Source organism: Hyperoodon ampullatus (assembly GCF_949752795.1).
Source record: "Hyperoodon ampullatus genome assembly, chromosome: 4".
Lineage (NCBI taxonomy): Eukaryota > Metazoa > Chordata > Mammalia > Artiodactyla > Ziphiidae > Hyperoodon > Hyperoodon ampullatus.
In genome coordinates this window covers 30932041-31002320 of record NC_136917.1, presented here as the reverse complement: position 1 = coordinate 31002320, position 70280 = coordinate 30932041, and the positions used below count along the sequence as shown (strand labels likewise).

Below are 70280 nucleotides of genomic sequence, written 5' to 3'. Positions count from 1 at the left end.
AGCAGAGAACTTATGACCACCAGATGCTTTCAGTGTCTCATTTTATCCCAGCCCTGGGAGCGTGGATGTTGGGACCCTCCTTTTCCAGACTCAGGAGAGTGAAATAACTTGCTCAAGGTGTCACAGTTTGTGACAAGTGGCATTCGAGGCGAGACCCCCAAGTCCCGTCTGTCTGATCACGTTGTTGAGCGAGAACGTCTCGCTGAGATGAAGCATCTTTGCCAAAAGAACCTCAGAAGGGGTTCCTTCAGGCAGAGAAGAAATGGAGGGAGGATGGCTGCTCTGCCCAGCAGGCTGAGTTGTCCTGCTCAGCCTAGGGCCAGGAACATGCCCCCTACCCAGCCTTAGCTCCGCTCACCCATGCCTCACCCCTGCTGCTGCTTCTCCCTCAGGCCTTCCCCAAGCCCCCAGCTTGCCTCCGAACACGTGGCGGTGGCGGGTGCTCCTGGTCCAGCGCCCCATCCCACACCGTCCCCACCCACAGCCCATGCTAAGGGGCAAAGAAGAAACAGTGACTGTTGTCAGCCCTGAAATGGGTCTTGGAGGGCACAGGGTCCAACTTTGGATTTTTACACAAGTGAGAAACTGTGGCCTGGTTGGGGGAGGGTGGCCCCATAGTAGCAGATCCTGTTCTGGGCCCCAGGCCTAGGGACTCCCAACCCAGTACTTTTCCAAGCTGTCCTGCCAGGACTAGGGGGGTCTGGGGAGTCTTGAGGTTCAAGAGTCCCAGAAGAGACAGCCTGGTGAGGCTCCCAAGTGGTAGGGTTCTGGGAATTGAGGGACTCACAGGGCTGAGTCGTCAGCAGCGGAGGAGAGGGGAACACGGTCAAGACCCTCAGGGTGGACCCCAGCCTGTTGATCTTCACTCGTCCTTGGCCAGGCCTGCCGGGCTCCCTGACAGGCGCCCTCGGGCTGGCCAGGGCGGGGCCTCTCTCTGCACCCCCCAGCCCACCACCCCCCAGCTCCTTCTGTGCCCCAGACGGCGTTGGACTCAGGTCACAGGGCCAGCCGCACCTGGGGCGGTCCTCCCGTGGGCCAGATCCTCACCCCGCCACCTGGTCCCCAGGGGCGGAGAGCCACCTACTCACCTCACGGGCCGGACGCTTGTTCTAACTCCTGTGTCCCTGGGAGCGGAGCGGCTGGGACTCCCGCAGAGTTCGCGGGACAGGCTGGGTGAGTCAGGGCGGGCGGGCGAGCTGGACAAGAGCCGGGAGCAGCTCCGCCCCGCCCGGCCCCGCCCACCAGCCGTCTCGGCCCCGCCTCCCTTAGGGCGCTCACAGGTCGCCCCCGACTCCTGGTACCGCGGGATCGCGGGAGGAGGGCGATCCTAATCCTGATGTCTCCGAGGTGGGCGAGGGGCTGGTCGGAGGAGCAGGGACCGTAGAATTCTGGGCTCCGCTTCAGTGGGGCAAACCTGGCACGGGGGAAACTGAGGAGGGCTGGAGGCGCTGGGCTCCCAAAGCCAACCTGAAGGCACGCTTCCGGGAGCCAAGCTGTATAGACCCTCTCAGGAACGCGTGGAAGTCCTCCTCCCCCTCCTCCTCCCTTCACTCCCAGGTGCAGCTACCTGGCCTTGAGGCTCAACCAAGGAATCAGTGACCAGGGCCCAAGAGAGGGCAAGGCGCTTCCCCCTTCCTGCTCTGACCACCCAGCCAGGGGAAGCTCTCCACCGGGGGAGGAGAGGGAGTGAGCTGCTCCCGGGTCCTTGTGGGGTTGGGCATGGGGGTCAGAGGGCTCTGGGAGCCGGGGTTGGAGTCCAGTCTGGGAGGTCGGCTTCTGAAAGGGAGACTCTGCTTCCCCCCACCACGATTTCCTCCCCACTTTGGGAGGCCTGAGCTGGGTCTTAGGCGACAGTTGACCTTGATCTGCCCTGTCTGCAAAACTCAAGGGTGAGGGGACCTGAACCAGGTGGCAGAGTGAGAACCCATCTCCCATGGGGAAAAGAAAACAAGTTCACCAGAGTAGAGACACTCGGAAACCTTGGGGGTTGGGTTCCCCTGTGAAACCCTGCAATGGGCCCGACCCTTGAAGAAGTCCTTGTGGGCTCGACCACAGGCTGCCCAAAGGCAAACCTTCATTGTGTGGACAAGATAAGCGAGGTTACCTTCTCTCTCAGAGCTTCTGCTCTATTGGTGTGTGTGTGGATTGGGGGTGGAGTGGGGTGGGCGGAGACAGAGGTAAGAAAGTAAATAAGTAAGGAACAAGGTAATGTCAGTTGGTGACACATGCTGCGTATATAACAAAGTAGGGTGAGGTGAAGTGGTAGCAAGGGGGCAGGGGCCTTTTGAGGTGAATAGTTTCTCCCTTTCCTCTAGCCTCGGGAGAAGCTCCTTGAGATCCATACCCTGGCGGTTTGTTTCCAGCTTTATGTTGGGATAAGTGTTTTCATAAATGACGCTTTGCACACTTGTTGAAGAGTCTCTGTGGTGACTGAAATCGAAGCCCCATGATCCCCAGACACGTGTCTCTTCTGTTCCCTACTGTGTCCCCAGCACTTGGGATGGTGCCTGGCACACAGTGGGCATTCAGTAAATGATGGACGGATGGATGCTTAGTTCGGGCTCTTCTAGATGCAGATCCTGAGGTAAGGAATTAGACGCAAATAGTTTCTCTGGAAGGTGAGGCAGTGGGGGAGGGAAGGAAGCCAGTAGTGTTAATGAGGGTGAAGAAGCAGGCTGCCACTATGGGCAACTGGGGTTCCATTGTGCTGGGGAGCTCTGGGAGATGGTGGAGGACGCACCTCCAAGTTTTCCCACCCAAGAGGTGAGGGAGTTGAAGCATTGATGTACCAGCTCCTGCCTGTCGTGGCTGAGGGCTGCTCTGGAGAGGGATGGAGGGAGTGTTAAGGCCCTGACACTTCTGACTTTCCTGCAGGTGGGGACTGTGGGTGCTCAGGAGATATGGAAGGAGCTGTATGGCACTGCCACAGGTAGGTACAGACGCTTGAGTGGAATGTCTCAGTCATATGACACGCATACAATGCTTTGCAGTTGTCCTCCAGGAAGCCTGCCCCCGTTACATTCCCACAGGTAGTTTGTGAGTTTTCCCACATGGACACTGTCCAGGTTTTAAACAATTGTGGTAGAGCACACACATAACATAGAATCTGTCATCCTAACTATTTTTAAGTTTACAGTTCAGTGCCATTAAGTACATTCAGTGTTGGGCAACCATCGCCACCATCCATCTTCAGAACATTTTTTGTTTTGCAGAACTGAAACTCTGTCCCCATTGAATTCATATTCCTCATTCCTCTCCCTAGCTCCTGGCACCCACCATTCTACCATCCATCTCTATGAATTTGAATCCTCTGGGGACCCCATATAAGTGGAATCACAGTGGTTGCACCATTTTACATTCCCACCAACAGTACACAACTGTTCCAATTTCTCCACATTCTCACCAACACTTGATATTTTATACCCAGCTTTTAAGGTTTTGTGAGCCTGAGGTAGTTACATATTACTGTGCTGTGTAACCAATTGCCCCCAAACCTAGCACCTTAAGACAGTAAGAATTTATTGTCTCACATAGTTTCTGAGGGTCAGGAATCAATCAGAGTGGCTTCAATTGGTGGTTCAAAAGTTTCCCTCCGCCAGCGGTCCCCAATAGCCACTGATTTGCTTTCTGTCACTATAGATTAGCTTGTGTTTTCCAGAATATTATATAAATGGAATCATATGGTGGATACTCTGTGTGTGTGTATGTACAAATGTGATGGGGGAAGGGGTGAGGCAGAGGGAGCTGGTTCTTTGGAATGGGGTAGTGAGTGGCTAAGAGTCTGAAGAGATGGGGCTTGGGGGCAGAGAGCACGGTGTGTGTGTGGGGAACCATGTGGCCTTGAGTATAAGCAGAGGTGCAAGAGGGCAGCTCTGGGCAGCTGAGCAGCTGAGGATGGCCGTCTTCCTCTTCTTGCTTCAACCCCCTCGGTGCCACAGTCCCCTACCGAGGTCCTCCATGAGGCCTCTGCACCAGTTTGGAGGGTCACCAAAATGACACCTCTCACTCCCTCAGGTTGGGTTGGGAAACCTCAGACGGGATCTTCTCGGCTCCTCTTGCACTCGTTTTTACACCTCCAGGCCCCCCATAATCTCATCCCCACAAAGCCCGGCTCTGCCAGGAAGCCTTTGCTGACTTGACTTCGTGTGACCTGGGAGGGTGTGGCGAGTTGGGGGGTGCTCTGCCCTGCAGAAGGCTGGGTCATCTCTCACCACCCTCCGTCTCTCCCTCTTGTCCTTTCTTCCTCTCTTCCCCCAAATCTGGCGTCTACCCCTACATTCCCAGGGCTGCATTCTCCCACCAGTCCCCCCAGCCCAACCAGGTACGGGGTTTCCTGGGGTCTGTGAAAACCCTTTGGGTATGAGAGGGGCGGAAGCCCCAGGAATCCTCGGGGGCCCGCCCCTGCGGTCGCAAAAGCGAGAACAGGGCCTGGGACACCGAGCGGCCGGATTGGTCAATTGGGCACGAGGCGCGATGGTCCCGCCCCCTGGTTGCCAGGGCCCAACCTATCCGCGTCCAGGCGGGCCTTGGTCGCCAAGTAGTTGGGGTGGGGGCCGGGGCAGGTGTGTATGGCAGGGGGTGGGGAGAGGAGGTTAGGCTGAGTCCGGGACCCCAAGGGATTCCCCTCGAAGCCCGACCGGTTGGGTGTCTGGGGTCCTCAGGCGCAGCCGCGGAGAAGCAGCCCCTCCCTCCTACGCGCTCCCGGCCGCCCTACTCGGCGCGCTCCCGCCTCTGCCTGCCGGGTCTGCATCCAGCGCGCGCGGCCCCTGCTCCCCCGCCCGCCGCCGAGGGGCCGGCCGGCCTCCCCGCGCCGCCGCCCGCCGCCCCCTCCCCTCGCCTGCCCTCCGCTCGCGGCCGCCGCGGCGCTCCCACCCTGCCCCACCCCAGGCGACCCAGCGTGGAGCGGCGGGAGGCCGGAGCCCAAGGTGAGCTCGGCTCGAGCAGGTGGAAGGGTGGCGCGGACCAGGGCCCAGCTGGGGGAGGGGAAGGGCTCGGGACCCGGCTCTTTGTCTCCCCGAGCCCGTGCGCGGGCAGCCAGGGCCGCTTCTCCTCCCGGCAGGTGCCGACATCCCTCCGGGACGGCGCTGGTGGCTGGCGAGGGGGACCTGGGCGTGTGCTCCCGTCCCCTTCATCTGGAACCTGTGGCAGTCCCCTGTCCCGACGCTGGTGGTCAGGGTCCCTGAGGGGGCGAGGGGTAGGGGGGTGGATCTCCGGTCCTGAGAGGGAGCAGGGGGGTTGGCTGAGGCTGGCATGGCCTGGAGGAAGGCGGTGAGGGTGGGACTTGGGAACAACCATGAGCAGCTGCGCTGGTGAGTGGTGGGTGGGTGGGAAGGAAGTGGATCCAGGCAGAGGTTTGGGCGCGCATGGGTGGCGACGCTGGGGAAAGAACCGAGAGGTGCCAGGACCCAGATCCCTGCAGGCAGCGTAGCTGTCCAGGACCTGGGATGCTGATCGGTCTGTCTCCTCATCAGGTGCGAGATGGACAAGAGGGACAAGTACAGAGCAGGGGCCGCCGGTCGGACGCCCTCTTCTCGCCCTCCCAACCTTCCGACCCCCAAGCCCCCAGGGTCTCCACGACCCCCTCCCCCCGTAACCAGCGCGGCTCTTCGAGTTCTGGGAGCAGCGGGAGCTTCAGGGCGAGGGCCTCTGGCAGAGCGAGCGGGGGGCAGCCGGGGAGCCGCTCTCCCGGAGGCTACTCCCCGGGGGGGGCCACCGCGGAGTGCTGGGACAGGCCCCCGGAGCCCAGGTACTCCAGCCCCTTTCCCTGATTCAGACCCCATCTTCTTGCCTCCCTCTCCTCTGAGGCACCAGCCTCCCCTTCCTTTCCCGGGCACCTGCGTTGACTCGGCCTTCTCCCCACAGCCTCCAGGCCCCCAGCAGCTGGGAGAGGGGAGCGGGCCCCTGCGAAGACCCCAGGCCCAGGCTGTATCTCTAGCTCGGGGCATGCCAGCGGGCCCACCAGGTAACAAGCCCCCTCTCCCCTGTTGCCTTGGGCAAGGGTTAGTGTCTCCATCTGGACGCTTTTATTTGAAGTGTGTGGGAGTACTTGCTCATCACTGGGCGCAAATTGGTGAAAGCTATTATTGGTTGGCAGAGAGGGCATATGCCCTCACCCATGGGGAAATGTAGACTTGGGAGACGAAACAAGGAGCTGGAGCGCTGTCCTGAGCGCAGACCCTTTTGTCCCCAGGCCAGGCCCTCTTGGGCAGAAGGGGCTCCGGCCCCCAGCTGAGGAACCTGTGGCCAGAGGAAAAGCCCCTGAAGGGCCCAGAAGGAGCGCCCTGAGCGCTGGGGCACGGAGAGGTACGTGATCTAGGGAGGAAGGGGGTTCCTCGGATGTGATGGGGACCAGCCTAGAAGTATCGGCGACCCTTCGGTCTTCTGCTTTGTCCCCAGACTCTTCTGGGTCCACTCCAGCCGTCTCCTCCTCGGCCATCTCCCGTCGATCCCGGGCTGCGGGCGCTGAGGTGGGTGTCCCCCGGGCAGCTCCGAGTGCCCGGCCCCGGCCCCCGACCGAGGCTTCCAGGAAATCAGTGAGCAGCGCCCCAGAGCGCAGCGCCGCGGAGCCGAGTCCTGCCACCAGGAGGCGACCCAGCGCCGGCGGGGGCCTCCAGAGGCCAACCTTGCGCCCCCTGGGCTCCAGCGCCACTCCTCTGTCCTCCCCAGCCCGCTCCGGGGCTTCCCCGGCTGGAACACCCCGGGCTCTGGGGCATCCCTCGCAGCCCAAGTCCAGAGGACTGCAGGCTCTACGCCCCCCGCAGGCCACACCCCCAAGGAAGGGCGCAGTCCCCGCACAGGGCTTTTCTCCTCCTTTGGCCACCTCCTCCCTACCCTGTCCTATTGCACCGCCTTCCCATATCACAGCCACTCCCTTGAGGGGCTCGCTCCCTCCATCTCCACCGACCACGCCCCCTCCCCAGGCCCGTATCCACCCATTGGCCACGCCCCCTCCACTAGCCCCTCCTCCCTCTGCTCCACCCTCTCTGCAGACCCTCCCCTCTCCACCGGCCACACCTCCTTTGCAAGCTCCCCCCGCACATCTGGGTACATCTTTTCCGGAGGTATCCGCCTCTCCCTTGGCCACGGCCACTTTTCTGACTTCAGTCCCTCCATCAGTTTCACCCGCTCTGCAGAGTATGCCCACCACCGAAGCGTCTTTGGCTTTACCTCCTTTTCCAGCTCTCCCCTCTCCCTTGGCCACACCTCCTTTGTCGGGTCCTCTGCCACCAGCCACTGCCCCTCTACAAGCCCCTCTATCTCAAGCAACATCTCTGAGGAGCCCGTCTTCTTCTCTAACCACACCACCTCTTCAGGCTCCTTCTGCTCTGCCCGCGCCCCCTCCGCAGGCCGGTCCTTCTCTGTCTCCACCTCTTCAGGCCACGCCTTATACACTGGTCACGCCTCCCACACAGGACCCTTCTCTGGCCACATCCCCTCCACAGACCTCTCCCCCTTCCTCTCTTCTGACCACACTCTCTCTGCCAGGTGCTCCTCCTCTAGGCTCACCCTCTCCCCTGGCCACGCCTCTGGCCACACCCCCTCTACAGGCCACCCCTCCTATACAGACACCATCTCTGGCCTCACTGCCTCTGCAGGCCCCTCTTCCACTGGCCGTGCCCCCCACACACACTCCACCTTCTCTGGCCGCGCCTCCCTTTCAGGCCGCTCCCTCTCCTCAGAGCTTGCCTCCTCTGCAGGCTCCACCTCTGTCCTCGCTCCCTCTGCAGGCCCCTCTCTCTCCCCCTGCTTCACCCCCTCTGCAAGACCTTCCCTCTCCCCTGGCCACGCCCCCTCCGCGGGCTCCACATTCTCTGGCCTCACCTCCTCTGCAGGCCCCTCCCTCTCCCCCCGCTTCACCCCCTCTGCAAGTTCCTCCCTCTCCCCCTGCTTCACCTCCTCTGCAAGACCCTCCCCTTCCCCTGGCCACACCCCCTCCGCGGGCTCCACCTTCCCTGGCCTTGCCCGCTTTGCAGACCCCTCCCTCTCCCCCTGCCTCACCCCCTCTGCAAGCCCCACGCCGCCCCCCAACCCCGGGTCCCGATGCCCCAATCTCGGGCCCACGGCTGACCCTGGCGCTGGCCCCGGGCCCACCGCCGCCACCCTCGCGCAGCCCGTCCAGTACGCTGAGCGGCCCGGACTTGGCGGGCCACAGCAGCAGCGCCACGAGCACGCCCGAAGAGCTGCGCGGCTACGACAGTGGGCCCGAGGGCGGCGCCACAACCTCCCCACCCGCCGATGCGGAGCTCGCCGCCTGCCACCCGGCCGCCTGGAGCCGAGGTTCCGCTCCGCCGCTGGCCATCCGCGGCACCTCAGGTAAGCAGCCCTCCGGACACTGCGGACCAGTAGGAGGGGCGAGGTCTGGGGACGGTAGGAGGGCGAGGTCGGAGGCGAGGCTTTGCAACTCGTGGGCAGGACAGTTGGGTCTGAGAGCGGAGTTGAAGGAAGGGGCGGGGTCTTGTGTCGGGGGCGGGGCTTCCCGCTCCCTATGCCCAGCCTGGCTCCTCTCCTCGCAGGAGCGCCCCTGCCTTGGTCTCCTGCTGCCGGGTCGGGCTCTGCTGACGGCTTGTGCACCATCTACGAGGCTGAAGGGCCCGAGTCGTCGGCGACTCCCGCCACAGGCGCGCTGGATCCGGGTCCCGGGCCTGGCGCGGGCGGTGGGAAGGCGGCGGCTGGGGCTGGGGCTGGGGCTGGAGCGGCTTCGCGGGGAGCGAAACCGGCGCGTCTGGGCGAGCTGCCGCTGGGGGCGCTGCAGGCGAGCGTCGTGCAGCACCTGCTGAGCCGGACGCTGCTGCTAGCTGCGGCCGAGGGTGCCGCGGGCGGCACCGGTGGCTCAGGGGACGCGGAAGGTGCCGGCAGCGCGGGGGGACCCCGCACTGCGCTCAGCGACGCCGAACTGGGCCGCTGGGCCGAACTATTGTCTCCCCTGGACGAGTCCCGCGCCAGCATCACCTCAGTCACTAGCTTTTCCCCGGATGACGTGACTTCCCCGCAGGGTGACTGGACCGTGGTAGAGGTGGAGACCTTCCACTGAGCGAGACCCTAGCCCCGCCCACCCGCCCCACCCCTGCCTTAGGATCCGTCCCTCAGGTTGTACATCTTTGTCTTAGATCTCCCCCTCCCCTCCTCCTGGAGTCCGGCTCCCTGTGGATTGGTCTCAGAGCCCTTAGACCCCTAGAATTTTGGCCCAGGCTTGCGACCCACCCATACCTTTGGCCAAGGCTCACCCTTGAGCCCCACCCCTTTGGCTTAGGACAAGCTCCCGCTCCCCTCGAGCCTCGTCCCTCCCTCGGCCTAGGCCCTGCCCAGAGTCCAGTGTATCATCTACCGCGCGCAGCCCGAGTTCGCAATAAAGCCGGGACACTGAAACCTGTTCACTTTCGCCTTCGCGGTCGCGGGCTGGGGCCCTCCAGCGGCGCAGCTGACCGCAGGGCGGCGAGAGGGGCCAGGCCGGGCTGTGCTGGCAGCTGTGCACAGCAGGTTGTAGCTCCGGTTGAAGGCCTTCCCGAACACTCCCCGGCCTTGCGTCTTCTCCACTGAGGATACGGGCGCGCGAGGAGGGGCTGGGGTGGGACCAGGCGATGCCGAGTCCCCGTGGTCCAGCGCCGCGCATCCACCCGCGTTCGTGAACGTAGGTTTTCTCATGCCCAATTTCTCATGGAAAAATTAGGTGCAGGATGGGCCCAGGTGGGGCCGCGCGACCGAGTGAGCAAGGCGTGGGCCGTGTGACCAGTTGACCAAGCTCTTCCCACGCTCGGCCAGGGGAGCGCGCACTCCTGGGGGGAGGGGAAAGGCTTGCTTGGATCCAAGGAGGGAGTGGGGGGGGGCCCTTCCTGAGGTCCCTCCTCACAGTGTGCACCGCCCTACTTCGCACACCCTGGGGTGTAGGAGGGAGACAGGGGTGGCCTGAGACCCATGGCCATCTCGGGTCCCTCCAGGGCCTCTCAAGCGCGCACACTGCCCTCTGCTCACCGAGGAGGCTGCAGTGCAAAAGGCGGGCCTGCAGCTGGGTCCAGGGCTCATGAAGGGCATTCCCTGCTTCCTGGGTGGCCCGCAGTAGGAGGGCCTGCAGGGAAGGAGCAGCCTCTCCCAAGGCTGGGTGGGAGATCAGGGAGTCCTCACAATGCCCACTCCTCTCCAGGTGCCCTCATCATGACCCTCTGTGCCTCCCAACCATGGGCCTCACCTTTCATCCCAACTTCAGGTGTCCTCCCCAAGCCCCTCCAGCCAGGCATTCTTGCCTGTGTCCCAGAGTCAAGGGTCCTCACCAGAGCCAACCAATGTCTTCACTTGTCTCCCCCAGTCAGAATTCCTTGCTCTCCCAGTCCAGTCACCCTGACCCTGGACCCTTTAAGCCCCAGCCCAGGCTCTCCTTTCCAAGTGCCCCTGCCAGAAATGCACCCCTTACACCTTCCCTCCCTGAGGGTGTCCTGCTTCATACCAAGAATGATGGAGGCCCGAGGGGAACCACAATCCCCGGGGCAGGTAGAAGGACAGAGTGGGACCCTGTGTTGGGCCCTCAGCCCTATCTCTGCTCCTAGACCCAGTCCCCGAAGCCAGGTTCCTGTCAGACAGGAATCACCAAGTCCTGCCTGTCCCCCACCCCAGAAGCGGCTGCCTCCCAAGCTGGGGTCTGAAGAGACATTGGCGCTGTCGCAGTGGGACACTGCCACCTCCACCCCTGGGAGCCAATCAGTTAGGTGGCAAACTACAGAAGTTCCTTTTTTTTTTTTGGCCACACCTAGTGGCATGTGGGATCTTAGTTCTCCTGACCAGGGATCGAACCCATGCACCCTGCATTGGAAGTGCAGAGTCTTAACCACTGCACTGCCAAGGAAGTCCACAGAGGTCTCTTTTTTAAGCTGGGTCCTGGTGAGGACCCAGGTGTCCTTGTTTCCAGATGCTGAGATAAGCCCAAGGGTAGGGGCTGACTCTTGACATGCTGGGCAGCCAGGGCTCCAAGGCCAGCCCCTGTGATGGAGCAGGGTAGAACCTCAGACACTTCCCCCAAGGCCGTGCCCCCTCCTGGGAGCCAGCCAGCTGGAGCCACCAGCTACCCGGTGGCAGCAGGAGAGGCAGACAGCAACTGTCAGGGTCTCAGTGTTAAATCTGTGTGACGGGAATGATGCATGGGCCCACAGGAGCTGTCGTGGGAGGGAATAGAGCTGGGATTCGGCTGTCCTGGTGCATAACCAGTGTCCCGCCCTGCCGCTTGGCAGGTATCAGGCAGCAGAGTGGGGGACACTTGGTGGGTCCACACTGGGTGTAGAGGGTAGGGCCTGGCTGGCACCTGGCTGGACCCAATTAAATGTCTCCTCCTAGGAAACCTTCCTTTGCCATCCCTGGCTGTGTCACCCCTCTGCTAGCTGGGACTCTGCCTCAGCTGCATGGGCAACCCCACAAAGGATGCTGCCTCTCTGGGCCTTCTTCCCCCAGTGGAACCCCCACTGCCTGGCTGTTTTGCCTCTGCACTGCCCCCCAACACTGTAGTCTACCTGATGGTGCCCCTCTCACCTAAGCCCTCCATGGCTCCCCATCGCCCTTAGTTCACAGTGCAAACTCTTTCTCCTGACTAGAAAAGCCCCTTCCTGTTCTGGCCATGCCCACTCTCTCCTGTTCCTTCTTCACAGATCTCACGTGGCTCCTGCTGGCCCCTGCCACGTCTCACCGCTATGCTTCTGCCCTTGTGGATCCCCCCCTCACCTCCTCCAAGAAGCCTTCCCTGATCTCCTTACACATTCGTCTAGGCACTTGCCACACTACTGTGCAGGCTAAGTCCCCGCCCCGACCCCAATGTCTGTCTGCTCCACTACACTTGGGACCCCTCAGAACCAGGCACAGTGGAGCACCCGGAAGGCCTTGGGAAGTGGGTGCCGAATAAACCAGATACTGAATCTTCCTGAGGCCCTAAGACCCTTCATTCCTCTGTGTCTCTCAGGGGAGGCCCCAGCTGAGTCACCCAGGTGGGAAATCATGGCCCATCCTCCCTCCCCATCTCCAGAGCCACCCTCCTGAAAATGCCCTGCTCTAAGGGTCTGTCCGTACGCCTGACGTCCCAGGTCCTTGGTGACTCGTTCCTACAATACTAACCGTCTCTTCTGACGCCCACACTTATGCTCACACTGTACTTGTGAATGTCCTTTCCTCTTCCGTGCCGCACCCGACCTGGACAGCCTCTTTGGCGCCCCCCCTACTGGCCTGCTATGACCTCCACCTCTGGTTCTCTTAGATGGTGGGAGGCTCCCAAGGGCAAGGACAGCCTGCTCCCTTCCCTGCTGCTTCACTGGACAAGGGGCCGGGGACCCATGGCTGCTGGTGATTCCCCTACCCCAAGGCCTGCCCCGCTCAGCATCCCTTGTCCATGACTGTGTAAATACACTTTATTTTCCATCTTTCCCGCCTGGGCGACATGTGGAGTGTGAACAGGCAGTGTGCAAAATGGTGGTGGGCAGTGTGGGGGGCACATGGGAGAGCCCCTCAGATGCCCACCCTGGTCCCCAGGCTTTGTAACACTGAGGAGTGGGCGACCGGGAAGGGGGTACTGAGCATGGATCCCCACCCCAGGAAGTGCCGGGGAGACTGCTTGTGATGCTGCTCTAGGCTCCAGGAGCACCGAGAGGGTCAGCCCGAGGGTCGTGAGGCCCCAGGGGGTAGGGGTCTGGGGGCATCGTTGGATTTTGGCACCGTTCTTGGTTCTGACTCAGCAGAGACCACGGGACCGCCACGAGCAGGTGCGGGGAGGCAACCCAACTGGGAGGCCTCCTCCCCTGGGGCCTGGCTCTGGCCAGAGAGTGGGGCCGGGGATACTGAGAAGGAACGGAAGTGGAGGCCGGGGACCCCCTGGAGAGGAGGCTAGCCTGGGTCGGAGAGCCCCTTCATCACTGGCCAGCCTGGGGCGATGGGACTGTCACAGAGGAAGATGTGGTGTGCTGGGGAGAGGGGGCTCTCTTCACTTCCTTACAGCTGCTCTGGCCCCCAAGAAGCAGGGACAGACACTACCCAGGCCCTGGCTGGTTCCGGCTGGCCACTCACACCCTGCGCGGCCCTGCACACAGTAGGGGGGGCTTTGGTTTCTGTCGCAGGGGCCACAATGCCTGCCCCAGGCAGGGAGACCCAGCCTGGCCATCTGTCCCCAGAGGCCAAGGGTCCCGAGGGTGGTACGGGGTGGTAACGATGGGCCTAGAGCGGCCTCTTCTTCCTCAGGCCTCCTCTAGCTCCTGGGTCCTTCCCAGCCGGGCCATCCTTGTCCCAGACGGAGGCCAGCTAGGAGGGGGGAGGTTCCTGCTCCTCCATTCCTGGGACTCCTGGGCCCGCCCCTGCCCTGGCTGTTAAGAGGGGCAGACCCTCCAGGTAACTGGGCCCAGAGGGCTACAGACCAAGATGGGTAAACACTGCTGGGGAGAGTGGGCCTGCCAGGGGACTCAGGATCCCCAGAGTTCGGTCCTACCCTCTGCGCCCTGCCGCGCTGGTCCTGGCCCTCGGGGTGGGCGGGACCACCAAGGGCCTGGAGTTTGTTAAGTGCGGGCGGCGGCCAAGGAGCGGGCAGGCGGCGGCCCCGGGCTCCGAGCACGCGGGGCACTGCCTCAGTTGTCCAGGCCCTGGCTGTAGGGCGCGGCCAGCTCGTCGGCATCGCTGTCTGAGCTGCCCTCACTGTCCTTGGCCGGCCGCTCCAGACGGCGGAAGAAGCGCGCATCACGCGGGGACAGAGGGTAGAGCGCGTCCTGCAGGGCCGCGCCCACGCCCACGCCGAGCAGCTCCTCATCCGACGACGGCAGCGAGTCCTCATCCAGGTGCCGCGCCAGGCCGAGCCCGTCGAAGGCCAGTGGGTCCTCGAAGGGCGGCGGGCCCTTCAGAAGCCGCACCTGGGGCGGGGGACCCGCGCGCTGGAGGCGTGGACCGACGTACCCACGGACGGAGTCCGGCCGCCGGGCCCCCTCCTCTCCCGCTCCCCGAGGCGCCGACTGCCGGCCCGTCACCGGCCGAGGACACCGGGGCTCTTACGCCCCTCCCGCGCTCACCTCGGCTTTCAGCTCCTCGATCTGGTCCTTGAGCTCGCGGATGTACTGCGACGAGTCCGAGTGGTTCAGCTGGCCCTGGATGCGGCCCTCCTCCCTCTGCGGGCGGGCCAGGTCGCCGGACTTCAGCGCGGGGTCCCGCCCCGCAGCCCGGCCCCAGCCCCGGCCCCGCCGCTTACCTGGATTTCCAGCTCGGCGATGCGCTGCCGCATCTCGGCCACCGCCGCCATGCTGTCCGCCTCCCTCAGGCGCACGGCCATCACCTCCTCCTTGCTCTGGGGGCGGGGGGACAAGCGGTCAAGGGGCGCGGCGGGACGGGCGGGGGTGCGGGCGCGGTGTGTGTGGGGGTGCGGCACCTTGCACTCGGCCTCCGCCTGCTTGCGACGGCTCTCGCTGAGCTGCGTCTGCAGCCCCTTGTTCTGCGCCGCCAGGTACTGCAGCTTCTCCTGCAGCGCCGCTCGCTCCGCCTCCACGCGGTTCAGCAGGTTGCGGTGGATGTGGTCCTGGGGGCGGACGGGCGGGGGTCACGGCCTCGCCGCGGGGCCGACCCCGGGCTCCGAGTCCCCTCCCCAGGCGGCCAGCGGCCCACCTGCGTCTCGAGCTCCACCACGCGCTGCCGCAGCTCTCGGCCCTCGGCCAGAGCCTGGGCCTCGCGCAGCCGCACGCTCATCAGCTCGTCCTGCAGCTCGCCCAGGACCAGCTTCCGCGGGGACTCCTTCCAGCGGCCGCCGCGGGACAGATGGGCCTGCGGGGAGAGGTCGGCGGTCGGCCTCCGCCTGGGAGCCCCGAGGCCGCTTCGTCCGCGTCGGGCGAGGCCCTCCCTCACCTGCCAGGTGTCCGAGAGCTCCTGCAGCTGCAGTTTCAGTTCCCGTGCCGAGGCCAGGGCCTCACCCTCCCGCACCTTGAGCGCCTTCAGCTCCTCCTGCAGCTGCGCCACGTTGTTCTCGTCGGGCAGCGAGCTGTTCCTCTGCGGGGAGAGGAGCGGTCAGAGCCCAGGGGAGCTGCGCGGCCACGCGGCCCTTCCCGCAGGCCCCGCGCCCCGGCTCTCCTCTCCTCTGCGCTCCGCCTTGGGCGGCCCGGCTGGGAGAGGGCGCACCCTGGACCCCAGTATGCGCTGGGGGAACAAGGACCAGGCCCGAGGCGGGGAGACCCCGCCCTTGCCGCCCCAGCTGGACATCCTGGTCTGTAAAATCGGTGTAATAACAGCACCTGCTCTCTGGCACGACTGGCATAGGGCAACCCCCTCACAACATGTGACTGCTAGTAACACTGGGTGGGCTGGGACAGGACGGGTGCTACCGCCTGGGAATCTGAGATCCACACCCTCCGGGCCCAGACCCGGGACCTGGCCCAGCTGGAGCAGAGAAGACCGTGGATTTCAGCACCGTCTCCCTGGGGATGGACTGAGGGCCGGCTTAGGCCCTATCCTGGCCTCCCAAGGGCTCAGTGATGAGAGATTCGTGCTCCAGCCTCTGGGACCAAAAGCCAACTCACTGCATGAGGTTCTCCCTGACCCTCGTTTGAGTCTGGTAGTTGGGGTGGGAGGGTGGTGGCAGACCTACTGGGCCCACATTTCCCTCTGATGTGGAGGGAGGGGGGTGGGAAGCCCAGCTCTGGGCAGGCGGGCAGTTGGGGACCGAGAGGCCGATGGCCCCATGCAAGGCTGTGGCAGAGACACCCCACCTGGGAGGGCACCCAAAATAGCGCAGCTTGGAGGTGGGGGGCATGGCTCCTGCCAGTGGGTGAGTGCTGCCCTCTGGTGGCCGGGGCACCTCCCTTCTGTCAGCGCCTTGGGAATTGAGACAATAACCGGTGTGGAAGGAGCTGGGAAGGGACCAAGAGACCTGGTGCCCCCTGAGGGCTGCAGGTGGGAGAGGATGGCCCCCTGGGTGGTGTCTCCATGGAGGGGAGCAGCCCTGATGGGCCTGGGCCTTGGCCTTCCCTTCCCCCTCTCCATCCTGGAACCCAGGGCCTGAGGGGGGACACATACAGCCCAGGGAGCCCGTGAAGGCCACCGCACTGGTGGCCTGGTGCCTGGCACATGAGGGCGGGCGCACCCCTTGTGGAGTCGTGTTGCTTTTTGTATGCTCGTGTGTGTGTAAGTGCACGCACGTGTGTACCTCCACGGCTTGAGAGGGTCTGAGGGTGAGGGGCCCAGCTTCCCATCTGCCCAGAACCTGGTGTGGAGACCAAGGAGAAGGAGGCAGGGGCCGAGGGAGGTGCCCTGAGCTCCTTGGGGGCTGCTGGGGCAGGGGGCTCTGTCCCACTGGTCCCCCTGGCCGCCCCTTCTCCTTGGCTAGGGCCTCTTGTCACCTCCCCTTCCCCAGGGTTCCCCCAGCACCTGCCCAGTCGCACCTTCTCCATGTCTAGAACCTTGTCCTGCATCTCCCGCAGGGCCCCCAGGGTCTCGGTCTCCCGCAGCCGTGACTGCTCCAGCTCCGTCTCCAGGTGGGCCACAAAGTCCTCGGTGAGGCGCGGGTTATCCTGGGGGCGGGTAGAGGGCTGCGTTGGGCCCCAGGCTGCAGCCAGAGGTGGGTAGCCTTCCTGCCAGCCGGCTGTGGGCCCATGCCTGGCCCCACCCCGTCCACCTCCAGGGCCGGGCTGTGGGTGGAGAGGGGGGTGAGGAGAAACTCCAGATCTGCCGGAGGGGCCGGATGCCATGGGGGCCCTGATGCTCTGTGTCTAGGGGTCCTGGGAACAGAGGGGACTTTCCATAGCCTCAGGATGCCATGGAAAGGAACACCAGTGACTGGTTCCCAGGATCACTGGGATGAGGACGGAGGGTGAGTTCTCCGGGGACCCCTCCCTGCTGTGTGGCCCGTGGCCTAACCACAGGGTGAGGGAGGCATGGGGCAGATGGGGAAAGAGTTTGCTGAGATTCCTTTCTTGGTCAGTGCCCAGGGGCTTCTCAAAGGTACCCTAGGAGTCTCAGGGGTGATGGGTGGGCCCAATAAAGGAGACCTGGCCGTGGGACTTCCCTGGCGGTCCTGTGGTTAAGACTCCGCACTTCCACTGCAGGGGGCACAGGTTCGATCCCTGGACGGGGGAAATAGGATCCTGCATGCCGTGTGGCGCAGCCAAAACAAAACAAACCTGGCCAGTGGGGGAGGGCAGCCCCTGGGGTCAGAGCGGGGCCTGCATCTTGCTGCCCTGGGAGCCTGGCAGGGCAGCTGCCACCCTCTTCCCCCACCTGCCTAGCTGCCCAGGTCTGCTCGCTGCCCTTGACCACTGGGGGTCTCTGAGGCCCATGGATACCAGTGGCTCTCCCTTGGCTCAGATGGGCTCCGGGCCCCATGCCAACCTCTTGCCAGGCTGCACCTCCTCCAGGAGCCTATGGAGACGGTGCTCAGGGGCTGCACTGGCACCTCCAGCACTCCCTCCCTCTGCCTGCAGCGGCCTCCCTGCCTCACCCAGCTCTGATCAGGCCCTAAAGGCAGAGCTCAGAGGTGGCAGGTGAATGTCTCTCTGACTGGCCTGAGAAGGGGCATCATGCCATGGGTGGGGTTAGCCCAGCCTCAGTTTCCCCACTGGCCTGGCTGCTTCAGAGCCAGGTGGGGCTACAGCACTCAAAAAGTTGCGGGGCAGGAGATGGATGCAGGTGAGCAACGGTGAAGTTCCACCCCCCTGTACCTGGGAGCGAAGAATCAGCTTGCATCCCTCAGGCCAGGTCTCCAGGCCTAGGTGAGGGGGCCTCCTCAGTGAATGACCCTTCCGTCTCTCCACCCACTGTTTCTTGAGCAACCTGTGGTTTCTCCAAATCAGGGACACCCCCACCCCCAGCCCCTGCTCACTGCCAGGCCCTGCTGGGTTCAGCCCTGGATTGCAGGGAGCCTACAGCATCCTTCCCTGCCCCTCTGGGACCTGCGCTGGGGCATGCATGCTGAGTTTGCAGGCTGCAGCTGCTGGTGGGTTGCCACATAAGGCAGGCAGCCTGCTGGGTACGGCTGGAGGAAAATTCTGAAAGCCCTCTCTGGGAGAAGCGGACTCTCTGCAGTGCTCCAGCCCATGGGTCCTCCCACTACCTGTCTGAAGTTCATGACCCCACAACAGACTTGGGCTGCCCCCTCACCCCCATCCCACCGGCTCAGACTGGTGGGCACAGGCCAGACCCTCTTCCGAGGGCAAAGTGCTGGGCGCTGGAAGGAGTTACCCTCTCCCTTGTCCCAGCTCCTGCCCTGCATGGCTGGCCCCGCCCCGGGAAGCCCTGAAACTGAGTCCCCCTAAAGCTGAGTTCCCCTGCCAAGCTTAGGATTAACCTCTCCATCCAAAACTTTACTGCCTTTCTGTGCCACCCCTCCCCCCATCAGGACTGACAAGTTTCAAAGAAAAGGGGGGATTGAAACCGAGCAGGACCCTGTGGGGCCTTTCCGGGTACAAAACCCCTTTGGTGTCCCCGTTGCTTGTTTGTAGAAAAAGGCTTTAGTCTCCTAGGCCTTCCCTGAGTTCCAGAACGCAGCAAGCAGTTAATGATGAGGATGGTAGGTCACAGGACGCCTAGGTCCTCCTGAAGGGACACAGATAACCATGTGACACGGATCTTTGAGCTGTTCTGCAGAAACTGAGACCCCCAGCCAGGTGGAGGACAGTGACTACATGCTGAACACAAGCACGCACACCCCAGACTGGTTGGAACCAGAAGGCTGATGACAGAGATTCCCGAAACATCATCCTGTGACCTCACCACCAACCAATCAGAAGGAGGTCCCATGAGCTGATCGTGCATCCTAGGACCCTCTCCCCAACACCGTCTTTAAAAACCCCTGCCTAAAAGCCATTGGGGACTTTATGGGTTCTTTTGAGCATGAGCTGCCTGTTCTCCTTGTTTGAAATAGATGCTTTACTTTCCTTCGCCACAACCCAGTGTTGATGGATTGGCTTTGCTGCATGTCAGGTGAGAGGACCCGGGTTTAGTTTGATAACAGCCCAACAGCCCTTCAGACCCTGGGGAGACACCAGGGCTCCTCCAAGGAATCACAGCCCCATCGGTGGAAGGAGGGGTCCCGGCAGGGACAGCTGGTTCCCAGGGGCTCTTGTGCTGAGGCTGGGGGCCGGGGAGGGTGACTGTCTTGCTCTCAGTGTGGTAGGCCAGACACCCTATTGGGGGGTGGGAAACGGAAAACACGGGATCCCCCCTGGGTGTGGGGCTGTTCGCTGCTGAGGATGGGGGAGAATCTGCACTCTGCTCTGGGTCCTCTGCCCCCCAGCAAGGAACATGTGGGCCAGGGGCTGAGGCAGGGCTGATTTGGAGCCATTTGCTCAAGAGCCCTGCAGGCATCTGGGCACGGGGCGTGGCCTGGCCCTGGTGGCCCCGCCCACCCAGCCTGCTACCTGCTGCTCCTGCAATTGCCGGATGGTGCTCTGTGCCTTCTGCAGGTCCTCGGCCGCTGAGCTGCACTGCTGCCGCACCACTGCCAGCTCCCGCTTGATGACGTAATTCTCCTCAGCCTCCTGCGCTCGTGTCACCTGCCCCTGAGCACAGCGAGGAGAGGGGGCCGTGACCCTCTGCTCACACCCCAGGCGAGGCCCAGAGAGGGTGGAGGTGGGGTGGAAGGAAGAGGGGTGAGGCCTCCCACACTCAGAGCCTGGGATGGGGCGCCCCACGGGGCCTGGGGATGGGGGGACCGGCAGGAACAGGACACTCGGAGGAACCTGGAGGAACACAGCCACCCGGGGCCCGGGCTCTGGCTCTCAGCCTCTGTCCCAGGTGAGGAGAAAGAAGTCCTCATCCAGGGCACATGGCACAGCAGAGGCTGGGCTCTGCTGGTGACGCTGGGGATGTGGGGGTAGCCAAGGGCCCAGAGGCTGGCTCCTTAGGGCCAGGTCAGGGGGTGGGATACACCTCTCGCGGGGCCTTCTCCAGTCCTGGAGCCCGGGACTTCCACCTGCCCAAGGCCCCCCCAGCCTCATCCCTTCAGCCCACCCAATTTAGGCCCCCCATTCCAGGCTCAGAGCCACTAGGTAGTGGGCAGAAGCTTCCAGATAAAGCCATTCAAGATGAGGCAGCAGCAGAAGCAGGTGAGTGAAAGAAGATGGCAGGCCTTGCAGGTGGGAGCAGAGAAGAGCGTGAGGGGCCAAAAGGGGTGTACGTGTGTGTGTGTGTGTGTGTGTGTGTGTGTGTGTGTATTGGGGAGGCTCAGCCGTGCACACACCAGGGCCTGTTGCTGATGCAGCCTCAGGGTCCCCGAGCCCTCCTGGGTCCCCACCTGTGTCCCCTGGAGGGAGGAAACCTGTGCATGTGCGTGTGGGTACACTCACAGATGCACCCACACGCACCACGCGTTCACATGCACGCCCCCTCCCCCAGAGGGAAGCCTCTGTCTCCCGGGAGAAGCGGTCCCCAGTCACCCCCATGCGCAGCTCCAGGCCTGCCCCCCTCACCCCCCGGGGGATGGCAGCGGCCAGGGAAGAGGTGGTGTGGTGGTCATGTGCGGGGACCAGGAAGAAGTGGGAGCGGGAGACGAAAAGCTACAGTACCTGGATTAGCCTATCAGCCAGAGCAGCGCTCTCCTACCCGGTGGAGGGGTTCCGAGCGACAGGGGGAAGAGGCAGAGCAGAAGGCGCGGGGACAGGAGAGAGGGAGAGACAGACAAGAACCACTTGTCACTAACGCAGTGGACTGTCTCTAGAAGCAGGGAGAGAGGAGTGAGACCAGAGAACCAGAGAACCAGCAGGAGAGGACCCAGAGGAAGACCAAAGCCAGAGCGAGCTCCGTCCTGGAGAGGGGTCTGCGTGTGAGTGGGGAGGGCGGTGCCACCCATGGGGGCCGCCAGGCGGGGGCCTCACTCGTGAGGAGGTGCCATCCGGGGAGGGGGCAGGGGAGGGAAGCACTGGGCCCGGTGGGTGCATTTTAATTTGGAGGCAAAGCAAGAATCAAGGCTCTGGGGCAAGGGCAAAAAATTCCACCTACTCCGTGTGGTCAGTGGAGGGTCAAGCAAGACTGAGTGGGGAGCTGGAAGTACAGGATCCCCGTCTCTACTCCCATCTTTAAAAACAGGTTGGGGGCCAGGGTCAAGGCTATGGCAGCCCCTCCACAGTGCAAGGCCGCCCCCTCCTCCCCCATCCTGTCTCCTTTTGTCCGAGCAGCCCGCACCCAGGCAGCCCGGGAGGGCACTGGGCACACATGGATTTCCGTGTTTGCAGTTAGCAGGGTTATAACTCAATCCCTCCTCAAGCCAAGTTTCGCCACAGTCCCAAATTTATACAGTGGCCCAAATCTCAGTGGGGCTTGTGGTGGGGCCTCTGGGATTTACGCCACAGGCTTTGAGGGGGTGGAGTGGGGCGCGGCGCCCGGGGCAGGAAGCTGGCTGGCCCTCTGGCTGCTGGGTTCTGCTCGGGGCCGGGAGGGTTCGGTGCCACAGGCTGGTGGCCGCACCCCTCACCTTCTCCAGGGTCTCAATCCGCTGCTTGAGGAGCCGGTTCTCTGTCCGAAGCCTCTACGCGGGGAGAGGGGAGAGCACGTCAGAGCCCGCCGCCTGCCCCTGTACACACAGACGGCTGTCCCTGCAGGGCTAGGCCACCTCCCGGCAGGACGGCGCCAGTGTCTCACGCTCCGGGTCAGTGATTCCAGAAACCAGTCAAGGCCAATTCCCGTTCGGAATGGTCCACCAGGTGTTTTTTTAAAAACAAACTCTGGTTCAGTAAAAATAATGTGATCACTTTGGTGGCTATGCACTGTGTGTGCAGGGGGGTGGGGGGCGTTGGGGGGGGTGGTTCCTCCTCCAGAGTCTGTTTCTACCCCACGCTTGAGCCCGTCAAGGGCCAATGTGACACCTCCCACAGGGTAAAGGCCTCTGTGTTTTGGGGGAAGCCGCTTGCAGACAGGCCCTACCCCTCACTGCTTCACTTGGAGTGCCAGGGTTGAACTCTCAGAGGACAAACTCAGAGTCTGGGTCCAGGGGAAGAGGTCTTGCTGAACACATGCTTCTTTCAGTTTGACAACTACATTTCCGCAACCCACTGAGAGCCAGCTGTACCCAAGAGTGGTCAGTTTCCCCCGGCTGCGGTTCTGGAGATGGTCTCCTTGCTTCCGCCTTCCATCCTGTGCTGGTAGTCTTGGTTACATATTTGTGGTTTTAGGTTCCCTCACAGCAGGGAAGGAGGGGAAGGTTCACATCTGCCTTGCACCTAGTTTCTGACTACGTACCCCTTAAGCAGTGGGTACAGAAATAGTTTTGATCGGCGGATTAGTGAGGGTCCTGCTTCCCTGTGGATCACACAGAACACTGCTTGGTTTCTACCGGGGAGAAACAGGCAATGGAAACACCCAGAGCACTCCCAGGAAGCAACTGTGGTCAGAGAGAATTGCAGACTTGATTGATGGGCACTGACTCATGTCATGGGAGGGGAAATTGAGTCAGAGGCAGGTAGTGTCTTGCCCGAGCCTCCTGGCTCGCTGGGGTTAGAGCTGTTGCCGGCACAGGTCTCTGTTGCTCATAGGGATCCAGAACCAGGGTCCTGACCCCTGACCCCTGGAATGTCTGCCCCCTTTCTGGCCTCAATGCATTGATGCCACAAGCTCAGCCATCCCTGGAAGAGCTGGATGTGCCGACCAACAACTCGCCTCGCTCCTCTTCCTCCCAAGGGAAAACCAGACAGAGAGTGAACATGGACTATGGGGGCCTATGTACTAATCACACTATTAAATTTTTTTTTCTTTTTTTGCCATGCGGCATGCAGGATCTTAGTTCCCCAACCAGGGATTGAACCTGTGGCCCCTGCAGTGGGGGCACAGAGTCTTAACCACTGGACTGCCGGGGAAGTCCCTTTTTCTCTGTATTTTTGATGTTTTGACATCCTGCGGCCTTGCTAATCCTGGAGCCACTGCCCCTCCCAGGGCTAGCTAATTCCTAGGGAGGGTAGACAACCTGCCTGCTAGCTTGCCTTCCACAGGCAAACCAGCCAATCCAGAGCCAACGCCCCCACCCACCTCCCTTATCTAACTCTCGCACACCAAGCTAGTATTTCCCCTGCTCTCAATTGTTCCAGGACAGCTAGGGACCACCCCTATAGCCCAGAGCCTGGAAATTATTCAAACTGGCCAATCCTGAACTCTCTTGAACTTGTCTGCCCTGCCTCACCCATCCCTTCCTGTGGAAACCACAGTAAGGGCTCTGGCCCATGCTTTTCTCCTTCTGCCTCCTGACCCACCCTGGTGCTTCCTCATGTGGCCCTGCGTGCAGAGGTGTGCCCCCTCCTGTGAGTAATAAACTCTTCTTTTGAAGGCAGTTGTCTCTGTGTCTGTCACCTCACCATACCTGATTAAAACAAATCCCAGGTACATTTTTAAACAGGCGAAAGGTGAAAGGGCACAGGGCAGGGTCAGGGGAGAAGGCATCTGCCCTGCCCTTGGGGCACGCAGTCTCCTCTCGTGATAATATTCCAGGCTGGGCATGTGGTTTAAGGATCCGCTGTGTCCCTCCCTACTGCTGAGCCATCATGGTCACCATATGGCAGCAGGCCCTTGTCTGTGCATGAGCAAAACGTACATACATGTTTGGACGGGTGCATCAGTAAAGCTGCCATTCCTGAGAAAGGGAGATGCTTAAAAATTCAGGACACAAGACTATTTCTCAGAAACTTACAAACAGGGCCAGGACAATGATGCCCTCTTTCGTCACTCAGGTATGGGTGGCAGGTGACCTGGATTCTAATCTAGGTTCTGTCTCTGCCTTTCTAGAGGAGGTAGGGATGACGATGATGGTGGTGGTTAATAATAATAATAACTTGAACAGGAGAGCGTCACACCTATTTTGCAGAAGGGGACACTGAGGCTCAGAGAGGTGAATTCACCTTCCTGGCAGGTCACACAGCTGGTCTGTAGGAGAGCTGGGATTTGAACTCTGGTCTGTGGGGCTCCAGTCCCAGCCACTATGGGACTCTGCCCCTGAAGAGGACAGAGCCAGGCTATGCTGGTGTTTGTGTTTGTGTCTGTCCCCCACCTCCACTGGACTGGGGGCCCTCAGTCCTGCTGTGACTCTGACGCACAGTGCTCACTAAACGCCTCTTGAGGGAATAACCAAAATCACGTCTGGAGGGATGAAAGCAGAGGGAAGGAGACGGAGGGACGTCTGGGTTCAGAGGCTCTGCACACCCAGAACACACTCTATGATATTGTGATTTACAAGGAATATATACTTGGTCTTTGTCCCTGGTCCCGGCACAGGCTCCTAAAACCCTGGGTATTTCCTAAGTGAGGAGAGGAATAAAGGTGTCTTTGTTATGTTAATGAGATGACTTTTGGAAAGCCCCACCCCCACCCGCCCTTGTCACCTAAGGATGGTGCTGCTTGCCAGGGGACACAGTCCTGTGATGAGAGGGTTGGACCTTTCAGTCCCAGCCCGAGACCACCAGGAGGGGAAAGGGCTGGAGGTTGAATCTCAGTGGCCCTGTTCACCACCGTGTCCCCAATGCTGGGGGGGTGGCCCTTGCTCCCATGCTGGCCTGGTGGTGAGTGAAAGGACAGGCAGGCCAAGGGACCAACTCTCAGAGCCTAAGGACCCCCTGCTGTGTGGCCCACGCTGGGTGGGCTGCCCTCTAGCGGTGGTTGAGGGGGCTCCCAAGGGCATATCCACCACCACCACCACCACACCCCCACCCCCACCCCAGCTTTCCCGCCAACACTGCCCAGACGAACCGGGGACTCACTTTGATCTCGATCTGCTCTTCCATCTCCTTGCTCTTCATGGCTGCGTACTCCTTCTCCAGCCTGCAGAGGGGAGGGCTGACGTGCTCACTGTCCCACCCTCGGGGACCCCCCTTCTGCCAGCACCCTGGCCTCCCAGTACTGACCTCTTCATCTTCTTGGGGTTGTACTTGACCTGGTAAGCCTTAAGGATCAGCTTGTCCGGGCAACTGTCGAACTGATGGGGGATTACCCTCTGGAAGTACTGTGGGGACACGGGTGGTCACGGACACATGGGCCCTGACCGCCTGGGGCCACCCGAGCCCCTGCGGCACCCTGCTCCCCTGGAGGAGGGCCTGGGTACACCAGGAGGGATGGCCAGAGCCGGTCGGCCTGGGCCCTCGCCATCACCTGGCCTGTTGTGTGGGTCGAGTGAGCGAGTGTGAGAAGCAGGAATCGTGAGAAGGAGCTGCCTGCAGCCAGGACCTGTGTGTGCAGGGAAAGCGGCTTCGGGAGCTCCTGAGGGCGAAGGCCAAGTGTGGGTGTGGGTGGGGTCCGAGCACAGAGGACCTTCATGGAGGAAGGGGGAGACATGCCGCTGCCCCAGGGCAGTGAGAAGAGACGGAAGAGGCTGAAGGATCAGGGTGGTGTGGAGGAAGCCAGAGGGAGGACCCCTCAGTGGTCTGCCTGCTCGCCTGGGGCCCCGGGAACCTCCGCAAAGAGTTAAGTGCAAGCTGCCGGGTGGACACAGCTTGCTGCAGTTCGGGGCCAGGCTGGCTCCCGCGCCCTAGCCCAGCTGGCCCCTCTGGCAGCTGCGGACAATGGATGCCCGTGTTCGTGGACACAACTGTGGCCTTTGTGCATTCTTCCCTGAAGCACCAGCTGGAGGACGCTGGGAGGGGGCGGGGGCCTGCATGATGGGGACATGGCGGTGAGATGCAGGCCGGCCTCTTCTAAGCAGGCAGGGCAGCTGGGGTAGGCTGTGGGGGGGCAGGGCGAGAGTCTGCCCCAGACCCCTCACTCCCTCCTGTGCCCTCGCCCGGCCTGGTTGCTGGGGCCAAAACCACACCCAAGGCCTCCTGGTTTGGCCAGTATTACTATTTGCCATGTTAGGTTCTGGGGACACAGAGCTGGGGGCAGGTGAAGCGGGGGGACTCCCAGGGCTCGGCCTGGGGCTTCCTTTCTCCCTGCTGCCAGGCTGCTGGCCCTGGGCTGTGTCTGGCAGAGCCTGGGGCTCCTCGGGCACCCCCCCACCCCGGTCCTCCATGGAGACCTGGCTGGGGGCAGAGGTGATGGGAAAGGATCAGGGTGCTCAGGAAGTCCAGGGCCTCCCCATCTCTCAGAAGGGCTCCACCTGCCCAGGTGCCCCTGCTGGGGGGGCAAGCCTGCCTGCCCTGGCCCTCCTGGCCCACCTGGGACATCCCCTCCATGTCCAGCTGCATCAGCTCCATCTGGTTCACCTGCAGCAGGGCAAGGCCCACCCGGAACACGATCTCCAGGCCCTGTGAAGGAGGCGGGGGGAGTGCATCTCTGGTCACGCTCTCTTGGGGAGCCCTCCGACCCCTCCCTGAGCCCTGCAACCGTTTCCACTGAGGGCGTGAATCACTCCATCCAGAGTGGCCAGGAGAGGAAGGGGCATGTGGTCCTCACCTCGTACATGAAGATGTCAAAGACACGCGTGGCGACGGGCAGCGGGAAGGTGGTCAGGAAGAGCGTGAGGAACCAGGAGGAGGCATACATGGACGTGTGGAAGCTCTGGGAGCGGAAGTGGGTGTTCAGGTCCGGGAGCTGCTCCTGGGGTGGGGGGAGGGGGCCGGGCGCCATGAGGAAGGTGCTGGGCACAGCTGTCGGCACCACAGGCTCCCTCCACCCGGAAGTGCCTGCACCTCCAGGGAGCCTTCCTTGACCTGCCCTGGGCAGCCCCCCGCACTGTCTCTGGGTGGGGCGGCAGCACCGCAGAGCTCTGAGGAGCACTAGGTGGGGACATGGGCAGGGACGGCAGGAGGCCCAGCTGCCCGTGGGACCCTCACCACCGCCCCCCACAATGCTCTGTGCTTTGTGCCCAGCAACGCTCAAGGGATGCCTGTCTGACTGGTCTGAACTTCAGACTGCTGGAAAGCAACCGAAGCTGGGGGAACTGAGGCTGGAGAAGGCGGTAGGACCCCCTGGATGTCCTTCACTGGGAGAACACACCCTCGGGCTGTCCCCCGGCCTGCCCTGGGCTTCCTGACTCAGGAGCTCTCTGGTGGCGGCCAGCTCCTTCACCACGGGAGCTCTCAACTCCCCAGCCTGGGGTGGGATTGCTCCTTCTCTGTGGCCCTGGAACACCTGCTTGCTGGCACTACCGGTCCCCTTGACTGACAGCACCTAGCCATCCTCTGGGCCTGAGGAAGGGGGCTTTCATGACTGGGCGCGTCCTGCCCACTGTGGCACAGAGCTGCACAGCCCCACCTGCGACCGGCTTCCAGAGCAGGCGTGTGTGTGTGTGTGTGTGTGTGTGTGTGTGTGTGTACACACACACGTATACCGGCTCTCTCTGCCAGCCAGGAGCGGGCCCTGTGGGGCTGCTATTTATAAACAGAGGCGGCTACGGTTCTCCAGTAATCAGCAAAGGCAGGCAGACAACACCTTCCCTCCTTCTGCCACACCAGGGAGCAGACAGGAGGGTGCCATGGGTGTGTCTGAGCCAGGCTGACCCCTCCATCCTGGCCGTAATGGTTCTGGGAGCCCCGAGCTCTGAGGAGCCCCCACTGGAAGGGGCTGGCCCCTGCCTGGTCCCTCAAAGCATCCTTCAGGGCAGTGCTTTACGGCCCCTTGGGGAGTAGAGCCCCTCTCTGAGCTGGAACGTCTGGATGTGATTCTCAGGCGTGGAATTTTCAGTCAGAGACTCACCGGGATGGCCGATGTTAGCACCCGTAGGTGTGGGCTGGTGGAGAGGAGGGGGCAGGCGGGACCGCCCCTGGGCCCACTCACCTGTAGCATGTACTCGAACTGGTAGATGCAGAGCCCCAGCTCTGCCATGCTGGGCTTGAAGAGCTCCCGCAGGCGGTACTCCTGCATCAGCCGCACGAACACACAGAAGGCCTCCTCCTCGGGCATCTGGGGGTGGGCGGGCAGGGGGCTGTGAGTTGGGGGGGGGGGGCGGGGGCGCCCACTGCTCTTCTTATGGCTTCGCTCGTCTCTGCTCCATTTACTTTTATTGAACGTGGACAGTGCCGGGCTGCCCGGACCCACACAGCAAACCTCTCTGGTAAATATCACCACCCTGTTTCAATGACAGGAAGCCTCCTGAGGCTGAAGTCACCTGCCCAAGGCCACCTGGCAGAAAACAGTAGAGCTGGGACTTGAACCCCAGGTCTGGCCACCTCCAGAGCCCATGGTGGAGGCATCCTCCGGTGCATTCCCAGCCGTCTCCACTCTCCCTCTCCTAAGCCTGCTGGATTCTCTGGAGGAGACCCCGAGCCCCATAAACATCACACTGGCTGACCTAAGCCTGAGTGTCCCACCCGACCCTGGGGGGTGACTGAGTAGGATGGCCTACCCCTCCCTCCAATCTTGGGATGGGATAGGGGACAGAACAGGTGGCCAGCCTTCTGTGCTCACCCCCTGGGGGCCTGGCTGGGAGACTGTCAGAGGTCACAGGTGGACACAGAGGGAGGTTCTGACCTAGGAGGACACTGGATGGAGGGAACACTCTCCTTTTGTCCACCTCCTGGGGGCAGACAGAGCCGGGCTGGGCTGGGCCCAGGCCACCTACCTGCATGAGGAGCAGGCCCACGATGAAGGCGCTGCCCTGGCAGTAGCCCACCTCCCGGTCCACCAGGGAGTAGGCCTGCGAGGGAACACATGCGAGTCAGGGCAGGGTCCTGCCAGGACTGATGACCGCAGCGGTTCTCTGTGGGGCCAGGGGGCCTCACCTTCATGACGTTGAAGAGCACCTCCTGGCCCAGGCTGTCCTGGCCCTTGAAGAACTCGTGCTCCGGGTAGGTGCGGGCAATGTCCCTGCGGATCAGCTTCTCGCAAGGTGAGGACATCTTGAGCAGCTCCGAGTACTGGTTCTTGACTGGCATGTCCGTGGCGCTGCACAGGAGCTGCCACACGATGGCCCGGAAATGGTGCGGGATGCCCTTGCGGATCAGCTCCTGGCGACAGGGTCAGAGCGGGGGTGGGGGGGTCAGGGGGTGGGATTGGGAGGCCGGGCTGGATTCCATCCCAGAGCAGCCTCCCCACGGCCACCCAGCCCGGCCTCTGAGATTGGGTCCACCCACGCCTCACCCAGGGCTCAGAGCTCGGCCGAGCCACTGCACGGCACGCGGCGTCCACGAGGCTGAATGCGCCGCCCCAGCCCATCACAGAACTCACGGGCGGGAAGCAGGAGGGTGCCTGGGGTGCCAGCCCCTCCCTGATCTCCACACCCATCCCCCCGGCCCTGGCAAGGCACCCCGAAAGTGCCCCCACACCTCCAGTCCTGCCCTTTGCTCGTGCTGCGGCCCCTGGCAGATGTTGCCCTCCCCCGGCCGCCCGCCCAGCCCCGCCGCCTGCGCCACCTTGAGCAGCTTCTCCTTCCTGCGCCTCCACTCCTCCCACTCGTTGGCGATCCGGCCCCACAGGATCCATGTGTCCTCCTCCAGGTGGCTCAGGTTGGAGGAGGCTGAGGAGCTGGACACCAGGGAGGAGCCGCTGTTCCGCCGGGAGCCATTCATGGAGCGCATGGACTTGGAGTCGGCTTCCAGGAGCCTGGGTGTGGCGGGGGGGAGGGTGGAGGCTGCAGGAGCTTCCCACCCTGGCCCCTGGGTCCCAAAGAGCCTGGCCCCTCCTCCCTGGGGTCCCAGAGGATACCAGGGATTGGGTCTAAGTTGTTTTTCCTGAGCAGGCACTTGCTGAGTGACTTTCACCAGTGCCCTAACCTCTCTGAGCCCTGGTCCTGATCCCGGGAGCCCTGGAGAGGATGCCATTCATGTGTCCCATTCTGTGCCCGGCCCTGGGCTGAGAAGCATGGGGAGTAGCTCATGTAGTCTCGTACCAACCCTGTAGGGCGGGTTTTGTAAAGATTTGTTTACAGACGAGGTACAGAGAGGGTGAGATGCTGGCTGGGGGCACCCAACTAGCAAGGGGTTGCATGAACCACCTATTTCTGAGGCTTTGACATCTGGGGCCTCCCTGACGCAGGAGGGACTGCCCCTCCCAGGCCTAGCAGATTCCTAGAGATAATTAAGGACTTGCCTGCTAGTGTACTTTTCATATGCAAACCAACCAATCCAGAACCCACAAACCACCCACCTCTGTTAGGCTCTTGCACTCAAGGCCACTATCCCTCTGCCCTAATCATCCCAGGGCCGGGTACTAGACAAATAGGCCCAGCCCCTATGCCCCCAGCTTGCTGAAGGTATTCAGACTAGGCAGTCCTAAGCCTGATTACATTGCCTCACCATTCCTTCTGGCAGAAACCACAAAGAAGGCTCTTGCCCACATTTTTCTCATTCCCTCTGCCTCCTGACTGACCCTGGTGCTTCCCCGGGTGGCCCTGCATGGTGCATGGTGTGTTGTGCCCCTCCTCTTGGAATCTGTGTGCAACAAACTGTGTTTTTTTTTTTTTGCCCATGCCACGCGGCATGTGGGATCTTAGTTCCCTGACCAGGGATCGAACCCGTGCCCCCTGCAGTGGAAGCATGGAGTCTTAACCACTGGACCACCAGGGAATTCCCCAAACTGTCTTTTTAATGGCAGTCATCTCCTGATCTGCTGGCTTCGCCATACTGGCATAATAATAAAATCTACACTTTAAAACAGGGGGTGGGCCAGAGGAGAAGTGGGAAGGGCCAACTCCAGAGTCAGAGGATTTACTCTTCCCTTCAACAAAGGCTAGAGAAGTGAAGGCCAGGTCCACTGGGCCCTGATACCGTGGCCTCCTCATCTGAATGGGAGAACCGTCTGGTGGGAGGTGATGGCAAACATCCTTGTCAAGCCTCTGCTGGGAGCTGTCACTTGGCCCAGGGCCAGGCCTAGCTCTGAGTGTGAGGTGGCGCCAGCAACTTCTGTTTGGGGCCCAGGCTGTACCCCTGGGGCCTCTCCCTTTTCCTCAGGTCCCAACTCACCGGTTCTGCTCTTCGAGTTTGGCCAGCAGCTCTAGCTCATCGGGGCTGAGGTTCTCGGAGTCAGAGGTGGGGGAGCAGGTGGGGGCCGACAGGGCCTCCTGGGACGAGGAGTCGGGGCTCAGAGTGGGGCTCGCCATGGTGCGCAGGCTCCTCAGCCGCGAGCAGGGCCAGGTCACAGCTCTGTCTGGGGACCAGAAACATGTGTGGTCAGCTTTGGGCAGGGTGCCCATCCTGTCCTGCCGGCTCTGGACCAGTGAGCCTGCTGGTCACACAGAGACATTTCCTCACCCCGGGCTTCCCACCTCTGGTCTGTCCACTTGGTCACTCCTCATCCCCATGCACCCCAGTCTAGCTGATGGCCTGGCTGGCTCCTTCTGCCCCGGGGGCTGGCTACTGGGATCCCTGCCTTTGTAGGCCAGATGCCTGGATGGAATCAGGAGGGCAACGGCCAGCGCCTGAGCTGTCCTGCTGTCCCTGCACATGAACACCAAGTCTCAACTGACACCCTTGAGTCTTCAGCAGGCTAAGGGGCCAAGGCTCCCCATCACACTCAGAGTCCCTGCTGCGACCTTGGGGGTGCCGATGCCCCTGCTTTTTTTTTTTTTTTTTTTTGCGGTACGCGGGCCTCTCACTCTTGTGGCCTCTCCCATTGCGGAGCACAGGCTCCGGACATGCAGGCTCAGCAGCCATGGCTCACGGGCCCAGCCGCTCCGCAGCATGTGGGATCTTCCCAGACCGGGGCACGAACCCATGTCCCCTGCATCGGCAGGCAGACTCTCAACCACTGCGCCACCAGGGAAGCCCAACCGATGCCCCTGCTTTGGTGGCTCTTCCTGACAGCTTTGGTCCCTGTCCCCAGCTGTGGCCTGTCCTGGGAGCCCTGCCTCAGCATCTGACCTTCCCTGTCTCATCAACCAAAGTGGGCTGCTGGCACAGCCAGAAGCAATTATTCTCTACTGTTAATTGTCTGGTGCTGCCAATGGCCAGAAGAGTCAACTCTCCTTGGGCAGGGAAGCCAGGGACATGTCAAAGTGCTAGGAATCTGTGCTCTGATGGTGTCAGAGTGAGAGCTACAGGCTCTGATCAGTATCCTGATCTTGGCCTGCCGCGTGCCGGGTGGGTGCCGGCCCATCTCTCCTACTCCTGCTGGGGATGGTCCAGCCCCACCCTCCCGGGAGCTTCAGGGACACTGGCTCCAGCTCAGCACTGTGCCGAAAGCAAAGGCTCTGGACTCAAATGGAACAGCGTCTGAAGTGTGGCTCTCCTTGGACCTCACCTGACCTGGCTCTGACAGCTCAGCCACAGAGGGGCCCTCACCCAGTTCCTGGAGAGGGGGCATCTGGTCTCCAGGCAGCAGGAGGACAGTCACAGGACAAAAGCAGCCCATTTTGCACCTGCCTGGCACCCTCAGGTCACTGAGCACCTTCCCACAGTCCAAGCTCAGCCCCTAACCAACACCTGGGGGTCCACAGGTCAGCTGGACTTGATCCTGGCCATGCACTAGATTCTAGTCTCCCTCCCTTGCGCTCCCCTGTCAAGGGGCAGGGGGCACCATTTTTCTTTCACCTCGTGGGGGGCTCATAACCCTCCTACCCCAGGACTCTGTGGCTCCCCAAGGCCACTGGTTCTGCTTCTGGCCCCTGAGGGCCCCCCGAGTTTGTTGGGCACTGAGGGCTCTAGCTTTTGGTGAGTGGTACAAACTCTAGGCGATGGCTCCCATCAGAAGCAGAAGACCTTTTCCTCCTGTTGCCCAGCTGGCCAGGGACAACCTGCCCCAAAGACCAAGCCACGGTGCGCCACCAAGCCAGGAGTTAATCATTTCTGAGAGAGGGACAATGGGGGCCGCTCCAGGGCTTCCCGCAAAGTCTGTGGCTGGCCCGGGGCAGAGACGGGCTATGGACAAGGAGTGCTGACTTGGAAGGATCTCTCTGGGCAGGGAGGGACTTGGAAGGCCGCGTAGGTTTCCCAGCTTCAGAGCCGGGAGAGGGGAGTAGGTGGTGGAGGCGAGGATTGGAGCCCCGTAAGCACAGCTGGATTTGGGGAGTAGTGGGGGCCTCAAAGACAAAGACCACACGCGGCCAGGGCTGGGGCTGGGGTCCACTGTCTCCATGCTGAGCCCAGGGGACCCCAGCCTCAGAAGCACATTGCCTTCCCCTGCCAACCCCAACCCTGGCCTGCAAAGAGCCCAAGAGAATGGTTCAGTTCTGGGTTTCCGATTAAAAGAAACTACTAGGGCAATCCACTAGCAGAGTTTGCTCAGATACTTATCACAAATTAATGTGTATTTCATACAAGAAATAAAATGTATTCAATACCCAGGGCTTAAATTTGCAGTCTGAGAGGCAGAACCTTCTGGTCCCTCAGAAACTTTCTCTTGACTCATCCCCATACTCTCTAAATGCTGTGCAGCCCCAGAAGCCATCCTCCTGATGCACGCACAGACACACACTCCTTCACACTCACACCCCACACACTCAGATACATTCACACTCACACTTACCCACAACCTCACACCCACACAGATACATTCACACTCACACTCACCCACAACCTTACACCCCACACACTCAGATACATTCACACTCACAAACCACCTCACAGTCTTGCGTGCACATGCACACACGCTCTGACATACACTCAGTCGCACACCTACACACTCAGATACACAATCACACACTATCTCACACCCACACACCCCTTTGCCCATACGTGCACACGTACACACACACACGCACGCTTCCTGCACTGCCCAGGTCTCGCCACGCCTGGAACCGAGTACATACAGATGGACGTGGGCTCACTGCCCTCCTAGCTCTGTGAGCAGCCCTGTCCCTTCTCCAGAGCACCCGGACTCTCACTGCCTCAGTCCCTCCCTCCCTGGCGCTTACTAGGGGTCGTCTGAGGGCCGGGTACTGTTCTAGCGACAGGGATGTGGAGCGGAACGAGGCGAATGAGCCCCCATCTCCCCAGGGCACGCGGCCACCCTACCCTTGCTGGATGGGCACAGAGATGCAGAGACAAGGCAGGTCCCCTTGAGTGCTGAGGGGCCACTGGCCTCTGAGATCTACACACAGGCCCTCCAGGTCTGGGGTCCCAGCCTCTCAATGGCCCCATTTCAATGCCCTTTGTTTCTGCTTCACTGCAGCCACCTGAAGGGGGTTCCTGGCTCCTGCGGAGTGGGCAGTGGGCCACCTAATGCTGTCCCTGCTGGCACCACTGCCTGCCACGCCCTTATAAGGTGGCCCATGGCTTAGGAAGCTGAGCCAAGCCAGAGGGGTGGGAGAAGACTGCCGGTGAGCTGGGGGTGGGGTCGGAGGGCAGAAAGGTCCAGATGCTGGGGACCCTCCACCTCCCTTTTCCTCTCCCTCACAGGGGCGTTTGGACACTGCCAGTCATGCTTCCTCCTTCTTGAAGTCCTCTCCCATCTAGTTTCCAAGAGGCCAGGTTCCTGAGGCTCCTCCTGCTTCGGCCTAGCCTGGCGTCCCTTCCTCCACAGGCCCTGCTTTGGTCCTTATCCCTTCATGTCCTCGGTGAGTTCACTTTCAGGACTTAAATGACCAGATACATGTCGGTGATTGTGACACCCTCATCCCCAGCTTTTCCCTTCTCCTGAGCACCAGCCAAGATTGCCAACTGGCTCCAGCATGGCTCAATCACATCCACCACCGGGGTAGGAATCACCACTGTCTGGGTCCCTGCTACTTCTGCGACCCGCACTGAGCCTGGTACAACCTGAGAGTTGAGAAATATTGGAGGAATAGAACCTGCCTGCCCACCCACCAGTATTTCCTTAGTGCCAGCCAGGTCCTGGGCACCATGATAAGGGCTGAATACTGCTGGGCAAAGACAGAAGCAGCCTCTGCACGCCCAGAGCATATGGGGGTGGGGGGCGGGCAGAGACCAAGAGATGATCACCTGCACTTTCTATTACAGACTGAGAGAAACGCATGGAATAAAAGATGAGGTAGAGTGGAAAACAGTCTGGCAGTTCCTCAAAAAGGGTAGACAAAGAGTTGCCAACATGACCCAGCAATTCCGCTTCTAGGTTATCTACCTGAGAGAATGGAAAACGTACATTCACAGGAAAACCTGTACACAGTTCTTTTTAAAATTCTTTTCTTTTTCTTTTCCTGGCTGGGCCGCACGGCATGTGGGATCTTAGTTCCTCAACCAGGGATCGAACCAGCATGCCCTGCATTGGAAGCGTGGAGTCTTAACCACTAGACCTGCAGGGAAGTCCCACCTGTACATGATTGTTCACAGCAGCATGATTCACAATAGCCAGAAAGTGGAAGCAACCCAAACGTCGATGGATGAATGGATAAATGAAATGTGGTCCATCCAGACAATGGAATGGTATTCAACCATAAAAAAGAAGGAAATTCATTTTTTTTGGTGAACTCTTTCCTGGCAAACCACCCCCTGCCCCTGACCACCTCCAGGGTTCTGGCTCACTTCTCTCCCCTCTCCCCCAAAATACCTACCCCTATACCCCAGGCCAAGACACATTCTATGGCAATTCCTACTATACACGCCTGCCTGCCCTACTGGATCATGAACCTTCTGGGGGCAAAGGCCTATCTTCTTAATTTTCTACTCCAAGCCCCTAATGCAGCATCTGGCCAATAGTAGGTGCTCAATCAATGTGTGCTGGATGAAGGAAGAGAAAAACCCCTGTGCTGCTCAGCCAGGTGATCAAGGTCAACACCATCAGTGACAAGTCATGTTGAGAGCATGTGCACTTGATACGCTGACATGAGATGGGCACTTCATCTCTGGGCCTTTCTCCCCAAGACTATGAGAAAAACATGTGACCAATCCAGATTAGGAGACACTTTAGAAAATTCCTGACTAGTCCTCCTCAAAACTGTCAAAGTCATCAAAAACAAGGAAAGCCTAAGAAAACTGTCCCAGATAAGAGGAGCCTCAGGAGACGTGAGGACAAAATGTCCTATGGGATCCAGGAAGGAGTCCTGGGAAAGAAAAAGGAAATTAGGGAAAAACTAAGAAGATCCGCATAAAGTATGGACTTTAGTTAATAATAATGTATCAGTATTGGTCCATTAATTATAACAAACTTACCAGACGATGTTACTAATATGGGGAAACTGGCTGTGAGTGTGGGGTCTGTAGGAATGTTTTGTACTATCTTCTCAATTTTTCTTTTTTTTTTAAGAAATGATGAGAGATTACATCTATTTATTTATTTATTTTTGGCTGCATTGGGTCTTCGTTGCTGCGTGTGGGCTTTCTTTAGTTGCGGCGAGCAGGGGCTACCCTTCATGGCAGTGTGCGGGCTTCTCATTGCGGTGGCTTTTCTTGCTGCAGAGACCAGGTTCTTGGCACACAGGCTCAGTAGTTGTGGCTTGCGGGCTCTAGAGTGCAGGCTCAGTAGTTGTGGAGCATAGGCTTAGTTGCTCTGCAGCACGTGGGATCTTCCTGGACCAAGGCTCGAACCCGTGTCCCCTGCATTGGCAGGCGGATTCTTTTTTTTTTTTTTTTTTTTTTTTGTGGTACGCGGGCCTCTCACTGCTGTGGCCTCTTCCGTTGTGGAGCACAGGCTCCAGACGCACAGGCTCAGCGACCATGGCTCACGGGCCCAGCCGCTCCACGGCATGTGGGATCTTCCCGGCCCGGGGCACGAACCCGTGTCCCCTGCATCGGCAGGCAGACTCTCAACCACTGCGCCACCAGGGAAGCCCAGCAGGCGGATTCTTAACCACTGCGCCACCAGGGAAGTCCCGATCTTCTCAATTTTTCTGTAAAGCTAAAACTGTTTTGAAAACTAAAGTCTATTTTTAAAATTAAAAAAAAAAAAAGAAGAAGATTCTGTACCAGAGTAGACAGAAAAGTAAAGGACAGTTTTATAACATGTGAGAGGTGCCCTAGTGAGTAGAGAGTTGCTCGCTGGGTATCCTGACGAGGCCGTAGAGGAAGAAAGGTTTGCATTTGGATTTCTTTTCTCTTTCTTTTTCTTTTTTTCTTTAAATACTGAGTGACCAAAGTATTTTTTTTTTTTTTTTAAACCATTTATTTATTTATTTTTTGTGGTACGCGGGCCTCTCACTGTTGCGGCCTCTCCCGTTGCGGAGCACAGGTTCCGGACGCGCAGGCTCAGCGGCCATGGCTCACGGGCCCAGCCGCTCCGTGGCATGTGGGATCTTCCTGGACCGGGGCATGAACCCGTGTCCCCTGCATCGGCAGGCGGACTCTCAACAACTGCGCCACCAGGGAAGCCCGACCAAAGTATTTTTAAAAAATCATTTCTTTTTATTTTCACTGAGCGGCTTGCGGGATCTTAGTTCCCAGACCAGGGACTGAACCCGCGCCCTCAGCAGTGAAAGTGCAGAGTCCTAACCACTGGACCACCAGGGAATTCCCTGCACTTGGATTTCTGACTCCAGAGCCTTTGCCCCGAGTTGATCAGCTGAGCTGTCACTCTGCATTCAATGACTTTAGAAACAACCTACATAAAACACCAAGTGCAGTGAGCGCTCAGTAAATGAGTTACTCTTTTTCAACAGGGAGAGTGAGTGAGTGTGTGTGTGCCATCTTTCAGAGGCAGGCAGGAGACCCCAAGACTCCTTTAATTTTGCTTTTCTACCTACCCCGCCTCCATACCCCACCCCCGAGCTTCTGATCCTCTACCTCTAATGATTATGGGGACCCAGAGTCATTTCTAAATCTGAAGCCTTGAAAGATGCCACGTGACCCCAACTGCCCAGACTGACAGACTATCAGCTGGGCCACTCAGACCACCCCGACTCCTGGGGAGACGGCCTGACGTCTCTGGGTCTTTTCCTTGGCCATGGGGTGGGCATTTGATGGGCGAGCTGCCCCTCAGGTAACAAGGACGGCTGCTGGAATTCAGCAGTCACTGCCAGCCCTCCTCTTGTCCCCAGTTCTAGCCGCTCCTCCGTGTCACTCGTGATGTTTCCACACCCATGTACCTTCCTCCATGGCTGTGTGTGTGGATAAATGATCCCAGATCTCTTGGCCTCCCGGGAGGACTTCAGGGCCAGCAGCCTGGGTTCAAATCCCTCCTCACCTACTTTTCTATCTTTCTGATCTGGGTACAATGTGCTTTGTCTCAGCTTCCTCATCTGAAAACAGGGTTGATGATAGTACCGACCTCACAGGTTTTGTTGGGAGGAATAGATGAGCTAAAACCTGTCAAGTACTTAGTTCAGGAGCTGGCCCATGATATTTATTTCCCCCTGGGTGGAAAGTTCCATGAGGGCAGGGGCTGGCTAGCCCACTAGGGGATCCCCAGAGTCTAGTGTACCATCAGGCATCTGATATTTGTGGACTGAATAAACAAACTTTCCCTCCTCAGCAGGCCCACCCCTTATGTGGCGGCCCTGTTTAAATATTAAACGCAATAAAACTAAAATCATTGTTATTGGTAGTAACAGCAGCAGCAGCAAGTACCTTTAGGCTAAAATCAGCTGTGGAAGGACCTGTGGAATCCCTTAGGACCTGTGGAATCCCTTCTGACCTAGGACCTGTGGAATCCCTTCTGACGTAAAAAAAAAGTTTACTACCTTGCATGTCAGCAGCTACTTTCTGCCACCATCACAGGTTCCTTCCTGGCAAATCCCTGATTTCTCTATATTTCAGTATCCCTGAGAATGACAAAGGAAACAATTTAAAGCCCTCATAAGCCTTCCAGGGACAGGTGGATAAGAGAAGTGGCATCTTGTAAAGGCTCTTGGCTCTTCAAAGCCAAGATGGTATCTTTCCTGCTGCAAAGGCTGGCTGGGCCAGGGCCCAGGGCAAGGTGGGTCGGCCCTGCCTTTGGGGGCTCTCCAAGCAGGTGGATCTGACCTCTTTCTGCAGAAGAGATCCAGGCCCTCTTTCAGAATTGGGTGAGCAGGGAGGACTGTCAGCTCCTAAAATCAACCAAGTGTCTACCGAGCATCTGCTACATGCCCTGTTCTTGCCTGGGACTCAACCATGAACAAACAGACACGTGCCCTGCCCTCGTGGGACTCTTGGGCTGGGAGATAGCCCTCAATGAAACAATCTCACAGAGACTTCTCTGGTGGACTAGTGGTTAAGACTCCATGCTTCCAATGCAGGGGGCACGGGTTCCATCCTCGGTTGGGGAACTAAGGTCCCACAGGCCGCGTGGCGTGGCCAAAAGATAAAAAACAACAACAACAACAAAAAAACAATCTCACAAACACATCACAGTGTGCTGAGATATGAAAGAAAAGTGCCAGTGGGGCTCTTGAAATCTCCCTGGAAGGGATCAATCTCTTCCCCAGCCCCGGCGAGTTGTTAGTTCTCCTAACTATCCTCCCTCTTGCCCTCTGTTTGGCTTCTAGAACATGTGTGCAGCAGACGTCCCTGGGTGGAGGGGGGCGTGGGGTGGGGTTATTTGCTGCCTTTCCAAGTTCAATTCCAAATACTGGTCCCTTTTTTTTTTTTTTTTTTTTGTGGTACGCAGGCCTCTCACTGTTGCGGCCTCTCCCATTGTGGAGCACAGGCTCCGGATGCGCAGGCTCAGCGGCCATGGCCCACGGGCCCAGCCGCTCCGTGGCATGTGGGATCCTCCCGGACCGGGGCACGAACCCATGTCCCCTGCATCGGCAGACGGACTCCCAACCACTGCGCCACCAGGGAAGCCCTCAAATACTGGTCCCTTTGACCAGGGAGCGTCCCATGGTGTGTGCCCCTTGGATGGCATTTGGGACACGAAGGCCTGTAGGATGAAACCCACCAAACAAGGCACGCTTCCCTGCATGCACCATGCTTGCTCCTGCCGCCTGGGCCTCTTCCAAGCACTTGGGCTGCCTGGAACACCCCTCCCTGCCATGCCTGCCCAGAGAGCTCCTCTCCCAACTCGTATGTCATCTCTGCTCCACCTTCCCTGATGCCCCAGGGATGCGCCGGGCCCTTTTCTCTGCTCCACAGCGTGCTGTCCGTTAATCTGTCTCCTGCTTCCACACGGGATGGGATGGTAAGGGCACGGGCTGGAATGCTGGTTCCTCCGGGTGGTTTAGGGGGATTAAATGAGATAGTATGTCAATGGGGCTTGGTACAGGGCCTGGTGCGCAGCACAGCCTGATCAGTGTGCGCTCCTGGTTTCAGCTCTTGCCTGCTGGCATGGAGAGGGTCTTTAGATGCAGGGCAGGGGCCACCCCTGACGTTCCTTCACACCCCAGCTCCTGACTTGATTCCCAATACGTGGTGGGGGCCTCATCTGGAACAACCAGCACCCATATTCTGCAAGAGGAAACTGGAGCACAATCCTCCGTTCCCCCTGCACCCATCAAAAGCACATGCACAAAGACCTGGCCCCGGCCCCGGCCCCCCAGTCTAGGGCAAAGGGCACTGATGTCTTTCACCAGACCTTCCCGGGAGCCTTCTCGTGTTTTCCTAAGGAGTCCACAGTCTATCCTGGGGAGGCTTCTGACCCCACTGCATCTTCACAAAGTCCCCCCTGGGGAGGCCGTGGAGTTTGTTTCCTGTGTGCCTCGTGACCTTCAGAATCTCCTCGTTCACTCCTCCCTTCAGCACGTGGGCAGAACAAACCTCTCCCTGCCCAGCGTCAGAGGTCTACGTGGGGTGTGGGCACTGCCAGCAAACAGGCACCCGACAGCCCTCTGCCCCCCTGGGAGGTCCCTGTGGGACCACAAATCCCACAACCAACTGTCTCTTAGCCCTGATGTAAACTGGCTCAGCCATGGAAAGACAGCCATTATCCACTGAGGCATCAGCTAATTCCAACCAGGGGCCCAGGATGCCCAGTGACTCTGCTAGCACCCACAGGTGGGCGACTGCCCTCCTGGACCCCACTGACCCCTTCCACATGGTGCCCAGGGGACATTCAGGGCCACATCCTAACCTCTCTGGCTCCCCTGAAGTACAAAGTCCTGGTCTCGGGATTTCTCTCCCCATTTTCTAGATGGGTAAGTCAAGGCCCCAAGCCTAGATGCGCTTTTCCCCAGAGCCATCCAGAATCCGCTGGTAAATATCCACAAAGAAGCCTGGGTTTGTTCCTCTGGGGTTTTCCAGGCATGCTTATGTCAGACAGGAAGCGCTGGCCTGATCTGGATTCCCCTCAGGCAGGACCTGGGGCTCCTTCTCAGTCCCTGCGGTCCTGGCTGCGCTGTCTCGCCAGTTCTGTGATCTGCCCTCCTCTTTGACTTGCCTCATCCCAACCTGCAGTCAAACCAAACCACCTGCAGTCGACCACAGAAGCCCAGGGGGACACACAGGTTGGACCCGAGAGTGTGGGCTGTAGGGCGGGAAGAGCCAGTACACCTGGAAAGACACGACGACATGGGTCCCCCAGATCCATCCCAGCCTGGCTGAGGGAAAAAAACCAAGCCGAGTCCTCACTCGTGTTCCACCCGAGCCTCTTCAGCACATTTTTCCCTTCTGAAAATATTCCTTAACAAAGAGCTGACTGCTTCTGGCAGGCCCAAACCCAGCCCCACTGGGTCTCAAATGCCAGGATCGAAGGAAGCTGTTTCATTTTGGCATGACACGCCGGTCGTGGGTGAAAGAGTTCTCGGGGCTGTCAGGGGCTGCCCCTGCCATCTGAGGCCAGCAGGCGTGATGGGGTCAGGATGCTGGTCCTACCAGTCTGGTCAGACTTCAGGACTGGGGCCAGGAGCAGGCGGTACCCCTACCCCTCTGCCAGGGGTGGCAGAAATCAGGGGGCAGGCAGTGGTTCTTTTGGGGAGACCGGTGTAGGAGAGAGAAGGAGCATCCTTCCCTTTGAAGAAGGGTAAAGTGGGGGAGATGAATAAAGGGGAAGAGGCCTGGAGCAGGTGTCCACAGGGGTGCTGGGAGATTCTGGGTCACCCCGCCACCTCCAGGGCCCCAATAGGGGCACGGGCTCAGGGAGGCTGGTGTGGATGGGAAGGCTGGCTGCCTGGGGCAGGGCAGGTAGTTCATGTCTCTGACTCTCTGCCTGAGCTGGGAGCTCTTGGGGTCTCCAGGAGGACCTGGGCAGGTGAATTCCAAGGAGGGGTGCCAAAGTGCTGAGGAGCCCTGTGTGTGTGTGTGTGTGTGCGCGCGCACGCGTGTGTGTGTGTGTGTGTGTGTGTGCGCGTTGAGGGGGGCCGGTCCCAATTGCCTGGTTCTGTGTTGGAGGTCTTAAGTTTTTCTGTGTGTGTTGGGGATCCAAGTGTCTGTCCGTGCGTGTGTGTGAAGGGCTCCTGAATGTGTGTGAGGGGCCCAGGGTGTCTATCAGTATGAGTTTTTGGGGGTTCCTGGGTTTTGCTCTGTTGCCTCCCAGATGTGTGTGTGTGTGTGTGTGCGCTTGTGCGTGTGAGTGGGGCCCTCACAGAGGTCGTGTCCCTTGGGTGAGGAGTGGGGTTCAGAACATCTGTTGGGAGGTCCTGAGCATGAGGTGAGGGTGGATTTTCAGGAAGTAGGGATCAAGACGGGTCAGGATCAGGGTGTGTGTGCGTGCGACGAGGACCCTGAGGAGTGGCTTTCAGGGGTGCCCTTGGGTATGGGGCTGCTGGGGGTGGGAGATGGACCAGCAGGCTGAGGTGAGGTCTGCGGGCAGGAATCCGGATTTACAGAGGCTGGGGAAGGGTCCTGTGCGGTCAGAAGGGAGGGGTATGGCTCTAAGACGGGTATCCTTGGGGGCGGGGGCAGGTCTAGGCCCAGAGATAGGATGTGAAGCGAGGGGAGGGATGGTGTGGCAAGGGGTCTACAGATGAAAGGGGTCTTGAGGGATCGGGACAGAGAGAGGGCGGAGGTCCTGAGCTTGCGGGGGCGCTCGTAGGGGCCGGGCTGCGGGGTGGGGACTGGGGGAGTCCTGAAGGGTCCGGAAAGGGGTCCTAAGGGTCAGTAAAGAGGGTGAGCGGGGGTCACGGGCCTGAGGGGGCCTCCCGGGGAGGGGGTGGCGTGGGGGAGGAGGGCGCCCGGAGGAGTCGTGGGAGGGGCCCTGAGGGGTCGGGACGCGTCGGAACGAGGATGGGCAGGGGCCAGGGCCCGAGGCTGACGGCCAGGGTCCGTGCTGGGAGTGCCGAGGGCTCCCGGCGCGGGTTCCGGGGCGAGGGGGCCCGAGTCCCAGTCTTGCCCGGCCCCCGTGGGCCGCAGCGCGGAGTCGCGGGCCTGAGAAGGCGCCCGGGAGGCCCGGCCCGCGCCGCCTACCTACCTGCGAAGAGCGCGCCGCCATAGCCATGCCGAGCCTCGCCGTCCCGGGCCGCGCCGCCGTCCCGGGCCCCGCCGCGTCGCTCGCCCCGCAGCCCGGCCCGGCCCCCTCAGCCGCCCCCCGGGACCGCGGCCGCCGCCGGCTCTGTCGCTGCCATTTCACCCGCTGACAGGAGCCGCTACCCCGCCCCCGAGGCCCAGTCAGCCAATTCACCGCCCCAAGGAGCTCTGGCTCCGCCCACTGGCCAGGAGTGACGGGGTGTCTGGCCAATCCATGGTCACTCCGTAAGGAGGGCGAGGGCCCTGGCTACGGCCAGAAGGTTGCCGCCTTTAAGGAGAGAAGCGAATTGAAATTAGGGAAGCAGTGAAGGACGGGGTGTTTTCCCTATCGGAATGTGGAATCCTGTTGATCAACACTTGGCAGGGCCAATAGAAAGGAGAGAGGGGTGTGTCTCTGAGGGAAGGCTGCGTCCCTGAGGAACCCCAGACAGAGGCAGGCTAGCGTTTGGCTCTAAGCCCCGCCCAGAGCCGGGCTTTTTTGCCCAATAACGAGACTTCCTGGGACGGCCATTATTATCTGCCCCTCAAACCTCGGCCGTGGTAACTCCTGGGCCTCTATAAAGAAGATTGACACCTAGGGAGCCAATGACACTGAAGGAGGGCGGTGAAGTGACGCTCTCTGGCCAACGAGATCATGTGAGGTTAGCCTCCCGGGCGGTGGGGCTTGAGGCCTGGTGGTGTGAATGAAGTACGGGAGGGGCTGAGAAGGGCGTGGCCTAGATCAGTGATGGGGCGGGGGCAGATCAGGTAGAGGCTAAATGGGTTGGGTCTGAGAAGGGGCGTTGCCAGAAGTCCCTTAGGCTGAGGGACCACATCTTCTCTGAGCCCGGCTCTGTGCTGAGGGCGGGGCTTTGGGTGGTCGGAGTGTCACACCGGAGACTCAGGCCTGTCCCACTCTCTAGTCTAGGCAGGGTTAGGTATCTTCTCTGAGGCTGACAGTGTCCTATGTTCCCCCATCAAACTCAGAGCACGCTGTTATCACTGCTTACATGGCCCTCCCATCCCCCACCCCTCCTAGATACATGGGGGCGGGGGAAGGCAGGACCTAGGTCAGGGGGTCAACAGGGAAGGGAAGGGTGGGGGAATCGCTCAGGCTGGGGAGGGAGATGTAGAGGCAGTTATGGATAGGGGGCAAGACTTAGAGAAAAGAACAAGTTTCCACCCCAAGATGCAGGGGTGGGCCCTGGAGGGGGGTGGGGCAGGGAAGGACCCTGTCACAGAAGAGAGGGTGACATCGTAAGTTCAAAATGGAGAGACAGAAATGGAAACGGGCAAGGCTGGCACCCAGAGTGGGGAGTGTCAGGACCTTCTGAGGTTTGAGATCTCAACCTTCTAAATAGTAGGTAGGGGGTTCCTTCTGGTTTTGGGAGCGGTGAATGCCATACAGCCACGCTTTCTGCCCCTGTCCATCCGTCTCCGCCTCTGTCTACATTCTGTCCCATCTACATTTTACCTCTGTCTGTTCTCTCTTTGTCTTTCTCTCTACTCTGAATCTGTCTACACCCTCTCTGCCGCTGTCTGTACTCCCTCTCTCCCTCTCTCTTACTATCTATTGTACATTGCATCTATTAAAATTTTGGAACTGTTAAGAAAAGCTTCCAAGTGTATTTCTAAAAACTCTGTGGTAAAAATAATTATAATGAATTCCTTCTCCCGCACATGCCCATATAGCCCCATACCCCATTTTTTAAAACGAACATATCTTTGGGACTTTCCTGGTGGTGCAGTGGTTAAGAATCTGCCTGTCAGTGCAGGGTGCATGGGTTTGAGCCCTGGTCCGGGAAGATCCCACATGCTGCAGAGCAACTAAGCCTGTGTGCCACAACTACTGAGCCCTTGTGCCACAACTACTGAAGACCACGTGCCTAAAGCCCATGCTCCGCAACTAGAGAAGCTACTGCAACGAGAAGCACGTGCACCATAAGGAAGAGTAGCCCCTGCTCACTGCAACTAGAAAAAGCCCACGCACAGCAACAAAGACCCAATGCAGCCAAAAATAAATAAATGAAATTATATATATATAAAAAAGAACATATCTTTGATTCCCTGGCTGTCCAGTGATTAGGACTCCATGCTTTCACTGCCGAGTGCCCAGGTTCCATTCCTGGTTGGGGAACTAAGCTCCCACGTGCCACAGGGCCAAAAAAAGAAAAGAAAAGAAAAGAAAAGGAAAACATATTTTTGCCTCCCCCTCCCTTTTTTTTTTTTTTGGTGGGGGGATCTTAGTTCCCGGGCCAGGGATCGAATCCATGCCCTTTGCAGTGGAAGGGTGGAGTCTTAACCACTGGACCGCCAGGGAAGTCCCTATTTGCCTTCCCTCTTTTAAAGCTTATGTGCTGGCCATTTCATAGTCCTTGACAAACCCAAGGTGACCTTGGATTTGCAGAGTATGAAGCTGAAGAGAATCTTATGGACATTGTCCTCTGATTCCTGGGTGGACTTGGGAGGCGGGGGGAGGACCCCTATGGGCATGTTAGAGATAGGATGCAGGGTAAGTCAGGAGGGCAAGAGTGACACCAGGTTGTGGTGAGGGTCAAGTAGTCACCAAAGGACAATCTCTGAGCTGGCTGCCCGTGGTACCTCATGCGGAGGAGTGAGGAGCCATCATAAAGGACAAATCTTGGGGTTTGCCTTCAGAAAAGAACAGTTTGGTGTGACCCACAACTTCCAAGGAACAGAAGAACCTGGACTGGTACAGGAGGTGGGGGACAGAGGGGTCTGCAGAGGCACAAACCTGGGTGGGGTCCAAGGCCACCCAGATAGAGGTCATGACCAGATCGTTTCTGGGACCTTGCCTAAGAGATAAGTGGCATTTGGTGTCTGGGGAATAAAGTTAAACACTAGGAAGATGCACAGGGCATCTGACCCTCTCATCCTTACTCTAACGTATTCACACAAAGGATGGTTTTATTCTGGGGACACTTTGATTCCATTTTTATAAGCACAGTGGGAAAAAAAATCCAACACATTTCTGTTGGAGAAGACTTTTGAATCCTAAGCTGAATCTAGCCTATTAGATTGCTGGATCACTTTGCTATTCAGTGCACTTAAACCGTTCCCAATTTTTTTTCAGTGTTCATTTTTACTTGATTGAAATCATTTTTATCAGGAACATTTTTTTCCATGTGATTTTTGCAGTAAACATTTGATTCATTAATTGGACTCTTTTTGTCCAGTTTTTACCAGCTGTCAATTCTGCCTCTGTGATTTTTTTGGGGGGTTGGTGGTTGTCATTTCTTCAGAGTCAGATTTTGCATATTTAAATTTATTAAAAGACTCTTCTCAGTATTTAGCAGATAAGTTTTAGCACAATCAAAAACTTTTTTCTGGACTAAGCTTTGGACTCAAAATTTGTTTGTTGGGAATATTGACTAATATGGTCTCAGATTTGATACTTTGTCTTATAAAGAGCGAAAAAGGGGACAATATATATAGCTCCTCCTATAAAGAAGTAGGGTCTGTTTCCCCATCACTTGAATTTGAGCTGGCTTTATCACTTGTTCTGACCAACAGAATGCATCAGAAGTGATGCTGAGCTAGTTCTGAGCCCAGATCTTAAGAGGCTTAGCAGCTTCTGCTCTTTTTTTTTTTTTTTTGGAGAATTTTTAATTGTGGTAAAATATGTATAACCTAACATTTGCCATTTTTAAGTGTACAATTCAGTAGCATTAGCTACATTCACAATGCTCTGCAATCATCACTACCTACTTCCAAATTTTTTTCATCATTCTCAAGTAGAAACTCTGTCCCCATGAAACAATAACTCCTCATTCCCCCCTGCCCCACCCCCAGCCCCTGGTAACCTCTATTCCACTTTCTGTCTCTATGAATTTACCTATTCTAGGTAGTTCACCTAAGTGGAATCATACAGTATTTGTCTTTTCGTCTGGTTTATTTCACTTAGCAAATATCTTCAGGTTCATCCATGTTGTATTAGAACTTCATTCCTTTTTATTAAAAGCTAAATCATATTCTGATGTTTGTATGAACTATATTTTTCTTATCCATTCATCTGTCAATGGACGCTTGGGTTGTTTCCACCTTTTGGCTACTGTGAATAATGCTGCTATGAACACGGGTGCAAAAGTATCTGTTTGAGACCCTGCTTTCAATTATTTTGATATATACGCAGGAGTGGCACTGCTGGATCCTATGGTACTTCTATGTTTAGCTTTTTGAGGAACCGCAAAAGTGTCTTCTACAGTGGCTGCACCATTTTAAATTCCCACCAGAAATGCATGGGGTTTCCAATTTCTCTACATCCTTGCCAATATTTGTTATTTTAAAAAAAAGCTATAGCTATCCTAGTAGGTGTGAACTGTTATCTCATTGTGGCTTTGACTTGCATTTACCTAGTGACTAATATTATAGAGCATCTTTTCATGTGCTTATCGGCCGTTCGTATATCATCTTTGGGGAAATGTCTATTCAAGTCTTTTGCCCATTTTTAAACTGAGTTGTATGTTTTTTGTTGTTGTTATTGAGTTGCAGGATTTCTTTATACGTTCTGGATATTAAGCTCTTATCAGATATATGATTTGCAAGTATTTTCTCCCATTCTCTATGTTGTCTTTTCACCTTCTTGAAGACGTCCTTTGATGCATAAAAGTTTTAAATTTTGATGAAGTCCAATTTATCTATTTTTTCTTTTGTCGCCTGTGCTTTGGATGTCATATCTAAAAATCCATTGCCAAATTCAATGTCATACAGATTTACTCCTATGTTTTCTTCTAAGAATTTGATAGTTTTAGCTCTTATATTTAGGTTGTTTTTCCATTTTTAGTTAATTTTTATATATGATGTGAAGTAAAGGTCCAATTTCATTCTTTTGCATGTGGAAATCCAGTTGTCCCAGCACCATTTGTTGAAGACACTATGTTTTTCCCCATTGAATGGACTTGGCACTGTTGTGAAAAATCAACTGGCCATAGATGTATGGGTTTATTTCTGGATTTTCAATTCTATTCTATTGGTAATACATCTATCCTTGTGCCAGACCACACTGTTTTGAACTGTTTTGTTTCTGTAGCTTTGTATTAAGTTTAAAACCAGAACGTATGAGTCCTGTCAGCTTTACATTTAAGGTAGTTATTGATGTACTTATTGCCATTTTGTTAATTGTGTGGTGGTGTTTTGTAGTTCTTCTTTCTTCCTTTCTTCTTTTGCTCTCTTTGCTTGTGATTTGATGGGTATCTTTAGTGTTATGTTTGGATTCATTTCTCTCTTTTTTGTGTATGTATCTATTATAGAGTTTTGGTTTGTGGTTACCATGAGGTTTATATATAGAAATCTGTATATGTACATGATAATTTTAAGTTGCTGATCTCTTCAGTTTGATCATATTTTAACAACCCTGCATTTTTCCTCCCCCCAGCAATGTTTACTGTTTTTGACATCATATTTTACATATTTTTGTTTCGTGTATCCCTCAACTACTTATTGTGGATATAGATGACTTTATTACTTTTGTCTTTTAACCTTCCTACTAGCTTTTTTAAAAAATAAATTTATTTATTTATTTATGGCTCTGTTGGGTCGTCGTTGCTGTACGCAGGCTTTCTCTAGTTGCGGTGAGCGGGGGCTACTGTTTGTTGAGGTGCGCGGACTTCTCATTGTCATGGCTTATCTTGTTGCGGAGCATGGGCTCTAGGCTCACAGGCTTCAGTTGTTGTGGCACATGGGCTCAGTAGTTGTGGCTTGTGGGCTCTAGAGCTCAGGCTCACTAGTGGCGCACCGGCTTAGTTGCTCCGCGGCATGTGGGATCTTCCCGGGCCAGGGCTTGAACCTGTGTCCCTTGCATTGGCAGGCGGATTCTTAACCACTGCGCCACCAGGGAAACCCCCTACTAGCTTTATAAATGGTTGATCTACTACCTTTACTGTATATTTGCCTTTAACAATGAGACTTTTCCTTTCATAATTTCACAGTTCTAGTTATGGTCTTTTCTTTTCTGCTTAGAGAAGTCCCTTTAACATTTCTTGTAAAGCTGGTTTGGTGGTGCTGAAGTCTTTTAGTTTTGCTTGTCTGTAAAACTTTTGATCTCTCCTTCAAATCTGAATGAGAACCTTGCTGGGTAGAGTATTCTTGGTTGTAGGTTTTTCCATTTCATCGCTTAAAATATATCATGCCACTCCCTTCTGACCTGCAGAGTTTCTGCTGAAGAGTCAGCTGATAGCCTTATGGGAGTTCTCTTGTACATAACTTCTTGCTTTTCTATTGCTGCTTTTAATATTCTCCCTTTGTCTTTAATTTTTGCCATCTTAATTACAACATGTCTTGTTATGGTCCTCTTTGGGTTGATCCTGATTGGGACTCTCTGTGATTCCTGGACCTGGATGTTTGTTTCCTTTCCCAGGTCAGGGAAGTTTTCAGCTATTATGTCTTCAAATATGTTCTCTGCCCCTTTCTCTCTCTCTCTTCTCCTTCTGGGACCCCTATAATGTGAATGTCAGTATGCTTGATGTTTTTCCAGAGGTCTCTTAAACTGTCCTCATTTTTAAAAATTCTTTTTTCTTTTTTTCTGTTCAGCTTGAGTGATTTCCACTATTCTTTCTTCCAGTTCACCAATCCATTCTTCTGTATCATCTAATCTACTGTTGATTCCTTCAAGTGTATTTAAAAAATATTTATTTATTTGGCTGCCCTGGGTCTTATTTGCGGCATGCAGGACCTTTTGGTTGTGGCATATGGGATCTAGTTCCATGACCAGGGATCAAACCCCGACCCCCTGCATTAGGAGTGTGGAGTCTTAACCCCTGGACCACCAGGGAAGTCCCTCAAGTGTATTTTTAATTTCAGTTATTGTACTCTTCAGCTCTCTTTGTTTTTTCTTTATATTTTCCAACTTTTTAAAAAAATGCCTAACTTCTGGGAATTCCCTGGCAGTGCAGTGGTTAGGACTCTGCGCTTTCACTGCTGAAGGCTCAGGTTCAAGTGCTGGTCAGGGAACTAAGATCCTGTAAACTGTGTGGCACAGCTAAAAAAAAAAAAAAAAAAAAAGCCTAACTTCTTACTCTGTTCATCCATTTTCCTCCTTAGTTCTTTGAGCATCATTGTGATCAATACCTTAAACTCTTTACTGGGTAGGGTTGCTATAAACCTTTGACGGTTGAGAAATTTGGTTGTGACAGTTTCTACTTTTTTTTTTTTTTTTTTTCGGTACGCGGGCCTCTCACTGTTGTGGCCTCTCCCATTGCGGAGCGCAGGCTCTGGACGTGCAGGCTCAGCAGCCATGGCTCACGGGCCCGGCCGCTCGGCGGCATGTGGGATCCTCCCGGACCGGGACACGAACCCGTGTCCCCTGCATTGGCAGGCGGACTCTCAACCACTGCGCCACCAGGGAAGCCCCCTCTGCTTGTTTTTTGATGTTTCTGTTGGGGGTTGATGAGAGAGCTGCCTACCCTGCCATTTAGCCCAGTAACCTGGGTGACGAGAGGCACATGACTCAGTCACCCCTGCGGCCTCAATCACCAGCCAATCAACCTCCAGCTATGAATAAGTCCATCTGTTCCCATTTTCTATTGCTGTGCAACAAACCACCGTAGAACTCAGTAACATAAAATATCAACCATTTAAAATATATTCATGGGTTCCGTGGGTCAGGATCCTGGACAGGGCACAACAGGGATGGCTTGTTTCTGCTCCATGGTATCTAGGACTTAAGCTGGGAAGACTTGAAGGGCTGGGGGGTGCCTAGAGTGGCTGGGAGCTGGAATTATCTGGTGGCATTTCTATTCACATGTCTGGCTTCTGGGCTGGGATCACTCAAATGATTGGGGTCTCTTGGGGGGGAAATCCCTCTTTTTTTCTGTAGTCTCAGAGTGTCTCCATGTAGTCTCTCCACATGGCATCTCTAGCATGGCAGCTTCAGGGTAGTTGGACTCCTTACATGATGTCTCAAGTCTCTGGGAGTGAGTCTTCCAGCAAACAAGGAAGCAGCTTGCATGGTCTTTTATGATCTAGTGTTGGAGATCATATAATATTACTTCTTCTATACTCTATTCGTTGAAGCAGTCCAAGCCCATCCAGATTCAGGGGGATCAAGACCTCCTCTCTTGATGGGAGCATTGTCAAAGTATTTTCACTTATCTTGTAAAACTGCACTGGCTAAGTAGCCAGACTAATCGACCCACCAGCTGACCACAGATGCATGAATGAGCTCACCTGTGCTCAGCAGAACTTTCCAACAGAGCCAGACCCAAATTTCTGAACCACACAATTATGAACTAAATAGCTTTTTTATTTTTATTTTATATTTTTTTGTGGTACGCGGGCCTCTCATTGTTGTGGCCTCTCCCGTTGCGGAGCACAGGCTCCGGACGCGCAGGCTCAGCGGCCATGACTCACGGGCCCAGCTGCTCCAAGGCATGTGGGATCTTCCCGGACTGGGGCACGAACCTGTGTCCCCTGCATCGTCAGGCGGACTCTCAACCACTGCGCCACCAGAGAAGCCCTGGGCTTTCACTTTTGACCTATTGGATCTTGGGTGGTTTCTCACTCAGTTCTGGTCTCGGTGTCTCCCTCTGACTTTGCTGCCCTCTGCAGCCTCAGGCTGGCTGAAATCCTGGAGAAACTGGACAATCAGTCCATCCCTGGTTCTCTTCCTTTCTCATCCTTCCAACAGCAGAAGGGGATTTGGATTGCAAAGATTCATGAATGACAGGCAAATTGCAAGGTCAGGCAAAGAAGAGGAAGGAGATGGAGCACAAGCGGGCTGGGAGGAAGGAGGAGACCCAGCAGGTGAAGCCATCAGGGGAGTCCCAGGAAAGTGGGGTTCAAGCAGGAAGGAGGGAGTGGCCACCTTTATCAAGGGTGAGGCCAAGACAATAATGGGTCTGCTGATGTTCTCAAAGGAAAAGTAGATACTGCCATTGGTGGTTTTGGGAGGGGTGAAGGCAGGAGTGAGAACAGCCCTTTTCTAAGAAGTGTGGTGACACCTAGAGGTTTTTCCCCAAAGATGGAAGAAGCGTGCCTCTGTTCCTGGAAGTCTTCCTGTTCCAAGACGTGAGGCACAACTCATCCACATCACCAGGAATGGAGTCTTCGAGGCTGGAGCAACAGCTGACCCAGGACCCTTTACTGCAGGGCAGAATGTGTGATGGGGCACGCCTTCCTTCCTGGGGCTCTGGAGAGCAGCAGTGCCCAGAAGGGGCTAAGGCTCAAGGAGAGGAAATGAGCAAACCCGGAGGACTGTGAAGTCACTCTCAAGAATAGGTAAAATATTGAGAGAAGGAGGAAGGGCAGCATGCCAGGCAGAGGGACCCGCTAATGCAAAGACAAGGAGGCAGGAAGGTATCTGTTCTGTAAACCTGTGTTGAAGCCTCCTTGACCACTGGGTGGTGCTGTCCAGCCTGGCGAGAAACGCAGTAGGCTGTCCATTCCCCGATTCCTGCCCACAGCCCACAGTGGTCTCCTCCTGGTCTGTGTATGTTAGCTGAGGTTCTGGAATTCTGGTGCTGGCAGGTTTCTGTGAGGCCAGCCCAGCCTGGGTCCCATTTCAATGACACCTCTAAAGCAGCAGGTGGCACTTGTCTGAGAATCAGGGAGGAAGGTGGGGTATAACCTGGGGCAGATCTTTGGGGAAATCCTTCTGCTGTCAGGTCAAAGCTTATAAGGTAGACAGAGTCTGTGCAGCTCAACTGGTTTGGGAAGGGACTCCACGTGGGTAGGCAAGGAAGACTTCCTGGGGGAGGTGGTATTAAAAGATGATGCAATTTGTCGGTGGAAGAGAGAGATGAGAATCCAGGCGGGAATGTAGGACTGGGCAGCTACATATGTCTGTGTGGTACAGAAGATGAACTAGGCAATGGAGGGAGACAGTACTTCCTCACTCATCTCATCTGTTTACTAGACATTTGTTGAGATCTGATGAGCTTCGTGGTTGGTAAGGGTGGCGCACACCAGTTCCACGGGGACAGAAGCTCCTCCATGCAGGATCCTTCTGGACCTTGCCTTATGTACTTTATCTGGTTGCTCATCTGTCTCCTTTATAATATCCTTTATAACAAACCAGTAAATGTTTTGGTAAGTAAATGTTTCCCTAAGATTTGTGAGTTCTAACAAATTATCAGACTTGAGGAGGGAGTCATGGGAAACCCTGATTTGTAGTGGGTGGGTCAGAAGTATGCATGGCCTGGATCTACACTTGGTGTCTGAAGTTGAGGGCAGTTTTGTGGGACTGACCCTTTAACCTGTGGGATCTGTTAAAAACAAGACAACAGAGCCAAAATGGAGTCACTTATAGTGAAACTCACATCACCAAACTCAGTCTTTTTTTTTTTTTTAATTTATTTTTGGCTGCGTTGGGTCTTCATTGCTGTGCGTGGGCTTTCTCCAGTTGCAGTGAGCAGGGACTACTCTTCGTTGTGGTGCATGGGCTTCTCATTGCGGTGGCTTCTCTTGTTGTGGAGCATGGGCTCTGGGCGCACGGGCTTCAGTAGTTGTGGTGCGTGGGCTCAGTAGTTGTGGCTCATGGGCTCTAGAGTGCAGGCTCAGTAGCTGTGGCGCACGGGCTTAGTTGCTCCGCAGCATGTGGGATCTTCCTGGACCAGGGCTCGAACCCTTGTCCCCTGCATTGGCAGGCGGATTCTTAACCACTGAGCCACCAGGGAAGCCCACCAAACTCAGTCTCAACGACAGTTAGAGCTCTCTCAGAAATGGAATCTTAAACCAGCCAATAAGGAATCGTCTGATAGACCCCTGCCATCCCCTGCAGGAAAATAATCTTACAATGACCCACCCACTTTTTTGCCGGTACCACTTCCTTGATCCTACTCCCTTCTGCCTATAAAACCTCTAGCTTGGGACTTCCCTGGTGGTCCAGTGGTTAAGAGACTGCGCTTCCATTGCAGGGGGCATGGGTTCGATCCCTGGTTGTGGAACTAAGATCCTGCATGCCACGCGGTGCAGCCAAAAAATAGAAAATAAAAAACAACAACAGCAAAAAAACCCAAACCAAGAAACCTCTAGCCTTGTACAGCCCTTCAGGGCTCCTTTCTATCTGCTAGACCGGATGCTGCCCAATTCATGAATCACTGAATAAAGCCAATAAGATCTTTAACATGTACACAGTTGCTTTTTTTTTTTTTTTTTTTTTTTTTTAACAGATCTGATGCTGTCTCCAGGTGGATAGTGTCAGGACTGCGTTCAATCTGTAGGACATCCAGTCGGAGTCGGGTGAGACTGGGAGAGTGGCTTGGTGATGCTGGAAAATACTCCAGAGCTTTCTGACGGTCACGTTCTAGGGGAAAGGTTACATGCTGAAGGATGAGTTGTTTGAGAGGAGATGGAACAGGGTGTAGGAGAAAGGGTGTTTTCAGTTCAAGCTATCCGCACGTGCAAAGGTCAGGAAGTGAAAGAGAATGTGGCTTGCTAGAGGAACTGAAAGTTTTTCAGTAGGACTTTAGAGCCCCAGGAGGAAAAACGGGATGGCTGGTCCAGGATCCAATCACAAAGTATTGAACACCAGGTGGAGGGGTTTATAATGAACAGTAGTAGGAACAGCCCATCCAAGAGAGAGTATTTTGTTTCATCTTCTTAAGGGGTTGGTGTTCCAGCTCTTTTGATGTGTCTCTGGAGATGGGAAAGCCACCACCTCCCCAGATCTGCCTCCAGCTGTGAGGCTATGAGCGTGTCTCCTCAACTCCTGAGCCTCAGTTTTCCCCATATGTGAAATGGGGACACAGAGCATCTTAGTCCTTTCAGGCTGCGATAACACAATGCCATAGACAGGGGGGCTTAAACAACCAACATTTATTTCTCACAGTTCTGGAGGCTGGAAGTCTAAGATCAATGTGTGGGGAGATTTGGTGTCTGGTGAGGACCCGCCTCCTGATTCACAGAAGACCATCTTCTGGCTGTGTCTTCACATGGCAGAAGGTGTGAGAGAGCTCTCTGGGGTCTCTTTTATAAGAGCACTAATGCCATTCATGAGCTAATCACTTCCCAAATGCCCACTTCAGAGTATCATCCCCTTAGGGATTAGGTTTCAATATAGGAATGTGGCGGAGTGGGACACAAACATCCAGTCGATGATACAAACCCACTTCACAGGGCTGTCATGAGAAAAGTTAGGTCTCTTGGCACCAAACAGATACCCAGTAAAAGTTCTTTCCCTCCTCCTTTCTTTTTTTTTTTTTTTCTTCTTCTTCTTTTATTTTTTTGGCCGTGCTGGGCAGGCGGCATGTGGGATCTACTTCCCTGACCAGGGATCGAACCCTCGCCCCCTGCAGTGGAAGCACGGAGTCTTAACCACTAGACTTCCAGGGAAGTCCCCTTCCTCCTTTCTTTAAAGAACAAAAACCCCTCCGAAAGACCTTGAACATGCCGCACAGTTGGATCTCCCATGCTCTGTTCAACCATCCACCAACACTGGTAACTCTGGTTGTGTCATTACTTTTCCATCAAGAATATACAAGGGGGCTTCCCTGGTGGCGCAGTGGTTGAGAGTCTGCCTGCCGATGCAGGGCACACGGGTTCGTGCCCCGGTCCGGGAGGATCCCACATGCCGCGGAGCAGCTGGGCTGGTGAGCCATGGCCGCTGAGCCTGCGCGTCCGGAGCCTGTGCTCCGCAACGGGAGAGGCCACGACAGTGAGAGGCCCGCGTACCGCAAAAAAAAAAAAAAAAAAAAAAAGAATATACAAGGGAGGGACTTCCCTGGTGGTCCAGGGGTTAAGGCTCCATGCTTCCACTGTAGGGGATGTGGGTTCAATCCCTGGTCGGGGAATTAAGATCCCACAAGCTGCCTGGCATGGCCGAAAAAACTTTAAAAAAAAGAGAAAAAAAAAGGGTATACAAGTGATAATAACTCGTTTATTATCATTGTTGGAGTGCCCACTACCTGCCAGGCAGTGTTCTTGACTTTGGGGATGTAGCAGTGAAGAAAATAAACTCAGTCACCTCCCTGTGAACAGCTGGCTCCCAGCTGTTTTTATAAATAGTTTAGCGAAACTCAGCCCCACCCATTCACTGACATATTGTCCGGGTGCTTTCATGTTACAGGGGCAGAGTGGAGGAGCTGTGTCAGAGACTGACTGACTCACAGGGCCAAAAAATACTTGCTATCTGTCCCTTTTCAGAAAACATTTGCCAATTCTTGGTCTAGAAGGTTACATTCAGGGTGAGACAGCTAGTAGACAGATAAAATTTTGAACCTGAATCTGGCCCTCTCTCTCTCTCCCTCTCTGTTGGACTTCCTAATTAAGAGAGGCAAAACTATCAATTCCCACTCCACACCCTCCTGGCTTTAGCACAAAGTAAGTGGTGAAGGAGTGCTGGCAGGATTTCCATTTCTGTTGAGAATGTAGAAGTCCCCCAAAGACCCTTCCTTCCATGGTGATAACTAGAAAAACCCATACTTTTCAATAGGACTAGTCAAGAGTGAATGCAAGGAAGCCTTGATGAGCTGGGTTTCAGACATAAAAATGAGCCCTTCAGGGACTTCCCTGGTGGTCCAGTGGTTAAGACTCTGAGCTTCCACTGCAGGGGGCACAGGTTCGATCCTGGTTGGGGAACAAAGTCCCACATGCCAAGTGGCGTGGCCAAAAAATTAAAAAAAAAAAAAAAAAAAAGAGCCCTTCATAGGTGAGCCAAGAGCAGTTTTAGCTTCTGTACCAGGGGGCAGGCAGACACCAGCTCTGGGTATGGATGGGCTTGCATAGATGGAGAGGTGTTTAGGGGAAAGGGTAAATCATCCAGTTCTTAGATGACAAGAGTAAGCGTTCCAAATGCTGGGCACCAGAGTGCTGGAGTCCAGACTTGGTGAGGAGAGCATCCTTGTGGAGGGATGGCTGGTATGGGATGATGTCAGAGCCCAAGTGAGGTAATCAGGACAACAGCATGGGGGTCTGTCTACCTGGAGGGAGAGGGTCAGTGTCCAAGTGCCGTGAAGAGGGCATCTACATAGCATAGGGCGGGGGTCCCCAACACCCGGTTCATGGCCTGTGAGGAACTGGGCTTCACAGCAGGAAGTGGGTGGCAGGCCAATGAGAGAATCTTCCTCTGCTGCTCCCCATTGCTTGCATTACTGCCTGAACCATCCCCCGACCCCCACCCCAGTCTGTGGAAAAATCATCTTCCACAAAACTGGTCCCTGGTGCCAAAAAGGTTGGGGACCGCAGGCGTAGGGGGATAGTGATGGGAAAATGAGATTGGCTATATATAGAGGGATTGATGAAATAAATAAATCATGCAGGATAATGGGAACCAGGTTTCCCACCATCAGAAAAGAGTGTTACAAAGATGAATGGAGTGGGAGTTCCCTGGTGGTCTAGTGGTTAGGATTCCAGGCTTTCACTGCCATGCCCAGGGTTCAGTCGCTGCTTGGGGAACTGAGATGCCGCAAGCTGTATAGCCAAAAAAAAAAAAAAAAAAAAAAGTGAATGAAGGGAAAGTTAGAATGAACCTTATTGTATTTAATTGGAGGTGTTGGTGTGAACTCATGGTTTTCAAAATATATAGAGAAATAAATGTGTGTGTGTGTCTGTGTGTGTTTTCTCATCTGCCTACTCAGAAGTCCTGGGATCAGTGACACCCCAATAATAATGAGCATACTTAATACTCAGGTCTTGGTTTCTGAATGCCATTCTCTGCTTAAAAGCAACCAGGGTTCTTTGGAAAAATGGTTGATTCCAGGGTTCAGACAAGGAAAGTCTGCTCAGCAAAAAAAAAAAGATAGATTCATGTCAAAAGGACACAGAAGCCAGCATGAAAGACTTCCACTGGCCAAATCAAAGAAAATTTAAGCATCAAAAAACAGAAAGAGGGCCTTCCCTGGTGGCTCAGTGGTTGAGAGTCCGCCTGCCGATGCAGGGGACACGGGTTCGTGCCCCGGTCTGGGAAGATCCCACATGCCGTGGAGCGGCTGGGCCCATGAGCCATGGCCGCTGGGCCTGCGTGTCCGGAGCCTGTGCTCTGCAACGGGAGAGGCCACAGCAGTGAGAGGCCCGCGTACCGAAAAAAAAAAAAAAAAAAAAAGCACGTCAGCAAAAATGTCAGAGTAAAATTTGCCTTTCCATAAAAACAATGGAAAAACCACAGAATTTGTCAGAATCAACACTTTTCGAACTCTGGCAATCAACCAAAAGCTTACAGTAATTCAGGGAGTAAAGAAAAATGACTGCCTGAAATTGAAACTGTGATTAAAAATCTTCCAACAAACAAAAGCCCAGGACCAGATGGCTTCACAGGCGAATCCTATCAAACATTTAGAGAAGAGCTGACACCTATCCTTCTCAAACTCTTCCAAAATATAGCAGAGGGAGGAACACTCCCAAACTCATTCTACAAGGCCACCATCACCTTGATACCAAAACCAGACAAGGATGTCACAAAGAAAGAAAACTACAGGCTAATATCACTGATGAACATAGATGCAAAAATCCTCAACAAAATACTAGCAAACAGAATCCAACAGCACGTTAAAAGGATCATACACCATGATCAAGTGGGGTTTATTCCAGGAATGCAAGGATTCTTCAATATACGCAAATCAATCAACGTGATACACCATATTAACAAATTGAAGGAGAAAAACCACATGATCATCTCAATAGATGCAGAGAAAGCTTTCGACAAAATTCAACACCCATTTATGATAAAAACCCTGCAGAAAATAGGCATAGAGGGAACTTTCCTCAACATAATAAAGGCCATATATAACAAACCCACAGCCAGCATCATCCTCAATGGTGAAAAACTGAAACCATTTCCACTAAGATCAGGAACAAGACAAGGCTGCCCACTCTCACCACTCTTATTCAACATAGTTTTGGAAGTTTTAGCCACAGCAATCAGAGAAGAAAAGGAAATAAAAGGAATCCAAAACAGAAAAGAATAAAGCTGTCACTGTTTGTAGATGACATGATACTATACATAGAGAATCCTAAAGATGCTACCAGAAAACTACTAGAGCTAATCAATGAATTTGGTAAAGTAGCAGGATACAAAATTAATGCACAGAAATCTCTGGCATTCTTGTACACTAATGATGAGAAATCTGAAAGTGAAATCAAGAAAACACTCCCATTTACCACTGCAACAAAAAGAATAAAATATCTAGGAATAAACCTACCTAAGGAGACAAAAGACCTGTATGCAGAAAATTATAAGACACTGATGAAAGAGATGATACAAACAGATGGAGAGATAGACCATGTTCCTGGATTGGAAGAATCAACATTGTGAAAATGACTATACTACCCAAAGAAATCTACAGATTCAATGCAATCCCTATCAAACTATCAATGGCATTTTTCACAGAACTAGAACAAAAAATTTCACAATTTGTATAGAAAAACAAAAGACCCCAAATAGGCAAAGCAATCTTGAGAACGAAAAACGGAGCTGGAGGAATCAGGCTCCCTGACTTCAGACTATACTACAAAGCTACAGTAATCAAGACAGTATGGTACTGGCACAAAAACAGAACTATAGGTCAATGGAACAGGATAGAAAGCCCAGAGATAAACCCACGCACATATGGTCACCTTATCTTTGATAAAGGAGGCAGGAATGTACAGTGGAGAAAGGAGAGCCTCTTCAATAAGTGGTGCTGGGAAAACTGGACAGGGACATGTAAAAGTATGAGATTAGATCACTCCCTAACACCATACACAAAAATAAGCTCAAAATGGATTAAAGACCTAAATGTAAGGCCAGACACTATCAAACTCTTAGAGGAAAACATAGGCAGAACACTCTATGACATAAATCACAGCAAGATCCTTTTTGACCCACCTCCTAGAGAAATGGAAATAAAGACAAAAATAAACACATGGGACCTAATGAAACTTCAAAGCTTTTGCACAGCAAAGGAAACCATGAACAAGACCAAAAGACAACCCTCAGAATGGGAGAAAATATTTGCAAATGAAGCAACTGACAAAGGATTAATCTCCAAAATTTATAAGCAGCTCAATAACAAAAAAACAAACAACCCAATCCAAAAATGGGCAGAAGACCTAAATAGACATTTCTCCACAGAAGATATACAGACTGCCAACAAACACATGAAAGGATGCTCAACATCTTTACTCATTAGAGAAATGCAAATCAAAACTACAATGAGATATCATCTCACACCAGTCAGAATGGCCATCATCAAAAAATCTAGAAACAATAAATGCTGGAGAGGGTGTGGAAAAAAGAGGACACTCTTACACTGCTGGTGGGAATGTGAATTGGTACAGCCACTATGGAGAACGGTATGGAGGTTCCTTAAAAAACTACAAATAGAACTAGCATATGACCCAGCAATCCCACTACTGGGCATATACCCTGAGAAAACCATAATTCAAAAAGAGTCATGTACCAAAATGTTCATAGCAGCCCTATTTACAATAGCCCAGAGATGGAAACAACCTAAGTGTCCATCATCGGATGAATGGATAAAGAAGATGTGGCACATATATACAATGGAATATTACTCAGCCATAAAAAGAAACAAAATTGAGCTATTTGTAATGAGGTGGATGGACCTAGAGTCTGTCATACAGAGTGAAGTAAGTCAGAAAGAGAAAGACAAATACCGTATGCTAACACATATATATGGAATTTAAGATAAAAACAAATGTCATGAAGAACCTAGGGGTAAAACAGGAATAAAGACACAGACCTACTTGAGAATGGACTTGAGGAAATGGGGAGGGGGAAGGGTAAGCTGTGACAAAGCGAGAGAGAGGCATGGACATATATACACTACCAAACGCAAGGTAGATACCTAGTGGGAAGCAGCCGCATAGCACAGGGAGATCAGCTCGGTGCTTTGTGACCGCCTGGAAGGGTGGGATAGAGAGGGTGGGAGGGAGGGAGATGCAAGAGGGAAGGGATATGGGAACAGATGTATATGTAAGAGTGATTCACTTTGTTATAAAGCAGAAACTAATAAAAAAAAGAAAAATGACTGAATTTCAGTAAAGAACAATGAGCTTGGTGGAATTTTAATGTACCCTAGTCCCATTCCCCACTTTCCAACTCAGAAATAGCCTTACAGACTCACAGACATAGAGAACTGACTTGTGGTTGCCAAGGGGTAGGGGTCGGGGGGAATGGATTGGGAGTTTGGGGTTAGCAGATGCAAACTATTATATATAAAATGGATAAACATCAAGGTCCTACTGTATAGCACAGGGAACTATATTCAATATAGAATGGAAAAGAATATGAAAAAGAATATATTTATGTATAATTGAATCACTTTGCTGTACAGTAGAAATTAACACAACATTGTAAATCAACTATACTTCAATAAAATACATTTTTAAAAAAAGAAATAGCCTTGGAACTTCCCTGATGGCACAGTGGTAAAGAATCCGCCTGCCAGTGCAGGGGACACAGGTTTGAGCCCTGGTCTGGGAAGATCCCATATACCACAGAGCAACTAAGCCCGTGGACCACAACTACTGAGTCTGCATGCCACAACTACCAAAGCCCGTGTGCCTAGAGCCTGAGCTCTGAAACAAGAGAAGCCACCTCAGTGAGAAGCCCGTGCACCACAAGGAAGGGTAGCCCCTGCTCGCTGCAACTAGAGAAAGCCCACGTACAGCAATGAAGACCCAATGCAGCCAAAAATCAATCAATCAATCAATCAATCAATAAAAGAACAATAACTGAAATGGATATTTTACTAGAGGGCAAATTGCTATTGATTCGAGTAGGTAGAAGGAAGTATCAGCAAAAAATGAAAATGGATCCATTGAGATTATCCAGTCTGAGGAACAGAAAAAAAATTAACAGAGCATCAGAGACATGTGGAATACCAGCAAGCATACCAACATATGCATAATGGGAGTGTCAGAAGGAGAATAAGGACAGAAAGGGACAGAAAGAATATTTGAAGAAATAATAGTTGAAAACATCCAATATCTGATGAAAATGTTAGGCTACATATCCAGAAGCTAAATGAACTCCAAGGAGGATAAGTTCAAAGAGATCCACACTCAGATGCATAATAACCAAACTGTTCAAAGACAAAGGGAATCTTGAACACAGCAAGAGAAAAATGTCTCACTTTGTACAAGTGATCCTCAATTAGATTAACAGTGTATTTCTCATCAGAAACTGTGGAGGACAGAAGGCAGTGGGAAGACATATTTGAAATGCTGAAAGAAAAATACCTGTCAATCAAAGATTCTATATCCAGCAAAAGTACTTTATTCAACCATAGACAGGAATACAGTACTGATAAATGTCACATCATGCATGAGCCTTGAAAACATTATGCTAAGCAAAAGAAGCCAGACACAAAAGGGTGTTGAATGATTCCATATATATGAAATAGGTAAATCCAGAATAGGTAAATCCATAGAGACAGAAAGTAGATTAGTGGTTTCTGGCTCTGGGGGGAGGTGGAAATGGGGAGTGACTGCTTAATGGGTATGGGGTTTCCTTTTGGGGTGATGAAAATGTTCTGGAACTAGATATTGGTGATGGTTGCACAAAATTCACAACATTATGAATGTACTAAATGCTACTGAACTGTATGGTTCGGATGGTAAAATCTATGTTACATGTATTTTCCCACAATAAAAGAAATGAAAGGAGTATTTCAGGATGAAATGAAAGAACACTAGACAGTAACTCAAATCCACATGAAGAAATAAAAAACACCAACAAAGGTAACTACACAGGTAAATATAAAAGACAGTATACATGTATTTTTGGTTTGCAACTCCTTTTTTCCTCCATCTGATTTAAGACAACTGTATAATGCAATCATTAGAAATCTAAGTTGATGGGCACATGTGTATAAAGATGTAATTTGTGATAATAGCTGCACAAAAGGAGGCAGAAATTGAACTAAATAGGAGCAAAGTTTTGTATATTATTAAAATTAAGTTGATATTACTCTGAACTAGATTGTTATAAATTAACAATGTTAATAGTAAACCCCATGGAAACCACTAAGAAAATAAGTAAAAAATATATAGTAAAAGAAACAAGAGGTTTTAAATGATACACGAGAAAATATCTATTTAATAGAAAACCCTAAAGACTCCACACAAAAACTACTAGAACTGATAAACATATTCAGCAAGATAGCAGGATACAAGATTAACATACAGAAATCTGTTGTATTTCTTTACACTAACAATGAAATATCAAGAAGGAAAAGTTTTTAAAAATCCCGTTTTAAACTGCAACAACTACAACAAAATAAAATGAAGTACTTAGGAATTAACCTGACCAAGGAAGTGAAAGACTTATAAGCTGAGAACTAGAAAACATTGAAAAAGGAAATTGAAAATGATTCACAGAGATAGAAAGGTATCCCATGCTCTTGGATTGGAAGAATTAATATTGATTAAAATGGCCATACTACCCAAAGCAACCTACAGATTTAATGTGATCCCTCTCATATTACCCATGACATTTTCCACAGAACTAGTACAAATAATCCTAAATTTTATATGAAACCTTAAAAAAACCAGAATTGCCAAAGCAATCTTGAGGAAAAAGAACAAAGCTGGAGGCATAACCGTTCCAGACTTCAGACAATACTACAAAGCTACAGTAATCAAAACAGCATGGTATTGGCATAGAAACAGACAAACGTATCAATGGAACAGAATAGAGAGCCCAGAAATAAATCTACACACCTACGGTCAATTACTGTTCGACAAAGGAGGCAAGAATATACAATGAAGAAAAGACAGTCTCTTAAACAAGTGGTGTTGGGAAAGCTGGACAGCCACATGTAAATCAATGAAGTTAGAACACACCCTCACACCCTACACAAAAATAAACTCAAAATGGCTTAAAAACGTAAATATAAGACATGACACCATAAAACTCCTAGAAGAGAGCATAGGCAAAACATTCTCTGACATAAATTGTACCAATGTTTTCTTAGGTCAGTCTACCAAGGCAAAAGAAATAAAAGCAAAAATAAACAAATGGGGCCTAATCAAACTTATAAACTTTTGCACCGCTAAGGAAACCATAAACAAAACGAAAATACAACCTACAACTAGGGAGAAAATATCTATAAATGATACGACCGACAAGGGCTTAAGTTCCAAAATATACCAACAGCTCGTACAACTCCACAACAACAACAACAACAAAACAACCCAATCAAAAACTGGGCAGGGCTTCCCTGGTGGCGCAGTGGTTGAGAGTCCACCTGCCGATGCAGGGGACACGGGTTCGTGCCCTGGTCTGGGAAGATCCCACATGCCGCGGAGCGGCTAGGCCCGTGAGCCATGGCCGCTGAGCCTGTGCGTCCGGAGCCTGTGCTCCACAACGGGAGAGGCCACAACAGTGAGAGGCCCGCATACTGCAAAAAAAAAAAAAAAACTGGGCAGAAGTGCTTGCTTTGGCAGCACATGTACTAAAATGGGAACGATACAGAGAAGATTAGCATGGCCACTGCACAAGGATGACACGCAAATTCGTGAAGCGTTCTATATTTTTAAGTTATCTGTAGTGAGGTGGATGGATGTAGAGTCTGTCATACATAGTGAAGTAAATCAGAAAGAGAAAAACAAATGCTGTATGCTAACGCATATATATGGAATCTAAAAAAAAAGGTACTGATGAAGCTAGTTGCAGGGCAGGAATAAAGATGTAGACATAGAGAATGGACTTGAGGACACGGGGTGGGAGGGGGAAGCTGGGGCAAAGTGAGAGTAGCATCGACATATATACACTACTGAATGTAAAATATTTAGCTACTTGGAAGCAGCAGCATAGCACAGGGAGATGTGTTTGCGATGACCGAGAGGGGTGGGATAGGGAGGATGAGAGGAAGGCTCAAGAAGGAGGGAATATGGGGACATATGTATGCATATGGTTGATTCATTTTGATGTACAACAGAAACTAACACAGTACTGTGAAGCAATTATACTCCAATGAAGATCTATTTTTAAAAAACTGGTTAAATAAAAGGACAAGAGAATTAAAAAAATGGGCAGAAAAACTAAATAGACATTCCTCCAAAGAAGATGCACAGATGGCCAATAGGCACATGAAAATAGCTCAACATTGCTAATTATTAGAGAAAGGAAAATCAAAACTACAATGAGGTACCATCTCACACCAGTCAGAATAGCCACCATTAAAAATTTACAGGGGTCCTCCTTAGTGGTCCAGTGGGTCAGACTATTAGCTCCCAATTCAGGGGAGCCAGGTTTAATCCATGGTCAGGGAACTGATTCTGCAATACATGTTGCAATGAAGATCCCACATGCTGCAACTAAGATCTGGTGCAGCCAAAATAAATAAAATAAATAAATAATTAAAAAAATAAATTTTAAAAGTTACAAATAATATATGCTGGAAGGCTTCCCTGGTGGTGCAGTGGTTAAGAATCTGCTTACCAATGCAGGGGACATGGGTTCGAGCCCTGGTCAGGGAAGCTACCTTATGCCGCAGAGCAACAAAGCCTGTGGGCCACAACTACTGAAGCCTGAGCATCCTAGAGCCCGTGCTCTGCAACAAGAGAAGCCACCGCAATGAAAAGCCTGCGCACTGCAATGAAGAGCAGCCCCTGCTCGCCGCAACTAGAGAAAGCCCGTGTCCAGCAACGAAAACCCAATGTAGGCAAAAAAAAAAAAAATGCTGGAAAGGGTGAACTACTATATAAAAAACTACTATATATAAAATAGATAAACAACAACGATTTACTGTATAGCACAGGGAAGTACATTCAATATCTTGTAATAAACTGTATTGGAAAAGAATATGAAAAAAGAATACATATGTACTGAATAACTTTGATGTACACCAGAAACTAATACAACATTGTAAATCACTATACTTCAATTTAAAAAAAAGAAGAAAGTATCTATTTAACATGAAAAAAGGTAGTAACGAAGGAATTGAGGAACGAAAAAGAAATAAGACATATGAAAAACAAATAGCAAAATGGCAGATAGAAACCCTACCTTATCAGTAATTACATTAAATATAAAAGAGTTAAATTCTCCAATTAAAAGATAGAGATTGACAGAATGAATAAAAAAGATGATCCAATTATATGCTGTCTACAAGAGACTCACTTTATTTATTTATTTTTAAAAATAAATTTATTTGTTCTACTTATTTATTTTCAGTTGCGTTGGGTCTACGTTGCTGCACACAGGTTTTCTCTAGTGTGGCGAGGGGGGCCACTCTTGGTTGCGGTGCACAGACTTCTCATTGTGGTGGCTTCTCTTGTTGCAGAGCATGGGCTCTAGGCACGCAGGCTTCAGTAGTTGTGGCACGCAGGCTCAGTAGTTGTGGTGCACAGGCATAGTTGCAGCATGTGGCATCTTCCTGGACCAGGGCTTGAACCCGTGTCCCCTGCATTGGCAGGTGTATTCTTAACCACTACGCCACCAGGAAAGCCCCAAGAAACTCACTTTAGATGAAAAAAAAAAGATTGTAACATACACCCAGTTGCATCAGATAGGAGACCAGGGTCCATACAGAAATAAATTGGAAGCTCAATACACAAAGTTTCAAAGTGACTCTCTACAAAATACTTAGTAACTACAAAGGAGAAAAAAGTAACTGCTTTGTGTAGTGGTTAAGCAGAGACTCATGGGTCAACTCCCAGCCCCACTGCTTTTGAGCTATGTGACCTCAAGCAGTTGCTTGCCCTCTCTGTTTCTCAGTTTCCTCATCTGTAAAGCAGGATAGTAACTACCTATCTCATAGGGCTATTGTGAGAACTATTAGACCACTAGGAACACACCTGTGGTTAACAAATCTGGGCTTATTACTTGCTACAGTGAGGGAGAACACACACCAGGGGGAACAGTGGGCATATGCTTAAGTGCTGTTATTTCTGAGTATTCATCATTAGAATAGGCAATTTATACCCATTACTAGTGCACTGTATTAAACCTTACAATTACAGTGTGAGGCAGGGTAATTGTCCCATTTCACAGTTGAGGAAACTGAGGCTCTGAGAATGTGAGGCTGAAGGTCCCAGGACTGGATAAGGGTTGGAACAGTGCCTTCTGGCCCCAAAGTTGCCTGCACAGCTTCTGCCCGATCCTAACTGACCTCTCAGTTGTGTCAGGCGCTTTATCCCTCCCCGGATTTTTCTGAGAGGAAGTGCTATCCCCATCCTGTTCCTCATTCTTCCTGAGTTGGGAAAGAACAGATCTGAGGAAGGGCTACAGAGGGAAATACGTGGGGTTATAAAAACCATAGTTCAGAGAGGAGTTAGAAAGAGGGGCAGAGAGGAAAGGAGGATGGCAGAGATGTGTAACCCCAAGGAACCGGGTGGCTCTGGTGAGGCTGGACCCCCAGTCTGGGGTGATGGTGGGGATGACAGGGCCCCAGTGTCCTGAGGGTGCTGGGGCCTGACCTTCAGCTTGCAGGGAAGGGGGAGGGTCTGGTCTCCAGCTTGCAGTTCTGAGAGAGGGCTCAGCAGCCTTCCAAGTTCAATTGCATGTGCTCTGTCCTATTCAGAGGAGGAGACATTTGGGGGCCAGAGATTGCCTGAGAGATACCCTGGACTCCTACACAGTTTGAGGAGCTCAGCAGGTACCAGAGTGGCTGGTTCAGGAGCAGCAGCTCCTGGGGAAGGGGGCGGTTGGGGGTGGGGTGGGACAGGGTCTGCCCCTGAGCCCCAAGCTCTGCCCATCTGCTGGTCCTACAGGGTGTCTGACCCGGAACCCTCTGCTTCCCCTGCTGCTCTTCATCTCACTGGCTTTCTTCATGCTCCAGCTGACCACCCTGGTTCAAGGTGAGTCAGCATCTGGGGGTTTGGAGTCCTGGGTCCCTTTGGATTTTCTCTCTGGGATGGTCTTTGCCCTTTTCCACATTCCCCAGACCTACTAGGGCTGGGGCGTTTGGGCTCCGTGTCACCTTCTGTGTGACCATGGGCCAGTTACTCCCCCTCTCTGATCCTGTTTCCTCACGTGAAATGCAGTGCATCCTCCCCTATGGGGAGCTTAGTTTCCCTGAGACCTTGAAACCGGACTTGGCACCGGGTCAGGTATAGAGTCGGCGCTCATAAAGGGGGAATTCTCTGCTCTGTTGTAGTTTCCAGGATCCAGTTCCTGCAGAGAGATTTGGGGGACCACCACGCGGAGAACAACAGCCTGGATGAGGGGCTGGACGCCGGGTTCCGGAGTCAGAGAGGAGATGGGGCTCCGAGGGAGGATGACCTTGGACCAGCCATCACCACCAGGGGTGAAGGAGAGAGGGCAGGAGTGGGGGAGGGGATTGGAGCCCTGCAAGAGGTCCTGGGGGCTGGCGATGTTGGGCAAGTCACTCTCTAAGCCTCAGTTTCTTCGTGTCATGGGCTCTTCAGGTTCCTGTGAGATCCATACATAATGCTCTCATGGGGCCCTCTCTGCACCAAGCACACAGTAGGTGCTTAATAATTGAGGTCCTCTCCTTCCAGTTGATGTTGTACAGGGGCAGATGCAATCAAACCTGGAGGAGATCCTGCAGCACCTGACCTGGATGAATGCCACCCTGGGTAAGGGTCCCATGCCAAGGTCAAGAGGAAGTCACAGGATTGTGGGTGGGGCTGGGACCCACCTTCTATGGCTGCCACGCTGAGGAGGGCAGGGCAGAGCTGGGATCTTTCTCATGGATTTCTTGGGGACTGAGCTGACAGCTGAACACAGGGGCTGGCCCTAGTTTCCCAAGATCTGATGCAGGTGTCTGGGGCCTAGGAGCCAAGTGACCTCTCTGTCCCAACCCCATTCCTCCTTCCCAGCTGGCCTGTGCCGTCCCTGTCCTTGGAATTGGGAACTCTTCCAGGGGAGCTGCTACTTATTCTCCTGGACTCAGAGTGACTGGAAATCTGCTGTCTCCTCCTGTCAGGACTTTGGGGCCCAGCTGGTGATCATCAAGAGTTCTGAGGAGCAGGTGGGCTGGGCAAGGTTCCCCTTGGGGCTGGGCCATATGACTGGTCAACAAAGAGCTTTCTGCTGCACTCCTCTGCCCTCTGAGAGATGGAGGTCCAGGGGGTAGATGGGGGTGAGAAGTGACAGGCAGTCAGGGAAGACTTCCTGGAGGAGGAAACATAATGGACTCAGGAAGGTCAAGTGAGAGAAGAACATGTTTGAGAGGAGCCCATGTCTGGACACAAAAGGAATTCAGAGTACCCTTGAGACCACACATAATGTATGTCAATTGAGACACAAGTTAACACATAGCCACACATGTATGTATATTAACACACATCCACAGCCTCCATGCACATGTGAACACATACAACTGGAGTAGGGGCTATAGGCTAGACTGTGAAAGGAACTTCCATGGGAGGCAGGGGACCATGGGAACGTGGGCAGACATGGGATGCGTGGCGTTCAGGGATCTTCCTCCTGATACCCCTCTCCCCCACTCCCACCCCCAGAAATTCCTGAGGATTTGGTATGTCAGATATAATAAACCCACCTGGATTGGCCTCACTGACCACCACAATGAGGGTTCCTGGAAATGGGTGGACAACAGCCCCCTCCAACTCAGGTGACCTCCCAGTGACAATGGTCCGAGGGTGTGGGCAGGGACACCCCTCCTTCAAAGCAGGGTTGCTCAGACTCTGGGACTGGAAAGTCTCACCTGAGGAGCTTGGTGAAGATGCAGAGTCCTGCCTTCATTCTGGGGGTGGCAGTGGTAGTGGTGGGGGCCTCGGATTCTGTAAGTCTGGGTAAGGGCCCAAGAATCTGCATTTTAACTTTGCCAGAGCTGATGCTAATGGAGGTGGATTCTAACCCTAACCCACATTTCCAAAACCCTGCCTCCAAACTCCTCACCACCCTCTGGCTGGTTCTTGGCAATTTACTGCCAAAGCCCAGGGACCAGCTCCTCCAAAGGGGGGCTTGGGGGGTGGCCTCTGGGAGGAGTAGGGGGCTCAGAGCTCTCATGGGGTTCACAGCTTCTGGAAAGAAGGGGAACCCAACAACCACGAAGATGAGGACTGTGTGGAATTGTACAACGATGGCTGGAATGATGTCAAATGTAGCACACAAAACTCCTGGATCTGTGAGAAGCCCCCGGCTCCCTGCCCAGCCCTCTGAGGGTCACTGCCTCCCCCCCACCCCACCCTGTCCCGGTTTGCAGAGATCAGGCAACTGAGACATGTGGTCTGCTGGTTTCTCTCAGGCCCCACCTGTTTCTGTTTTTCCCTTTGGTGAATTCCCATTCCCCTCCTGTACGGAGGTCTTCGAGATCCTGAGGGAGATTCTGAGACCCCCTTATCCTCTAAGACCCATCCCACCGTAGGCTATAGACCATCTTTTTTCATCTATTGATGGTCTCAGCCCCCCCTCAGCCCCCCCATGACATCCCCTTAATAAAGTCATACATTGCATTATGTGTCCCATTGAACTTATTTTTGTTCCTTGCCACTGTTTGTTACTATAGTTTTTTTTTTCCAGTTACTATAGTTTGATAATCTGTTTGATGTACATTAGGACAT

At 54.4% G+C, this 70280-nt stretch overlaps 1 protein-coding gene across 5 annotated transcripts; it reads right to left on the bottom strand.

Annotated features, from left to right (window-relative positions):
- Window positions 1-13580: 13580 nt before the first annotated feature.
- Window positions 13581-31969, bottom strand: EVI5L (ecotropic viral integration site 5 like; the record flags this gene model as incomplete). 5 transcript variants are annotated; one of them, XM_079701982.1, is made up of 19 exons in its annotated part: window positions 30729-31969; window positions 29181-29370; window positions 28551-28775; window positions 28391-28465; window positions 27607-27732; window positions 26284-26427; window positions 26046-26135; window positions 24801-24898; window positions 24657-24717; window positions 21392-21445; window positions 20487-20519; window positions 19329-19481; window positions 16368-16496; window positions 14839-14979; window positions 14602-14757; window positions 14369-14515; window positions 14192-14287; window positions 14016-14111; window positions 13581-13859 (listed from the first exon to the last, which is right to left on the bottom strand). In XM_079701982.1, the coding sequence occupies exons 1-19, from the start codon at window positions 30956-30958 to the stop codon at window positions 13581-13583; spliced, it is 2523 nt and encodes an 840-aa protein (XP_079558108.1). In that variant the 5' UTR covers window positions 30959-31969. The 5 variants fall into 5 exon arrangements, with proteins under 5 accessions (XP_079558108.1, XP_079558107.1, XP_079558110.1 ...); XM_079701981.1 differs by having other exon boundaries at window positions 13581-13880; window positions 19341-19481; XM_079701984.1 differs by having other exon boundaries at window positions 19341-19481.
- Between the last annotated feature and the right edge of the window lie 38311 nt (window positions 31970-70280).